The sequence below is a fragment of the Euprymna scolopes genome, chromosome 5, assembly GCF_053919585.1.
Source record: "Euprymna scolopes isolate OS-2025 chromosome 5, ASM5391958v1, whole genome shotgun sequence".
Classification (NCBI taxonomy): Eukaryota; Metazoa; Mollusca; class Cephalopoda; order Sepiida; family Sepiolidae; genus Euprymna; species Euprymna scolopes.
In genome coordinates this window covers 146,131,953-146,204,041 of record NC_136486.1, presented here as the reverse complement: position 1 = coordinate 146,204,041, position 72,089 = coordinate 146,131,953, and the positions used below count along the sequence as shown (strand labels likewise).

The window sequence follows — 72,089 nt, the reverse complement described above, 5'->3', positions numbered from 1 at the left end:
CGGTGGCTGTAGGGTCAAACAACGTGCTGGATAATGGAGAAAAGATGGCTGTAAATCTGAATTTTTTCCTGAAAACGAGGCCTTCAGAAAAATTGAAGAACCACAGATGCTTAGATCCACCAGCAGGGAGTGTATACTTTTCCTGTATCCCTGTTGGGTTGGGGGCGAAAGGGTATCCCCCCCCCCCCCCAACACTTCCCAAATAGGACTCCGAGGCGGGTGGGGAGCAGGAAAAATGAAAAAAAAGAAATCCATCTATGAATACAAACAAGCCTCAAAAAAAAAAAAGAATACGAGATCTAGTATCAGATTCTTCAAACTCAGACTCTGAAAATGAACCAATATTAAGAAATGAGAATTTCCCAACATTTCTAGTATTGGAATCAACCAGTGAACAACCCATAACCAAAACTTCTCCATTTAAAATCGAAAAAATACTCTCACAAAGTATTAAACCTATACCGGTTAAAAAACTAAATAATGGCACAATATTAACACAAATAAAGAATAAAAAGCAAGCTGAGGAACTGCTAAAATGGAAAACTTTTGACAACAAAACCATTAAAGTTTATCCTCACAAGATACTAAATTCAAGTAAAGGTGTCATCAAGACCTCTGAACTTGCATTATGTACCATAGATGAAATAAAAGACAACCTTAGATCCCAAAACGTCACAGATGTACAAAGAATCCAAATAAGGAAAAATTCCGAAACTATACTCACCAACACATACATTCTGACATTCAACACACCAATAATCCCACAAAAAATCAAAATTGGTTACCTAACAGTCAACACTGAGCCATACATCCCAAACCCCCTAAGATGCCATAACTGCCAAAAATATGGACACCATCGCGACCGATGTTCACGGTCACCAACATGCATAAGATGTGGCGAAAAAGACTTCCACGAGGATTGCAAAAAAAACCTAAATGTGCAAACTGCCAGGAAAACCACTACGCAAACTCAAAAACCTGCCCAATCTGGAAAAAAGAAAGAGCAATACTCAAAACAAAGTACACAAATAACATTTCATTTAACGAAGCTAGGAAAATCATAGAAAGCTCCAACTACGCAGATATAACAAAAAAAAATATACAGTACTTCAATAACTCAAACCAACATTCAATAGCATCAAACTCCAATAGCAATGTTGACATTATCACAAAGCTCTTAAATGAAACAAAAAGTTTACTTGAAGAATTTAAAAAAATAATGACCATTCAATGTAATACAATAAACAATACTTCAACAATAAACCAAAACACAACTATAAACTCACAAATAAAACCCCAACCAAAAAGTAAAGAAATAACCACAAATAAAAAACAAAACACACAACAAACGAACACTCAAAATAGATTTCAACTACTGAGAAAAGTTGAGGATGAAAACACCAATAAAAATGTCGGTTAGAAAAATAATAAAACTAAGAAGTTGGAAGAGCTCAGAACACCAGAAATTATACCAAAATCAAAACCAAGATCTAGATCAAATTCAATATCCAGATCTAGATCAAATACAAAAGGAAAACACCCTTTACAAAACTCTCAAATGACAGATAAATCTATGGACTCCCTGGAAATGGAAGTCGAAGAAGGGAGAAACGAAGCAAGCCCCCCCCAAAAAAAACACAACACCAATCACTGTCCAAACAAAAGGAAAAAAAAAACAAAACAAAATGGATACACAGTCCCGAGCAAACTCCAGTTCCCAAACTCCTAACAGCAGAAATGGAGAGCCAAGCAAAGCAACACCATCATCGCCCAATAAAGCAGGAACTAGGGAAGGACCAGGATCCAGATCCCAATCTACCTCAAGAGAAGGAAACGAAGAAACATTGGAGGAAATGGAAGTAGAAAACAAAACGCCCCTAGACAAATAAAATGGAACAAAATAAAAGAACTCAAAATATAACAGCCATACAATGGAACTGTAGAGGATTGAAATCCAACTATGAAGAATTAAAACGATTAATTAAAGATCACAACCCAAATATTGTATGTCTACAGGAAACTCTAATGAAGGAAAACTCAAACCTCTCCCTTGGAGACTACGAAGTATATGACAAAATCAACCTATCACATATAGACCATAGACCAACAGGTGGTACAACCATTTTGTTAAAGAAAACAATACCCCATGAAAAACTCATTTTAAACACAGAACTACAAGCCATAGCAGTAAGAGCTACCTTACACCAAACTATCACAATTTGCTCAATCTACATTCCACCAAAATACAAATTAAAAAAATTTCAAATAAATCAAATAATCGAACAGCTTCCTGCACCATCATTAATCCTAGGGGATTTCAATGCGCACAGCAACCTTTGGGGAGACAGACAACCAAATCATAATGGAAATATAATAGAATCCATACTAGAAACCCCAAACATGTGTATACTGAACAACGGCAAACACACCTACCTACATCCATCTACAGGAACAACCTCAGCTATAGACCTGACACTCAGCTCTCCGACTATCTACATGGACTTCAATTGGGATATCCATGAAGAACAGTGTGGTAGTGACCACTACCCAATTTTCATTAAAACAAATAAACCCACAATAGAAAACAGTACCAAAATGGCAACTAAAGAGAGCTGACTGGTCCACATTCAGAAATCTCTGCCAAACACAAATAAATAATGAAATACTCCAGGAACCTGACCCAATAGCAACATTTACACAAAGATTAATAAAAATAGCGGAAGAAACAATCCCTAAAACTTCAAAGAAAAACAGCAAGCACAAACCATGGTTCACAAAAGAGTGTAAAGAAGCAATTAAGAACAGGAAAAAAGCCCTAAAAAAATTCAGATTAACCCAACCTCAATAAACTTAGAGCTCTACCGCCAAGCTCGTGCAAAAGCACGACAAATAACCAAAAAAGCTAAACGAGAAACATGGCAAGATTATGTATCTAAATTAAATAATAAAACACCTAGCAAGAAAGTATGGGACATGGTGAGGAAGATAAATGGGAAGCAAACCCAACACCCCACTATACACCTAAAAAACCCGGATGGTGGAAAATGCACTGGAAAAAAGGATATGGCAAACCTACTTGCTGAACAACTAAATAAAAACTCCTCTCCCAAACACCACAGCTTAACATTCCAAAACTACAAAAAAGAAGCAGAAGAAAGAAAGCTGAACTTCAGCTCAAACAATACAGAAAAATACAATTTACCGTTCACAATATCTGAACTTAAAAACGCTCTGGATAGAAGCAAAGATACTGCTACTGGACCGGACGAGATACACTACCAATTTCTGAAACAACTACCAGAAACCTCATTAAACACTTTCCTGAATATACTAAATAATATCTGGCTCTTAGGCTACTTTCCTAACGCTTGACGAGAGTCCACGATCATACAAATCCCAAAACCTGATAAAGATCCCACAAATCCAACAAACTACCGCCCTATCTCTCTAACCAGCTGTATCTGTAAAACCATGGAGAGAATGATAAACGATCGACTCGTATGGATATTAGAAAAAAATAAAATATTTGACAAATATCAATGTGGTTTCAGAAAAGAAAGGAACACAATGGACCAATTGGTCAAAATGGAATCGTACATTAAAGACGGTCTTATTAGAAACCACCATGTGGTGTCAGTATTCTTTGATTTAGAAAAAGCATATGACACTACATGGAAATACGGCATTATGAGGGACATACATAACCTTGGAATCAGAGGAAGGATGCCAATATTCATACAAAACTTTCTCAGGGGTCGCTCATTTAGGGTACGCCTCAGGGGAGAGATGTCTGAGGTATACGGACAGGAGATGGGAGTGCCCCAGGGAAGCATAATATCAGTTGCACTCTTCCTCCTAAAAATCAACAACATCAGCAAAGCAGTGACTACAGACATTGACAAAGCCCTCTTTGTAGACGATTTTACAATCAGCTACTCATCCCCTAACATGCAAACAATAGAAAGGAAATTGCAGGAGTGCCTTAATAAAATTGAAAAATGGACAAATGAAAATGGGCTTATCCTCTCCAAAACTAAAACAGTATGCATACACTTTTGCAAAAAGAGAGGATATCACCATGACCCACAACTGAAAATAAATAACAACACAATACCAGTGGCACAGCAAACCAAATACCTGGGAATGATCCTGGACCATAAACTCAATTTCAAGCCACATATAGATGCACTAAAAAAAAATGCCAGAAAGCATTAAACATATTAAAAATAATATTCCACACAAACTGGGGAGCAGACAGTAAAACCATGCTCCTATTGTATAGAGCAATCATAAGACCAAAGCTGGACTATGGTTGTATTATATATAGTTCAACAAGGAAATCATACCTAGAAAAATTGAAACCAATACAAAATCAAGCACTCAGACTCTGCCTAGGAGCCTTCCAAACATCACATATTCTAAGCCTACACACAGAAGCTAATGAACTCCCCCTTCACCTGAGATGGGAAAAACTCTCACTCCAATATACATTGAAACTTAAAAGTTTACCAGAAAATCCTGCTCACAAAAAAGTATATACGTCAATGTATGAAAATTTCTATACCAGCAGAACTACAGCTGCTCAACCTTTGAGATATCGCCGTAAAAAGGCTATTATAGAAGGATACAAAGAACCAAAAAACATACAAACTTACACAATTCATAATACTCCACCATGGACAATCACAGAACCATACATTGACATGACTATCAAAATGGCCAAAAAACAGACTAGCAATCAAACCTATCAAAACAAATTCCTAGAACTCAGGGATGAATACTCCACATACAAAACCATCTATACAGATGGCTCAAAAATAACTGGAAAAGTAGGAGCAACAGCAAAAATGCATAATGCACACAAGCAAATCCGATTATCAGATGGTGCCTCTATATACACCGCAGAGTTACAGGCTATTAAAATGGCTCTTGAACTGGTCCAGGAGTCTAGTGAAAACAAATTCCTTATCTTCAGTGACTCCATGTCCAGCTTAATTGCATTGAAAGGAGGGAAAGTAAACCACCCGTACATCCTGGAAATTATAGAAACATACCAACACCAAATAAAGAATAATAAAACAATAGTACTAGCATGGATACCGAGTCATGTCGGCATAAGAGGAAATACAGAAGCCAACAAACTAGCTAAAGAAGCAACAAAGCTGATGCCTTCAAACAGAAAAATCCCATACACGGATAGGAAAAATAAAATAAACTACTACATAAAAACAAAATGGCAAAAACTATGGGACGAACAACTAAACAACAAACTTAAAGAAATACACCCAAATGTTGGGCAAGAGAGAACCATAATACCAATACGAAAAGTAGACACTATATTCACCAGAATCCGAATTGGTCATTCAAGACTAACACATGAATACCTTCTGAAAGCAGAAGGTATCCCTCAATGCAGAATCTGCCAACAACCACTAACCATTAAACACATATTAATGAAATGTAAAAAATATGAAAATATTCGTACGAAATATTTCAAGGAACAAAACCTTAAAACAATATTTGAAAAAGAAACACCTTACAAAATATTAGATTTCCTGAGAAAAATGAAACTTTTGGAACTTATTTGAAAATAAAGCAAACCACTGGCCAAAGTCTCAAATGAAGAATATTCTCTTCACCATTTATGGCATGAAATGACCTATAGGGTTGATGTGCCGTTAAACAAAAACTTACCTACCTACCTACCCATCATTTAATGCAGCTCTTGTATCTCACATTTGGGCTGGATTGACAAGTTTTTATATTATTTAACAAACTAACATGTTCGTCTGTCATGTTTGAATATGAAAGAACATTTTCAGTGCTGAACATGTCTTAATCTGTTTTCTTTTTTGTTTATCTCATTTTTATTATCTTTCCAGACATTTTGCCAGTGGTTGGAAATTACTTTGAAAGCTTTGCCGACGGAAAGCAGTGGAGGAACTGTTACGGCAACACACTCACAACTCACAGATTTTCATAAAGCAGTCACGAGGTTAGATTCCTTTTAACCCACCTCATATATGTATACTTTTTGAATTAATACATATAAACTTATGTAATAAACCTAAACTCTTCTATCTTGTATATAAAGGGCAGTTGCCTTTGTGTTTGTATGTCCAGTAATGTCAAAGTCAAACAGAAACCTACAAAGTTGGTATATTTTTGATCAGCGTTGTTTTGGATGAATAATATCTAAAATTTAGAAAAATTTACTTGTTCTCTAGGTCAACTGGGCCGGGTTTTGTCAGGAGAAGGCATTTTTTGTATTAATTTGGAAAGAAAATGTTGACTCCTTTCATAAGGAATTTATTCTATAGTGGAGAGTTTCTGTGTGTGTCTAACTAGAGAGGAATGGGCTGAGCAGAGGAGAAAGAGGGGCTTGGATAGAGGGAGAGGAAAACTAGGAAAGAAAAAGAAGTAGGGATAGTTTTAATAAAAATGTTACATTTTTGTCTCTGGTAACACCAGTCGCCCTGGTAGCTATATATTTATATATACACACGCTAGTAAGGCTCATGCTCTGGCATTGCTGGGGAAAATATAAAATACTGATTTTATTAAGATAGAGTATCAATCATGAATATATATATATATATATATATATATATAAATAAAAAAGGAACAAACCAAGTAACCAAGTTATGTGTTCATCAATGTTTCATCTTTATTGCGAGACTTCTTCTGGATGACAAACTAAGAAAACAAAACACTAGTACAAATATTTGAAAATATATTTTCGATGTAATGAAATGTATGTCTCTGTTCCATTTCAGAAACGGAAAAAGTCGTTGGAAATTCAAAAAGGGTGGTGGGTATAGCGTTTTGAAAAAGAGTAAGATTTTTTTTATATAGCGTCATATAGCCATTAATATATTTAAAAAGATATGATGCAATTCATGTTCTTTTTGGAACAGATATGCCTGTTATAATTCAAATGTGGATGTGTATCTGAAATGAAATGAATGTATTTTTGTTTAAAAAAAAAAAAAAAAAAAAACGAAGATATTACTCTTTCACATGCCCCCCACCATTTTTTTTTTTTTTAAATTCCAATACTTTTCTGTTTCGGAAATGGAACCTGATAATACAAGTCTGAATGAATTGCATCATATCTTTTTAAAGGCTATATGACATAAAAAAAAAAAAAAATCTTACTCTCTTTCACAATGCTATGCCCACCATGGTCACCTGGAACTGTAGAGATTCAACGCCTCTATCCATGGAAGACCAGATAAGAAGGAAAAACTTGAATTTATTAAACAAAAAAAATCAAACGTTGATCACCCTTTGGGGCCCGTGGCACTTGGATAGAGGCATTGAATTTCTATGGTTTCAGGTAAGCATTGTCTGAAAATAGCGGTTTCAATCCTACTCAAAGCCAGCCAGAAGGTTAGTTAGCCAAAACGTGGTGAGACAGCTATGGAAGACAGTAATTACTGAAGATACATTTAAGACTCTGCATTCCTATCTTGTTGTGGTTAACCACCTGACGAAAAGGAATAGTTTGCCGAAACGTTGTGAAAACAACTGAAGATGAGGATAAAAGTCTGCAAATAAATAAATAAATATAAAAACAACACATTTCATTCATTCATGAACCGCCACCCCCTTAAGTAAACACTTCATTAAATCTCCACACTAACGTAATGTACTTGCAATAACCCTTATCCCTGAGTGGCTTCCGGGCCTTGATAAGTGGTGACCACTGTCGCTAATGGTAATTTGTATATTACTTCCCAAATGCTCAACCTAAGATAGATATATATATATATATATATATATATACAATATTTCAAAGACTATGCTGTATTATTGATTTAAAAAGTAATAACACATTTTGATGATAATTATGGGTGTGATAAATAATTGACGAGGAAGATACAGTAACAATTAAATATGTATTAATAAAAATGTATAAACGAGGTAACTGAGCAATATCTTGGCTCACTGCTAGACTAGTCGTGACGACCATACTCTCTGCCTCTGATTCGCTTGGTAAACCGGTTCTCCTTCCCCAGAAGTGACATCATAGAATAGTTCATTAATCCAGGTAGTAGGGATACGTCCCCAACAAATACTTGTTCATTCAATATGTGACCGTTTCTTTTTATTACTTACGTTAAACTAATATGCAACATTGTTTGCCTCATATATTTTATAAGAATTTATTTCAATATAAAACTGATTTTTATTTCATTTTTCACTATTCTTTTTCCTTTTATATAATTTTAATTACAGTTTTGATTTTTAATGATTTGTTGAAGTTTTTTTTTTTTTTTTAATGATGTTTTTCTTGTCCATAATTTTCCTTTATATTATAAAATAAAAATTTAAATTTAATGTATGTGTCCATGACTAAACAAAAATATCAGATTCCTCCCCCCAAAAATCATGTAAAGTAGTTATTTTAACCAAGAAAATCAAATTTTATTAGTAAGTGAATAGGGACTTTCTCATATCGTCATCTTGATAATAATAATTCAAACTTGCAAAATCAACCTTGTAATGTCTAAGATTTCTCATTAATCACCTTAAATCATTTAAAAATGATTTTCTTTATAAAAATAAAACTATTTGATCAATTTACATGATTTTTGGAATATGATCTTTTTGTTACATACATCGTAAAGGTTTTTCTGGGTTTTCGTTTTTTGATAGAAATTCTGAACAACCACTGAAATTGTTACTATTTTTTTAACATGTTTTTTCTTTTCTTTTTTTTTTCTCTTGTAGTGCTGAAAATGTTAAACATGTGTGCAATGCTCTGAAAGATTTTGCTCGACTTTTCCGGTAGTTTTTCCATCACCGTTCAGTGAGCGACCAGCAATTACAACAAAGTTTGCGTTTTCTATAAAAACTGGAATGAAAAACAAAACAACAATTTTTTTTTTTTTTTAAATAAAAAAAAAAATATTAAAAAAGGTGGATTTTAAGAAATAGACAAGCCTAACTTCGCAAAATCACAAAATGAAGAACAAAAAAAAAAAAAATCAGATTGTGTTTTTTATTTTGTCAAAGTCTTGTGACAGCTTTGAAAAAAAAAAAAAAATGAAAAAAAACTCCTTTTCTCAAATGCTGAGCGAATGAAAGGCTATAATATGGCCTTATTCTGGCTAGATGTTGACTTGAGCGCCCCCTACTGACATGAATACAACTTACCACCGACAATTTTCAGTATATTCTCCACTCCTCGTCCCCTTCTCTCTTTCCATACTAGGGTATCAGCAAAAATCCTTTATCTCCCAGAGATCTGCAAGTTAATCCCTCTCAGTCTTTACTAAATCAGATTATTCGCTTAATCCTATTTTTCTAGTCTTGATTTGGATTTTTATTATTAAATTAGAATTTTACTCATTTTTACACACATTCTTAATTTTTTGCTTTAAAACAAAAAGAGGAGAAAACAAGTTGGCTCGATTTACACACACACAAAAAAAAGGATCCGGTTGAAAAATACTGTTTTTATTTGGTTTAGGAACAAAACAAAACATAATATTTGACTTTGAGATTTTAAACTTTAATTCATACAAGAAATTATCAGTGTTTGTCCAAAATTCACCCAATATTTAAAGAATAATAATAATAAAGAAAAATGTATGATGTACATACCTGTGATGGAAAGAAAATATTGTATACCAAAAATCACGTTAGTTGATCAAGTAGTTTTATTTCTAAATAAGAAAATCAAATGTGACCATATGAGCAACGCTATTGTGATGCTATCTTGGAAACAAGGGAAATAACTTCAAATAATTTAAACTTGCAAGATTTTAGAAAGTCATTTTTAACATGATGAAATTGGAGAGACTCAAATTTGCTTGAAAATAATTTTCTTTATAAAAAAATAAAACTACTTGATCAATTTGGTGTATAATATTTTCTTTCCATCAGGAGTACATATATCATACAGATTTTTCTTTATTTTGGACAAGCACAAAATTATTTTGAAATTGATATTTTCAAGGCTTTAAAATCACTTACAAACTGTATTACCAGCATTGTCACTTTAATTCATTATCTACAATAAAAAAAAAAAATGGTGGTGCCGTTGATTTAATGTGTGCTTTGAAAATTATTTTAAAGTGTCTATTAGAGCATAATTTCTGGCTTGAATTAAAGCTCAGAAGTAAAAGTTGAGTATTATGATTTATTTAAAAAAAAAAAAAATTCCTAAACTAGAGAAAAAGTTATTTTCTTAATCCTTGCATTTTTTTTCTAGTCCTCCAGATAAGAATTTATTCAATTAAATTTTTACTTTTATCATATTCTTATATTTTACTTTCAGAGAGAAGAAACAAAAATAAAAAAGAAACTTAATTATTGACATTAAAGAGACAAGAAGCAAATTAAGGAAAGGCCCTTTTATTTTTTATTTAAATAAAGAAAAAAGCAACAAAAAAAATATGATCATTCATTTTTCTTTTCTGTATATACTCCTATACATCCATTTATTTTTTTAGCCAGCTTCTAAATAGCAGATCTTCATTTTTTTTTTTTTTTTTTTTTTTTTTTTTTGTTTAGAAACTCTGTGATCAATTATCTCCATTCTCCATACTTTTTTCTTTACCTTTCTCTCCTTGTCCTGTTAAAGAAGACATTTTAATTTGGAATAAAAATTATTCTTGCCGACAATGAAGATGGTAAAATACTAGTTTCTTTTATTTGTCTTTTTTGTGTCTGTCTTGCCTTCCTAACCACAGCAATACATTTGATAACTGGTTTCTGTATGCTAAAAAAACCAGCTGAAGTACCAGTGTTTGCTGAGATGATAATTTAAAAATTGACATCCTTTGCATTTTCTTTTTTAATAGCATTACTAAATATGATTAAGCTTCTTTTTTTTTTCCTCTTTATTAGTGCAAGGTGCATTGAACCTAATTGAAATGGGTTGTAGTGTTTTCATGTTTGTCCTTATACAATCTTACTGGAAATAGAAATAATGCAAGCAATAAAGAGGAAGGTGATAAGATATTGCTGATGCTACAGAAACAGCTAACTATATGAACCAAAAGCCAAACAGAACTTACATGAACAAATTTTCTTTCCTAGAACATCTAATCTATGAAACGAGATACTATGAGTTTGCTTTCCAACCAACTATAGCATGGTCATTTTGAAGTCTAATGTAAGCAAAAACTTGAGCTGTCATTTTGAAAAATTAATTTCTCTTACGTAATTTTCTGCACCTTCAACCTATTGCTTCCAATCCTCTTGTTATAGCGGTGATTATCCAGCCAATAATTCTTTTAATCCTTATCCTCAAGTACAAAGAAAAAAAATTTGATTGGAAGAAAAGGCTCATTCATGGAAGAAGAGAATACCATAAAATGCGTTTAAATGAAGCTGCCATTAAATTCTATAAGAGTTGTATTCCAAGAAGTAATTGGATCTATCCTGGTGCTGACCTTAAATGCAGAAAGTATGATTCTTGGAACGATTTTCATTGGTTAATGATTTATGTCATATATAACCTTTTTCCTATTTCCCCCCCCCCATTTTCTTTCTTTTTTTCTTACCCTATTTTTTTTTTTCTTCTATTTTTATTTTTTTAGTTTTGTCAAGCTATTTAGTTTTTAATCTTATGCAGTGCATCCCATTGTGACGATGCATGTGTGCACTCACCTGTCGTGATTCTCGCACATTATTCCAGGCTAAATCTGTCTATTTAGCCAATCCATGCTGCAATGAAGAGTCCTCATTGCAAACAAAATCAGAATTCCAGTTGATAAACAAATAAGATATTTATTTTATTTTTAGTTTACAAATGGTTCCATCTACCTAGCTAGATGACAGACTTGCAGCATTGAATCTTTGCTTTACCAGGCTGACACACCCAAGTCACATTACACTCGTGACCGAGAGTCCCAAAGGGACCAAACTCGCCCAAACTGGTTCATTATTCTCACCAGACTCAACTGCCTTAATAACTCTTCCAAAAATCAACTGCCCCTCAAACATTAGATTTTTACTCTTCCTTCTGGCTGCCTATGACCTCCTTTCCTCTTATTCTTTTGGGATCCCTTCAGCCTTAATTGGTTTTTGTTCATTTTCCCCGAGGTTAGGTGCTTTAGACATCTACTGAAGATAACATCTAAAACTATCTCGTACAAGTAACCCTGGATATTGTTCTTATCACAAAGGTGATCCCAGTCGGGTGTTTTCCATTCAATGAGGCACTTATTTTCTAAACAAAGAGAATATCTCTTGAGAGATCAGAACTATTTTTAGTTCTCGGCATCTCCCTCTTCCTCTTACCAAATGTAATGTTGTAATATATATATATATATTATTCCTTAATTGGAATTCATTTATCACCTGACGAAGGCCAGAGGAAGTTGGCCGAAACGTTGTGAACCAATAAAAAGATCCAAAAACCACAACTAATAAAGATGAGACTAATAGTCCGAAATAAAAATAAAATTAAACGTAATGTTGTAGGTTCCTCTATAACAGGGGGGGGGACATAAATCGTGTATATTTACATATATTGTATATACACTTGCATACTCTCACCACTAAACGATAATAATCGTTTAGTGGTGAGAGTATGCAAGTGTATAGACATGTGAATGTCTATCTAAAGTTTGTTGTGTGTGTATGTACATTTATAGTTCATGACGGAACAATGATATACATGAATACCGTTACAACACAAAGGATGAATAACATTTATTTAGGGTTTCAACATCTGGCAAATCGGGGAAACACATCTGGTTCATCTTGGGCCTTGTCTTGAGGTAAAGCTTCAATGAAAATTCTCCCCAGGAACAACAGAATCTCTGGTTTTATTTTCAGCTACTTTTTATTCCAGAGTGTTTTTTCTCCTCTCGGAAAGTTGCAATACTGATTATGTTATGATTATTGCCATTTTAGACATCCTCTGCTCGGATTCATCCTGATCTGCTGACCATCTCTTTCTCCTGACTTAAACTGACTCTTTTCTGAAACTAATTCCCACGTATCTCAAAATCTCATCATTAGTATACGTCACTAAGATAATCATCTGGTGTTTTTATGTATCATTATTGCTATGTTGTCAACTTAAAAATGTTATAACAATTTAGTTAACACAAGTAGCCCCGTTGCAGCCAGATGGCTGCATATTGCGAAAGAAAAGCGAGTAAGTACAGTGTATTTACACAACCAATATTTACAAAACTAAAGTTAGCAATTACTTTTTTTTTTTCGTCGGTTCTCCTGTAGAAGATGTCTCCTTGAACTACTTTAATAAAAAAAATATTGTATTTTCAACCAATATTAACAAAAAAAAAGATATGAGATACATGGGTAAAAGTATTATTTTATTCAATGACCGGTAGTCTAAACTGACCACCCTGGTTGAATCAGAAAGTCCAGATGGAGAAAATGAAAGTAATTAGTTTTAAAAAGAAAAAAAAAATTCTTGTATTTTTTGCAACCAATATTAACGAAAAAAAAATCTGAGATACATGGGTAAAAGTATTATTTTATTTAATGACTGGTGGTCGAAACTGACCACCCTGGTCAAATCAGAGAAAGTCCTTTTTTTTTTTTTTTTTTTAATCAGACGGAGAAAATGGATGTAATTTTTTTAAAAAGTAAACAAAAAAATCTTGTATTTTTTAACCAATATTAATCAAAACCTTTTTACTTACTTTTTTTTTTATTGCAAATCAGAGAAATTCCTTTTTCTTTGTTTTGTTAATCAGATGGAGAAAATGGAAGTAATTTTTTTTTTTTTAAATAAAAAAATAAATCTTGTATTTTTCAACCAATATTAATCGTTGACTGCTGCTGCTACTTTCACCGATTTAATGCCTCTCACCGCCACTTTGCCTAATGGCTGCTGATGCTACTCCCACCAATTTAACTCCTATCACCACTACTACTTTGCATTTTCATACACCAAACATGAATATAAATACCACTAAAACATCCACTGGGTCATAAGCTTCATTTTGGTACCTAAATTACCTGGGTGGGTTGCCTGTGGGCTGACTTAAACCGCATCACACACACCCACAGAGAGATAGTACAGAAATTTATAATAGGACGCGTAAATTAATGTAAATTAGTATTTATTCTAAATATTTAAACTGACAAAAATCTTTGATTTGAATAATCATAATAAGCGTCGATCAGCACCCCTTCTGACATTGCCTGGTCAATATCTAACACAAATCTCTATCATTACGTTTACCATTCACATTCATCAGCAGGACAGGTTATAGTCAGATAACATCCTTCCTAACTTCTGGTGTGACTGCTACCGGGAGCTGTGACAAGGCAATTCAGTTCCTTCACTTTTATTGTTCTTCAGTATTTCTATTGTGAAATGATTTATCGAAATAAAATATAAGAAAAGGAGATTATTGAAAAATATACAATAAAAATTAAAATTATACAGATAAAATAACACAATTCATTTTTATTTGCACTTTTAATAACAAAATTAAAAAATAAGTTTATAAGAAATGTTTATGAAATTATAAAAATATTTAGTTTTTTTTGTTTTTTTTAAATTTTAATTAATTTTTTATTTGAATTTATATAATAAATATGTTTATGAAAGTATAAAAATGAAATTATTGAAATCAAAATAACAAAATTTCAAACATCATACAAAGCATATCCAATACATAATATTGCTACAGTATGGTTTCAAAGTAAGGCCATTACTATTACTGGTGATTGCTGTGCGAAGTGCATAATCGAGAACAATTCTGAATAGAAAAGGAGCAAGCTGGTCCTCCTGAAGAACTCCTGTTTCTATTTTAAATTCATTCCGGCGTGTGTCCCTGTACATCATATGAATTGCATTGACAACTCTTGTGAGAATTCCATAGGCTGCCAGAATTTCAATCATTCAGGCATGAATCTATTTGCGGAAATCAATGTAAATTATGACAGCTTCCTTCTTCTGGTTCTTCAGTTCCTCAACAATTCGTCGGAGAACAAGAATGTGGTTAACCGTCCCTTACAGAATCCATTCTGGTTCGGATGCAAAACTTCATTGATGATAGGTCTAATTCTATTAAGTAGACAGCGATTATAAATCTTGGCAGTGAAATTCCTCTGTAGTTGTCCGTTTTGGAGAGATTACCTTTTTTTGGTATAGGTATCAGACCAGATATGCCATATTCTTTTGGACGAATGTCTGGCTCCAGAAAGATAGACTCTTTCTCACTTTCAACATTTTCAAAAATTCTGGTGGCAATCCATCAAGACCGGGTGCCTTTCCGTTGTTTAACTGTTGGATAGCAGTGTCTACTTCATCCTGAGTCAGGTCAAAACTTTTAATCTCAATGAAAAGATCAAAAAAATTTTCTCAACGGGTGGTAGATCTGTTTGAGCAACATCAGCATTCAAGAGATTTTTTAAGTGATTTTCCCATGTTTTGAGTTGGTCATCACCTTCAATGAATAGGGTACTCCTCGACTTTTTACCAGACAATGATTTCACCAGATTTCACGCATTCTTTATAACAGAAGCAGTGGCTGGTGTTTTGAATGAGTGCAAAATGTTATTGATATGTAAATCCTTGTAGTGATCAAAAGTTTTCCGGAGGTGTCTCTGAGCAGATGGTATGGTCTGAGTTGATGCATGAAGAGTTGCCTTACGTGCAGGTATGACTGTTTTTGTAGGTGTCAGTGGTCTTAGCAGGAGCATTTCATTGCCAACTGATGTTGCAGTTAAAAAAAAAAAAAAAAAAAAAAAAATATATAATCTTGTTTCTCTATGGGCAAGTTGTTGAAGCGTGTGAAGATAGTGTTGTCAATTTGAACAGTGAAGACTTTGTCACCCGAAAGCGCTTGCCAGAATAGCTTTTTCTTGCCAGGACGAACACGGCAACACACACTGAGCTTGACAGTTGCAGTTAATATTCGATGATCGCTACCTGCAGGATTGGAGAGTGAGTAGGCACGACACTGACTGATGCTGTCACACTATCACTTCCGGTAGCTGACAAAATCTTCTTGAGACAATGCGTCCATTGGAGATCTGTATGTCCAAAGATTACTTAGTGATTTTTGGAATGATGTATTCCCTACGATGAGGTTATGCTGTTGAATAAAATGGTGAAAAAAAACGCCATTTCGATTGGTTGTAGTATTATAGGAGAAGCCTATGTCGAAACGACCTGAGCATTCATATCCCCTCCAATAAATAGCATTGACTGTGATGGTACATCTTCAACAACACAACTTAATTTCAGGTAGAAGTCCGCAACAATAGTATCCTCAAGCATTGTAAGAAGAGTAGCTTGCAATGATAGTGGTCTTCAGACGAATGTAGCAGTCATGATGCGCTCATCATGTTTCTTCACAAATTCAAGGAGAGGCAGTTTATCACAATGCCTACGCCATGAATTGCAACTTCACAGCTGTTACGTATAGCTGATGAAGTAAACAAAGTCGCTGATTCAATATCTCGGATAACTATTTCAGGAAAAGTTATCTAACAAACAAGGCATTCTATGGTTCCCTATCTCGTATTTCCAATATTGTGAGATGTCTAGTACTTGCCGGTCCTATTAATCGCCATGATGAACCGGTGGTAAAGCTCTTACTTTGGACTCTGGATGCTGTAACACTGAAATCCATTATTGAAGAGGAAACTGGTCTGGAAGGAACTGAGCTGGTTGCTGCAATGGCCGTTTGAGAACTCTGCCAATCAGACTTTGTTCCCGTTTCACCTGCGCCCACTGGCATTGAATGAAACAAAAAAAAAAAAAAATTCTTGATTAAAACAAGACAGAAAAAACTTTTCAATGATTATTAATTTAAAAACACAAATATAAAAAAAAAAAAAGTAATAAAAAAAAGAGTACATGCATAGGGGAGATATAGGAATGAGAGAATAAAAGCAAAGGGACTGATTGTCCTGTCACCGCTTCTGGTAACAGCCACGACAGAAGTTAGGAAGTATGTTAGCTGACTATGACCCTAAAATGGCAGCATCATTCTATCATCTGTACATTCGTGACACAGAATTCACGTTGAAGCCGACCGGTTATAAAGGCTGATTATATAAGCTCGATAGAATCTCAGATCAGTACACACTTGGATAAACCAAGTTTGAGAATACTCAACACTCGATTCCATTTCAAAATTTTGGGGACCGTTTACATTTCCTGTCGACAGTGTTGTGTAAACAAAATTTGTTCATTCTGTGAGTTGTTTACAAACGTAAAAAAAAAAAAAATCATGAAAATTTTACTTGCAGAAAGATTGCAATTGACATGTTGTGGATTGGAATGAGTAGAAGAGACGGACCTCTAGTGTTGTTTAATAACAGAGTTCCTTGTAATGAGGAAGAGAGAGAAAGAGAATTAAGAGAGAAAAAAGGATTTCAGAATAAAGAAAGAAAAAGGAAGAGAGATTCAGAAGAAAAAGGAGAAGAGGAGAAAATGCTAATCTCCGAGATGGGGCTGAATTAGCCATACTCATAAAAACCAAAAGCCAGACTGGACAGTATCGTTTTTCCCCTCAGGCCCACCAGGGTGCAGGCCTCTGCTCTGTTGACCATCGATACAGATACCCACTCTGTGAATTCAAAGAATCCAAAAGTTGGTTTTGAAATCTTCAAGTGCAAGAGAGCAATTTTAACCTTTTTTTACAAAGGAGTTGCCACTTATCAAGACCTGGAGGCCACTCAAGAGTAAGGGTTAATGACTATGGAAGTCAATGGTAAAATATCATTGTAACCATTAGTAGTGTAAATTTGGTAAATTGGATTACTTAAGGGGAACGGCTCATCAAGAACTTGTTTACGTTGGACTTGAAGACTACCATGTAGTCAGTTGGAAAGCAGGTAAATGGAACAGAGCTCCACAGGCATGCAGTTCTAAGAAAAGCTTTGTTCATGGAATCTATGTTTAGGTTTAGACACAGATAAATAGTGGGGGAAATTATTGATAGTGTTTTCAGCTAGACAAGTTTTTTTCATGAAAGTCAGGCAAGGGGGAACCATAGATTGGAACTTAGATGAGCACTTGCCATGAAAATAATAATAAAGTAGATAGGCTCATAACGAGGTTGCAGGGAAGAGAAAAGCCTATGAAATCTATTTTGAACTCTGTCAAGGCAGGATAAGGTGCTTCTAGTAGCTCCTGCCCAGATGTGGCAACAGTACTCCATCCTTGGACGTACTTGGCTCTTATACAGGTAGAGAATTGCATCAGCAGTAAGATATCTACTGGAGCGGTAGAACAATCCCACTATTTTTCCAGCAGCCTTGGCAATGGATTTGATGTATGTGTTCCATTTCAGATCAAGAGTAAAGGTCAGATCCAGAAGCTTGTCAAAACATGGAACTTTGTTTTTAATTAAAGACGCAAAAAATGATCTGTTTACTTAATTGAATTGCTTGCATGTTCATATTTGCCTATTGATTTGAGAGTAACCCATTGATTTCAGATCTATCCTGATCTATGCTGCAGCTGAGAGACTCAACTACAACGTTGGATAACGAAGTGGCCAACCAACATGTTAAAGGTATTGCCACATAAACTTAAGATGGTGCACGTTTTGTGTGCTCATAGCATCAGAGTGGTAATTTCCAGCAACCAGGAGAGCCTGGTTACATTTTGAAGAGTCCATCACTAGACACTTAAAAGTGTAGCCACTAAGACTTAGGGTTAGTACACAGAATTGTGCATAATGCCCCCCTCATTTTGTTACACCCTTATGATAATTAAAATCAAGATATAATGATACTTGACCTTGTATCTAGCATTTTTGTTCTAGTTTTGATTAAAGTCTATTACATGAAGTTTTTTATAACTTTCTCTATTTGATTTGAGACGTGATAATTTGAAAAGCTCATGAAAAGTATCTAAAAATTGTGATATTATTGACATTCACCCCAACCCCGAAAGTGTTAGGAAGTGAGGATAAATTATGACAAAAAAAGGAAATAGTTGATCAACAGAGCAAAAGTAAAGGAAGTGGGCTTAGTAGGAAGACAATGGGAGAACTTGTTCATAAAGGCACACAAAGGCATTTGAACTAGGATTGTTAATCAACATGTGGCTGTAACTGAGACAAAAGACTGGTCATAGAAGTCAATATATGTAGAGTTCTTTAGTGCTCGTATCAGTAAGCACCATCCAAATAAAAATGCACAACTGGGCTGTGTCATTCACATCAGTTGCCTCATCCAGCAGAGAAAAACATTCATATTGTAAAATGTCTTTCCGAAGTTGCTTTATTAAATCCTAAGCCATGGCTTCGCTGTGTCTTGTAACTATAATTCTTGATAGCTGGAGAGCTCTTATCGGTGATAGTATTTCTGTTTTATTTTTAAAATCTTTGAACAACGACTTGGCAGCTTGAACAAATACCTCTTTTGGTATTTCTCTGTCTTGAAACGATTTTTTATTCTTAAAAATTAAATGAGTCACCAGGAACGAAACTTCGATGGCTACATTTGCTTTTGAAGTTAGTTGTTTGTAAAAATGACTGCTGTCTGGACAACTGGGATTTCAGTTCCTTTAGATTTATCTTTCCCAGCTCGCTTTTTGGTGGAAATTCAGTATCATAATTTTTATGGACAGTTTGAAAATTGCCACTTCACATTTCCTTTTTTCCAGTATAGTGACTACAGAATGGCAGATGAGGCAAACACACTTAACTTAAAAATAATTTTCTTTATAGAACAGCTTAGGGTCATGCTGAACAATAACAAGGATAGAAAGCACCACTATTCAAGCCATAAGAACTCCAAAATGTTCTAAGAACTTTAGTAATTGCCTCAATTGTGGTAGAAACCATGAATTTCGCTATGAAGACTGCGCAGCTATTGGATGCAATGCATGTGGGAAAGCTAACCACTGGGTAACAGTTTATTTATCAAACAAATCAAAACCAAAACAAAGGTCAAGATCACAAAATAGAAGCCATAAAAAATCAAAATCAGAACATCAACCACAATATCAGAGGAATCAGTCCAAGAAAAAGCAATGCATCCAAACTGATGCAGTGTACAACGCCCGAGGATTATTCAAACAATTCAAAAACTTAACATTTAATAGCATCAAAACATTTTTTATCAAGCAGAGATGAAGCTTTTGTTTATGTAAACATCAAATTGCCAAATAAAAGGGGAGTCCACAGGTTGTGATTGAAAATTGACACAGAAGGTCAGAGAAAACATTACTAGTCTCAACAATTTGTAGAATGTTCCTAAAGCGATTAGAAGCTGATTGTTTTCCAAACAAGAAACTGATTGCACACAATTTCAATAAAATGTTGTAACATCAAAATACTGTTATATTTCGCTGGTGGCTGGTCATCAAATGTATTTGAAGTCTATTTAATTTCTAAAAAAAAAATTTCTCGATGTATACACTTGTTGGCGATAATAAAAACACACACAGCTGGTTATAAAAATATTTTGTTTATTTGTAAATATAAACTTTCTATATTATTTAATTGGAATTCACTATTAAAATGAGTATTATTTTTTAATTTTATTTATTGCGGACTATTATCCTCATCTTTTTTAGTTGATGTTTTTATGACGTTTTGGCCAACTATTCCTCTGCCCTTCGTCAGGTGGTAAATCGCAACTGAGAATGTGGTTATGAGATTTGGAATTCTTATCCTGTTGCAGTTTACCACTTGACAAAGGGTAGAGGAATAGTTGGCCGAAACGTGAAAACCTCAACTAAGAAAGATGAGGATAATAGTTTGCAATAAATAAAATTTATAAATTTTCTGTTTTCGAATGACAGTTTGACAAGTCTGATAGCATGCGTGATGGGTTTGGTGGTTAGGGTTAGGGTTAGATTCATAGAATTCTCCTTAAAAACCATATCTCTGCTGCTTCCAAACGATTTTCAGCCGTCTTCATTACTGTCCAACATAAAGAAGAATTGACCATATATACGTCTTCAAGATTCTGATTTTTGCATTCCATTTTATGTTTCTGTTTTGTAAGATGCACTCCATGCTATGGAACGTGGATTTTGCCATTGCAATTCTTTTCTTGATTACTGTGTCACTCTTACCATCAGATGTAATACTACAACCCAGTTACTTTATTTTGTTTATCAATCTGTTTGATGTTTTCACCTTTACATTTGATATTGCATTTTGGTACTTCAGCCTTTTTGGAGATGACCATGCATTCTGTCTTTTTAGCATTAAGTTGCAGCCCTTTCTTCTCACTTTTATCTGTCAGTGTTGTCTGGATTCATTGTAATTTGTCTTCAGAGTCTGTGATGAGGACAGTGTCTTCCACATAACTTAAATTGTTGATGTTATGACCGCCTACAGCAACACCTTGATTTTCAATTTTGCATAAAATCATTTTGCTGTTAATGTTGAAAAGGTCAGGCAAGAACTCCTCTGCGGATTGGTCTGTAACCGCTGCAATCTCCCAATAGAGGTTTCTGAGGACACAAAGGTCTTTTCGGTCGATATTAAACCAGGTCAAAATGTCAAACACATCCGTGTGTCGTATTTTGTCCAATGCTTTTGAATAGTCACACAAACCTAGGTCTTTCTGTACCTTTATGGATCTTTTTATGAGGGGTTTCAAGATGAAAATTGCATTTCATGTACTGTATGAAACCAAATTGTACTTCAGATAATTCTGGCAGAAACTTGTCCATTATTCTGTTCATAAGCATACGCAGAAAAACCTTAGTTGTGGGACTCATTAAAATGATTGTATAATGTTGTTCATAGTCTGTTCTACCTGGTTTCTTAGAGACAGTAATGTAAACTGACTATTTCATATCTTCTGGAATAATACCCGTTTCATAAATATTGCTGATCAGTTTTGTGACGACTTGAGTCCCAATTCATCAACAGTAGTAACCAACTTGATTGGAAAGTTATTGGATCCTGGTGCCTTCCCTCTTTTCATTTTTCTGAATGCATTGTATACTTCATTTTGGACTATCACAAGACCTTCAGCACTTGTTTGCATTTTGGGTGGTGAACCTATCTCATCATGATACAGCTCCTCTATATATTTAGACCATCGGTTCAAAATACCTTAATTTTTCCATGAGAATGTCACTTTCTTTGGATTTAATGAAGCCAGTTTTAATTGTGACCTTTTTTTTTTCAGTTAGTTATTGTGTTTTGTTCATGAGTTTGCTGTCAATTTTTGTGTGGTTTTCTATTTCATTGCATTGAAGATTTATCCATTGTTCCTTTACTGCATTACAGCCTTTTTTTTCTCCATTTTTTTTTTACTGCCTCCTGTCATCTTTCACTTTCCTTCTCTCTTACATTAGGTCTAGGATTTCTGGTTTCATCCACTTCTTGTCATCTTTTCGTTTTGTGACAGATTTATATGTTTTTTGCTGCCTCAATGATACCGTCTTTCATTAATTGACACGTCTCTTCCACTTTTGTTAGTCGATCCAACACTCAAATCTATTTTTGACGTTAATTGTGTATATCTGTCTGATATCCTGATTGTTTTGTAAAAGAGTTTATTTGAAGTTTTGCTGTTCTTTTTGATTTCTTGAGCTTGTTTAGTTTTAGTCTTATTGTGGCAACTATTATGTTATGATCACTTTCACAGTCTGCCCCTGGCATAGACTTGCATGACGATATAGAGTTCTGGAAGCCTTCTTGTATCACGATATAGTCAATCTGATTCCTGGTTCTGTCATCTGGGCTTTTCCAAGTCCAACATCTCTTTGGATGGTTCTTGAACCACGTGTTCATTATTGCATCTTCTGTTTCTTGCATCATTCGATTAACCGTCCACCTCTTTCGTTTCTCTCACCTATTCCAAAGCGACCAACACTAGTGGTTTCCCTTTCTTTCCCAACCTTTGTGTTGAACTCTCCCTTAATGATGCTGATGTTTTGGGTCTTCATTTGTTTCATTGGCCTATCAATGGATTCATAAAAAGTCTTCCACCTCTGCATCGTCCTTGTCAGCTGTTGGTGTGTATCCTTGTATAATGTCAATGTCAAAGGGTGTATCCTTCAGCTTGACTAATGCAATTCTGTCACTGATGGTCCAGAAGCCTTTCATAGTCTTCGAAGTTTCAGAATCTAATATAATTCCTACTCTTCTCTGATATAGATTTCGTCCCGAGTAAATGATTGTAAAATTTTCGAATGTTATGCAACCTGCTCTCTTCCATCTCATCTCTGAAAGCCCGAGAATGTTCAATTTCATTCTTCCCATTTCTTGCTTCACATTTTCTAATTTTCCTTCTTGGAGGATAATTTGTATATTCCATGTCCCGATTCTAAGATTGGTTTTGCTGTAGACAGTTACTTGATGATGATCAGGTGACACTTTTTTTTGTTTTTTATTACATTTTCACCCCAAACAAGGCACATTGCCACTTTCAGGGACGTAAGTTACAGGGGTACTATGTGGGGAGATGGGCAGCAAGATGTTGGTTCACGTTACACTTGAACTTCTGCATGTCAGTACAGTTGGGGAAGCAGGAACCCGGAAGGGAATTCTAAAGTCTAGTGGTTCTGGGGAAGAAACTACTGGAGTAGAAAGCTCTCTTACATCTAAGGATCTCAACTGTGAAGGGGTGGGATTTTGCTGCTTGTTGGGTTTGTCGGAGGTTTTTACGTCGAGGAAGTACAAGTGCTTGCAATTCGTTGGAGCATTCACCATTAAAGTACTTGTAGAACAGGTAGAGGGATGCTACATTTCGTCGATGGGACAGAGGCTGAGGTTTAGATGACAGTTCAGGACCTATTAGGTTGGCGACTCTCTTTTGAACTTTGTCTAGGAGTGGGAGACTAGTAGCAGATGCACCAGCCCAAATATGACAATAATACTCCATACATGAGCAAATGGTGGCCTTATAGGGATATAGGATACTTTCATGCGTTAGTAGCTTTCTAACACAATAGAGAGAACCTACCTTTTTCGCAGCAGTCCTGGCAATGCTCTCAATGTAATTTTTCCAACTCATGTTTCCTGTGAACGTTAGGCCGAGGAGTTTAAAAGATGTACTCTCAGATAAAGAGTCTTTGGCCATTGCTATTGGTGGTAGAGAAGGTTTCTTGTAGTTATTGAAGGAAACAAGTTTAGTCTTGGCAGCATTGAATGCGACCATCCATTTTTGTCCCCATTCCACTACAGATTGGTGGTCGTCCTCTAGTGTTTCTGCCATTTCTTTAGATATGTGTTCATTTGTTTTTCTGTCATGTCTGTTATAGAGCGTGGTGTCATCAGCATATATACCCATCTCACAGACAATTTTGTCAGGGAGGTCATTTATGAATATTAGGAACAATAGAGGTCCAAGGATAGACCCCTGAGGCACTCCCGCATTTATATCATATTGTTTAGATATACAACAATCGATGAAAACTTGGATTTTTCTCTTATCTAAGAAGGATTTAATTATGTTAAGTATTCTTCCAGTGACACCGTATGATCTAATTTTCCTGAGGAGACCTTCATGCCATACCCTGTCAAAAGCCTTATATATACCTAGAGCTACCGCTCTATCCTCTCCTGCTTTGTCAAGTGAATGGTATATATGCTCAGAGATTACAGTTAGGATGTTTTTCGTGAAACGGGCTTGCCCAAATCCATATTGTTGGTCGGTCAGAAGTTTAGTATCTGTAAGGTGATGAACTAGAGCTTGGTTAATTATGGACTCAAATATTTTAGCGAAAAGTGGGATGTGACTAATGGAGTGGTAATTTACTGGGTCAGTTCTTTCGCCAGAATTCTTGAAAACTAGTACCGCAGAAGCAGTCTTCCAGCAGGCAAGAAAGCAAGATTCATTAAGGCATTTGTTGTAAAGTTTAGAGAGAACCGGAGTTACTTCGGCAGAGCACTTTTTTCATAGCACAGCCGGGATAAGATCAGGTCGACATGCTTTTGAAGTGTCAAGATTTTTTATGATAGCATGCACCTGAGAAGGGGTGATTTTCAGATCGTCTAGTGTGGCGTGTATCCGCAAAGGAAAGTGATGGAGGGGGTGGTTAGCAGGGTCCAGTGTGGAGTTGGAGGCAACCCGACTGGCAAGCATGTTAGCCTTCTCCGTTGCTGAGCAAACAACCTCATGATTGTTGGATAGTGGGGGAATTGTTGATTGTCCATTATTTACTTGTTACACTTGATCTATCCTACTGAGCGAAGAATTTCCAGCATGCCTGGAAATTTCATTAACGATGTTGACCAAATTTAGAACATTTTGTTTTATCATTATGTTCTTTACAAAAAGATTACCTATAGTAAGTTGCAATTAATTGCTATCGGGGTAGTGCTCATATAGAACAGGAAGTCTTAGCCATTTTGCCAGTATCATTTACCTAACACAACAGAAGGTTGATCAGTTTCTAAAAATCCATTAGGCTGCTCAAGTACCCTGATCGGGGATGGGGGAAGGAGCTAAGTGGATACTCGACCTTGCTCAAGGGTATCCTACAGGCTAGCGGAGGGAAGGAGGCGTCTTATTACTCTTGTTGGCGATGAATGTTACCACCCCGCTACCCATTCTTTTTTAAGATGTTAAGAAACCAATAACGCTGAACAAAAATGAAAATAAACATATACATGTTCAATAAATCATAATTCACATAACGATGTCTCTGTTACAATTTACCACGCTTCGATAAAACGACATTACACCAACGACGAAAAGAAAATATTGGATTCCAAAAACAATATAATTTCATCAAGAAGTTTTATTTTTAACTAAGAAAATCAAATTTTATGACTAAACTACAAGCAACGATCTCGCGATATACAACAGTCTGAAGAAATAAGGTAGATAACTCCAAATCAAGATTTTAGAAAGCCATTCTTAACATGGGAAGGTTACTGTAAAAACTCAAACTTACTTAAAAATGATTTTCTTTATAAAAATAAAACTACTTGATCAATTTACGTAATTTTTTTTTTTTTTTGAGGGGGTAAGGTATTTTCTTCTATCACGGGTACGTACAGCAATACATTATTTTTTAATAGCGGGTTGAGATCAGTAAGATAAGTATTTCTGCTGCTTGTTCAGTGCGCAAGTGAGAAGTTGTAGTAGTTAAGTTCAATCATTTCCATTTTTTGACCTCCTTTGGCATCATTAGTGCGTGCAGGAACAGGAGTTATTAACTTCTTTTTATTCATTTTTTTTTTAATTTACAAACGTTAACTATCTTTATTTCATTTTTATCTGAAAAATAAAAAACGATAAATTTCCAAATCTTTATGATCTTATAAAATGAAAAAATAAACAAACAAGAAGATAAGAAACTCCAACCAAACAAACGACGTTGTTTAAAGTTGCCGTGGACAACCAAATGTCATGTCGAAAAAATCAGGTTTGTTTTTTAAATTTCTTATATGAAACACAATTTGTGAATTTATTTAAATACTTATCGTTTCTTTTGGTATTTATTTTAAATTAATGAATTCCGTTTCTTGACGTAAAAACAAATTAGAACTTGTTTTTTTTTGCAAAGTTCGGAGGTTTATTTATTTATTTATTTTTTTTACTAACAACAGAAAAAGTTAAGTTATTTTTAGGCTTTTTAAAAACAATTTTTTAAAATTTTTGTTGGGTTCAATTTTTGTTTAATGTGCACTGCACTACTCACTAGTTGTCCAACTTGCAAAGCTGTTCTTAACATGGGGAAGTTGGTGTTTATTCCGAAAGCCGTTCTTAATATGGGGAGGTTGGAGGCGTTTATTCCGAAAAGCATTTTCTTATTTTCAACCTCTCAGGTTAAGAACGGCTTTCGGAATAAATACTATTTGCATGTTGGACAACTTGGACAACCAGTAGTGCAGTGGCTGCAGTGCACTAGCAGTGCCAGTGCACACTGGTCCAATTTTTCTTGTTTTTATTCGTATTTTGTATTCCTATCATTTAGACCCCCGACCCCAAAAGGTATTGGTTGGTGCTTGTATAGATCAGCTCCTATGATGGTAATCATAGGAGCTATGTCGTTAAATAGGGTTTTCGAATGATATGAGAAATAGGTACTTGTGCAGTTTAATGGGATAAAGTTTTCATTAAAAAAAAATCACTTAATTTGATCAAGTAGTTTTTATTTTATTTTATTTTTTTACAGAGGAAAATCAAATCGATTGTATCTCGCCATCTTACCTATATTGCAGGGGGCACCAGGGGAGATAACTCCAATCACCGCTTAAAGTTTGTCAAAATTTGACGTGATTATTTTGAAACGTGGGCAGAGAAAATACCTAGATAAATTTTTGGTACTCATTGATATGCACATATTGATCCGTGCTGAAATAACGTTATTATTTAAAAAAAAAACCAGAGGGGAGGTTTTTTGGGTATTATTATACAAACACCGTGACAGCGTTAGGGTTAGGGTTAGGGTTAGGGTTTAGGGTTAGGGTTAGGGTTAATTCGCTGTCACGGTGTTTGTATAAATTTACCGTTTTTTGTACCTATTCTGTACTTTAACTTTGCAATTGAATAAAAAAAAACAAAAAAACTTTCATTTAAACTTGGAAATACGATTTAAAAAATAGCGTGGATCAGTAAGTGCATTAGCACCAAAATTTTTTTTCACTTATTTTACAGAAATATTTTACAAAAATGTGTAAATTTTCTTGAAAAAAACCCTCAACTTTTCTATACTTTCCCCTAACAATTTACGGTTTTCATAAAAATCATTGGTAAATTTTTACATTAAGTCCACCTTCAAAATTTTTTTTAGTGACGACTAATGGAGGTTTTCGATTGTGCTGAATAAGAAAACCTCATATAAATTTTGCAGAGACAAAAGTAGTTTTCGAGATATAAAGAGCTGCATTATGCACAGTAATTCACTGGCCGCTATGTTTGTACTCGCGTGCGACAAACAAATCTACTTCTCTTCTACCGGCACTGCCACCTGGCGGAAATAAATTAACTTTTTTTTTTTTTTTTTTTTTCACAAGCGAGAAATTAGTAACGTGCATCTGCAAAATTTAAATGGTATTTTCTTATTCAGCATAGTCGAATTTTTACATTAGGTCCACCTCCACAATTTTTAACATGGGGAGGTTGGGGGTGTTTATTCCGAAAGCCATTCTTAATATGGGAAGGTTGGGAGTGATTATTCCGAAAGCCATTCTTAACATTTTAAAAGAAAATTGTGAAGGTGGAACTATTTGTTTATTGCGCACATACAAACATGGCCGCCAGTGAATTACTGTGCAAAATGCAAGTCTTTATATCTTGAAAACTACTTCAAAATTTAAATGAGATTTTCTTATTCAGCATAGTCGAAAACCTATTCAGGTCGTCATTTTAAAGAAAATTGTGGAGGTGGACCTAATGTAAAAAATACCAGATCATTCATCTGTATTGTATTCCTGCAAATCTGGTCTGTCAATTAGTTGTTTGGGGTGAAAAAACAGTTAAAAAAAAAAGAAGTCATATTCTAAATTGAACAAGTTTTTTTTTTTTTTTTTTTTTTCTTAAACTAAGAAAATCAGATTTAGGATGAAGCGAGATGTACAACTTTCATCGGCTATGTTGAATATATAAGAGAGAAACAACTCAATTCGAACTATCAAGATCCAAATCAGCCTTATAATAGATACATTTAGTATCAAAATGGCAAAAATGCTGAAATTCGCATGGCCGGAATCACTTCCGGACATTCTATAACAATGGTCGATGGCAGTTGAGTTTCTCTGGAAGTTTGTTTACACAGGCGTGAATTTATGCACCAAAGACAGTTTTTGGAAATGTATTCCACACAGCTAAAAGACTTTTTAGGAAGTTCGAAATTCACAAACCAAAACCTTGAAAGTTGCATTGTTCAAGTTCCATATTTGCAAAATATTTGCAAGTTTAGCATGCCCCCACTAGCTGGTAATTGGCTTTTAGTAGTTTTTCTCTAACTGCAGCAAATTGAGGATTTTATCTTAGCGATTTCTCTTATTGCAGAAAGCTGAAAAATTCAATTAAGTTTTTGACAGGTAAATATGACTACAATGTGTAATGTTCCCAAACAGAGGAATAGTATAGTTCCAGGGAACTATATAGAAGTTAATCTAGACTAAGGTAGAAAGGAATTCACCTCTAGAATATTCTTGACTTAATTCGCCGCAACAAGTTGAGATATATAATAAATCCAAATATATCCAAACAGGGAATTTAATACAAACTCCCCCTTTTAGGAAGTACTGCAGCAGGAATCTGAGTTTCGTATAAGTGCCTGTCTCCATATGATGATAATGATGCCTCCGTTCTGTCTCGAAAGACAAAGGATACCCCCTGTAGGGGCAGCTGCGCATGTAATTGTGTGGTAAAGGTTGTGCAATCTTCAACCACACCTCTCCTGAATCGGCACTGCTTAAATCCAGTGGCAAGGAGAAGTCCAGGGCGATTAGAAACAATGCTGAGAAAAGTGGAGAGTACATACAGCACCTGGAAATCCAAAATGGTCACCTATATGGTACTGACCAGGGTCATCATTGCTTAACTATGGTGATCTGACGGGAACCGGTGTGTCAAACGTAATTATGCCGTATTGTCTGCATCTACAAGGCGGGTAAAAATATTCCTTATCAGATTTGCTCCAATATAAATTGACATGTGCTGTCATGAAGGAGTCTTTTTTGGAACTGAAGAATGATGTAATTCAAATTCATGCCTTTAACATTAAATCTCATTTGAAATAATGTCAAGCGTTATCTTGTCTATGCAAAAAGGACAAAAAGGTTTTAATACAACTCCCATCATGCGATAGAGTAAATGCTCTACCGACGAATTCCAGCAAATTCCAGTTTGAATCTTGTGATGTAAAGACATGTCAATCATGTCTCCACGAGAATCCATTGGAAAGATTTTCCCGCCTATTCCTCTATAGAAAAGTATTCTATAGGAACTCACACCATTGTGGTTTAATCCCGTTAAATAAGATCTTGAATTATTTTCTCTGGTTGAAAACTTAATAAGAAGGAAGAACCAAACATGGCGTATTCTTCCCATCCTGAACTTTATTGGACTTTTCAACTTTCTTGTGATAGGATTAATCACGAATCTAACAAGACTTGACTTCTTGATATGCTTCAGTCAGGAAGGATTACCTAGAGCCCTCTAACAGCTCGGAGCATGCTAAAGATGCAATGTTTTCTGCAACAGAGAATTCAATATATTTAAGGTAAGTGTTCATGGTTTTATGAATGTCGTGTCTTCAGAGTCTTTTACCTTTTGTAGAAAAAATTTCTACAAAAAATCTCAAATTTTTATTTTCTTAGTTAAAAGAAACTACTTGATCAAATTACATAATTTTTTTTTTAACATGACATCTTCATTCCGTAACTGTAGACCCTGGTATGAAAGCGCACAGCAAACCACATCCAAACAATATTACTACTACCACTATTGGTCAAAAAAAAAAAAATAGGTGAAATTGTTGATGTGTACCAACTAAAGACCCACCTTTCAAAAGTTTATTTTTAGGGTATTCAGGTTTATTTTGAATGTATATCGCATTAAAAATTCTTGCTGGCATGTAGTTTTCATGATATTTATTGACCTTTATTATTCAATGTATGTTTTCAATGGTCGTTATTTTGGTTTTCACTTAAGATACTTGTCAAACAATGCATATGCTCATAAGAAAATCGAAAATCAAGGTGTTTTGTGCAAATCGAAAAAAGAAATCGAAAATTGATGAGTTTAATGAAAATGAAGTAGGGTTAGATGTGCGTGTTTCATCTCGGATTAGGAGTAAAGGTCAGACCAGAAGCTTGTCAAAACATGGAGCTTCCCCAAGAAGAAATCCATTCATTTCAATTGATGCCAGACGGGGATCAGAACATTGATGATGGAAAGATAGAAGCTTGGTTTAAGATGCATTAAAATTAAGCAGCCACCTCTTTCCCCACTGCACCACGTGATCAAGATCAGAGGAGAGAGAATCCAAGAACTTGGTCATTTATGGCCTTTGAAGGGTTGCCATAGATGGTAGTGTCATCAGCATAAATGTCTACAAATGACCTTAGGGTGTGATTTGGGAGATCATTGATGTAGATCAGGAAGAGAGTTGGGCTCAGGATGGAACCCTGAGGGACTCCAGCATTAATACTGTGAGCTACTCTTATGAACTTATCAGAGAGAAATGATTTAATAATTGAGAAGACATTTCCACCTATGTGACACTTACGTCACCCGCGCGTCGTCCAGTGGTGGAATGACCCCGGTTGTCGGTTCTGGTGTTTCCTCGGCGAGGATGTCAACGGCCGGTTTCCTGAAACAGACTTGTCATGCAAAACAATTGAAAGGACCAAGTCAATATGCGTTTCCTTTTGTACAAACTTCCTTGTATTTCAATCACGGTACAATCGCAGTTAGCTGTTTAGTTAGGGACTGGCCACTTGTTAACTGCGAGGTTTTCTCTTCTCTCTCCGACAGAAAACTCAATTATCTACGTGACAGGGTCAATCGATGGGGCAATCTTCGTTCGTCGGACCCAAGGAAGCAAAACTCTCTCTCTCTCTCTTATATCGGTGACAACATATGCGCGACTGTTCTTAATGCCCCAATACAACAACGTATCAACCCGTTTAAACAAATACATATTTCATTTTCACTTTTTTCTTTGGGGGTGACAAAAAAAAATCAACAATACTTTGCAATATTAAGGAAAAAAAATCTTTACAGAATACGTAACCAACGAAAAGCACCCTGACAACAGCGCCTAAAAAAAAATCTGAGCGAAGCAAATAAGAACCAATAAAAATCTGTCCCGACCTTTCTCGTCTGCTTCCTTTCTTTCCATATCTCCACTTCCCTGTCTCGCTGCACATTTTTTTCTGCATTCTGACTGCTATTTATGCCCTCAAAGTTCAATTTCACTCTTTCTTTTCCCTTCGGTACGTTCAATGTCAGTCTTTCTTTTCTCTTCGATAAGTTTTCTTTTCAATCGTTCTTTTTCTCCAATTTTTTTTTCTTTTTTTTTTTTTTCTAAACATTTTTCTGTGCTATTTTCCATTTCCTTTATATATATATTTTTTTCAAGAGAACTGAGTTCCAAACGCTTCAAAATGTGTCCGTGGCCACTCGTTCGTGCACATCCCAGATGTGATCGTCCTAAGTCATCGGCACCACGTTGTAACGGGACGGTGTCCCGTGCATCACGTTGTGACACAAGAGTCACGGCAACAGATCGTGATAGTCATCGGCACCAGATTATAACAGATATATGTCACTGGCACGTGAATGTGACACTTTCGTGTCCCGGGCATGCGTCGTCTAGTGGTGGACCCCTCCAGCGTGACCAGACTCGCACTGGTCACTGGAAAACATACCTCCGCTGCTCAAGGCACGTTAAACGTGCATGACCCCAAGTCCGTGTGGCAACATTGTCCTCTTCGGGCGTCACTCTGGTTTTGTGTCTGTGTCTTCGTCATCTGGCGTCAGGGCATACCTGAAATAAACTGCATCTTCACTTATGCCGGCAATCGAAAAACAAAGAAAAACTCTGAGGTCATTTTCGTTTAAACCAAATAAAATAATTATTTGCAATCATTCTACATTGTTTAATAACATTTGTTATCAAAGGCCGTTAATATGTCAAGGGCAATTGCCTTATAAAGAAAGCCTCCGTCGAGAAATTTGCTAGTCCTATGAGATATAACTGTTAGCAGAACAGAAACCATATTGCATGTAACTGAGAAGGCTATTTCTGCTGAGATGATTGATTACTTCTCTATTTAACACAGATTCCAGCAACTTACTCATGACGCACAGGAAACTGATTGGTCTGTATTGAGAGGGAGATGACCGATCATCTGAATTTTTAAATATGGGACATACTGATAAGGTTTTCCAGGGTGTTAGGAAGCAATTTTCCTTAAGATAACACTTAAACAGCTTTGTAAGTATGGGATCTAGTTCTGGTTGAAGCTTTTAGAGTACTATAATAGGAATGCTATCAGGGCCAGTTACTTTAATGGAATCAAGGTTTTTGATTAGCTTGGCAACATCATGCACAGATATTTGTAAGTTGCATAGTGTGTTTTCAGCCACAGGAAGGAGAAAATACAGGGGGTTGGCGACCCTGATTACATAGGGTAGAATTAGCTACAAAGTTTTTGGCAAAGAGTTTGGCTTTGTCTGATGCTGACGAGATTACCTCAGGTCCATTGATGATGGTTGAGATAGAGCACACACTTCTATTCAGGACCCTGTTTGTAATTTGCCAAAATTGGTGAGAACCAAGCTGCTGCTCAGTTACTTCAACAGACAAACTGAGCATACAGCTCTTCTGCATTCTTTATTACTCTTTTACAGTGGTTGCTGGCAGTCCTGAAGGCAGCTTTAGTCTCAGTACATCTATTACATTGGAAACAATCGAAATAGTTATTTCTGTGTGCAATGACAACAGCACATTCTGGAGGAAACCACGGCTTGCTGTTAGGTTTTTGCTGGAATTTTTTGCAGGGTATGAAGCGGTCTATACCTACAATTAATAATTCCATCGGGTCTGATACTATAGAGGACGCATTCTTTATAAACATGGAACACAGAAAAAGATCTGAAATAAATGTACGAAAGCTATTCCAGTTAGTCATAGAGTATCGCTATACTGTGCAATAGAGAGATATGTTGGCGGACTTATTACATTTTTTTTAATCTTAACTGAGACAATTGAGTGGTCAGAAGATCCCAGTGAGGACAGAACGAAAGATGAACATAGTTTGGGGCAAATTGTGAGAAAAAGTCTCGGAGATTTGTATACTGACCTTCCGTGTCGGGCACACGGGTGGGTTCGTGAGCAATCTGAGTTAGATCGTAAGTAATGGAGAAATTTTGACAGAACCTCCTTTTATCATCTGTCTCAGATATGCTCTTAAAGATAGTAACTCCATTGTTATGGGGGCAACTATAAACACAGTGGTGTGAGCAAGTGCAAACCGAAAGCACATGTAGGGTAATTTAGGATCTTCTTTGGAGATGTCCCTACCACATGGAAAGCCATTTCTAATGTAGGCACATATTCCATGCCCATGGCGATCTTGGGGGTCAAATTTGGATGTTAAATTAGAATATTCTTTAATTACGAACTCTTCTAGGGAAATAGTCGGTCCAATGCAAGTTTTGCTTAGGAATAATAGGTTTGGTTTGGTCTGCTGTAATTGGATTTCAACTTCTGGAAGGTTGGAATGTAGACCCCTGATGTTGGAGAAGAAGACATGGTAGTAGGAGTCTGCATTGGAAGTTGGAGTTCTGGGTTTAATTGTGTGTTATTTCTAGAGACTTTTCATGATGGAGTTTTAGGATTTGTGGAATAGATCGACAGACTTGGTTAGAGCAGGGCAGAGAGGGAAAGTAAGGGAGAAAAAGAAATGAAGAAATACTTTTTTTGTAGCACGATAAGGTAAAACCGTAACAATTACCCACTAATATGGTATCAAGAAGCTCCACCAGAAGCTACTGCATGGTCCAGAATCCATTCACCAAATGGCAATACAGCAGCCCAGTACTTTGCAACTGCTGATAGGACAGCCTCCTTAGTGGTTAGTCCAAGGTTTGGATCCCTGACTATCAGGCGGATAACATCAGCCCAGTAAAACGTTTACCTCCAGCACTCTTATTAGTACAAGGATAGAAATAGAAACAGAAACTTTCCGACATCTTAGGCAACTACTCACACAAAAATACTGCCGGCTTAGAATACAGCTTTTTCTTCTCCCTTTGTCAGAAAAATCACTCTTCTAAATGAGGACTTAGAGGCAAATTAGGAGATGCAAGTTCCGGGAGCTGCCAACAACGCACCCCGAATGCGTTGTCTACTCTCCATATCATAGCTTGTTTTGAGTAATGGTGTTTTAGTTTGGTGCTCAAGCTTGATTGTGATATAAATCATTATTACGAGGTGACCAGTATCTGTCCTACAAACCTCAGGCAACATTGTCAAGAATAGGTTGAAAATGAGACTTGCTGGTCATCACTATCTAGTAGATGTGACAGTTAATATAAGAGAATGAGCAACTGAGAAGTGTGCTGTTAGAGTTGAGTCTACGGAGATTGAGAAATGGAGATAACCTCTCTGGTGGATATTAAAGTTTCTAAATACATGGATTTGCGTGCTTGGATCTAAGGAAAGCTTCTTGGGTTTTGTTTGTAGTATGGAGCAGATGTATTTTGAGGATCTCCTTCCCATTTCTCTTTCATAACAAGAGGGATTAACACTCAAAGAATTGTTAAGTCCAAAGCAATAATGGAAGCTACTCTACAAAAACTGATTAAAACCGTTATGAAGAAAAAAAATGCGACAGACTACCTCTACACACAGTTACTACTACGAAAGCGGCAAAATGCAATCATATTTGTTACTAAATACTATAATCAACATCAAGTATCACATACAAGAATGACGCACATCTGTTTACATGGCAGAGATTTGTCCATCATGAATTTGTAAATTTAAAAAACAAAATATCAATGAAGTATTTATGACAATGATTATTTTATTTTAATCTTTTTTTTTACTCTTTTTCACCCAAAATAAAGCGTATTGCCACTTGGAACATAAAGGGCTACTATTTGGAATCATGTCAAATGGGGGACTATGGGGGAGATCAGCAGTGAGATGTCTGTTCTCATTACATTTAAACTTCTGCAGGTGAGTAAAGTCAGAGAAGCAGGAAGCAGAGGAGATTCTAAAATTTAGCAGTCTGAGAGAAGAAACTATTAGCGTAGAAGGCTTTCCGGCATCTAGAGACGTCAATAGTGAAGGAATGGGATTTTGTAGTTTGTCGGGTAAGTCTGGAGTATGTATGTCGATGAGGCACAAGTACTAAGAGTTCATCAAAGAACATTCCATTAAAGTACTTGTAAAACAGGTACAGAGATGCAACATTTTGGTGATGGGACAGAGGTTGGAGCTTAGCTGATAGTGCAGGACCTATTAGATTTGAAATTTTTTTTTTTTTCGACTGTGTAAAAGTGAGCGACTAGTGATAAATGCACCAGCATAGTGTTATATCGCATATCCCTCTATATCTCCATGAATAAACCGGAAACCAGCAATGGCGATGCTAGGACAAATCTGTTCGTCGGTACAACACAAATGAACACAATAAATACACATGACAACTTCAAATCCCATTTCTTTAGATACACACATCATTAGAATAACTCGCACCTTACTTCAACAAAGAAAACCGCTAGAGAAAGCCGCACAGCAAAAGAAAACAAAATACAAAACACAAACATCACAGTAAATGCAACTCCTAAGCATATAAACACCAATATATAATTCCCAAAACATTGCAACGTCACAACACCGACTAGATTATATTCACAATTTTATTAGCTTCAAATCGATATAACACATGCATACATACACCAAACAGACGGTTCACTACAACACATTATAGCACGAAAAACAAACACAATCAAAAAGCAAACTCAAGCCAGCGATTAAAAAAAAACAAAACAAAAAAAAACCTTCTTTGCTCCTTACTACGTCCGCTTCATGACTATAAAAATACCAGCCTTTTCGACAACAGACAGATTGGCACTAGTGTGGCGCACTGTGAACTCGCTCCATCTTCAACCTGTATCTGACCCCTCGCCAACGACATCAGACGCGGAGCTTACTACGCACAGCCAGCATTGCCCACCGCTACTATCTCATCCGCGATCCTGATACAAGCCCCTTTCCTTCTTCAGCTGATACCAAATCATCATCTCTCACCAACCCCGCGCTAAGCGATATCAGCTAACAAGGATCGCCGCACATGCTAAGCTACATTTCTGCCATCACTGCCCCGCACCCAAAGAAACTTTGATCGTTGACGAGTTTATCTCAACGCCCGGCCAGCCATCCTAACGACGACGCCTTAATCTCTGATTTTGTGAGAAATAATATATATATACATTTAACCTTACTCGGTCGTCTGTATTTTTCTTGCAACCATACGCTTGTTTATTTCAATAGATATGGCAAAAATATTCCATAGATAAGCCAATTGTGGCTTTGTAGTTTATTGAAAATGTGCTTGCAATCTTCCCCATTTAATGGAGCCAGTAAAATTTTAATTGTGCCTAGATTAAAAAAAAAAAGGATGGAGTATTGTTGCCATATCTGGACAGGAGCTGCTAGAAGCAGCTTATCCTGCCTCGACAGAGTTCAAAATAGACTTTGTAGCCTAGTGAGAGATGTACTTTTCTCTTCCCTGCAGCCTCTTTCCCACAGAAGAGACATTGCGAGCCTGCCTCTGCTTTATCGTTATTTTCATGACAAATGCTCGTCTAAGCTCCAATCTATAGTCTCCTCTTGCCTAATTTTCACAAAAACACTTGTCTAACTGCAACCACTATCAATAATTTCCCCCACTCTATCTGTGCCTAAACCTAAACGTAGATTCCATGAACAAAGCTTTTTTCTTAGGACTGCATACCTGTGGAACTCTGTTCCGTTTTCCTGCTTTCCAACTGACTACAATATTATCATCTTCAAGTCTGTGAACAAGTTCTTGATGAGCCATCCCCTTAAGTAATCCAATTTACCAAATTTCCACTACTAACGATTATATTTTCCCATAAACTACTATACACTCGTTAACCCTTATCCTTGAGTGGCCTCCGGGCTTTAATAAGTGTTGACTCCTTTGTAAAAAAAAAAAAAAAAACCTTTTTTAAATTGAATTTTTTAAAAGATTTCAACCTTTTACTTAGACAATTTTATTTTCTTTAAAAACTTGATTCAAAATGATTGTAAAATTCACCAGACGTTTTTTTTCTTTCTATGAAAATGTCAAATAAATTTTTTTCCATCAATTTTTTTTTTTTTTATATATTTCAGTTGAAAGAATCACACGAGGATTTTTGCGTGAAAAAAGTGGAGATTTTGATGTTGAATCAATAATAATCCTTGATCTAAATGGATTCGGTCAGTATTATTTATGATGCAGTTAGGCATAATTTAATTTCTGGCACATTACAATTGAACACACATTATGTCTTTTATAATTTTTTTAGAATGATGTAATCAAATAACAAGTATTTGTTTTGAAAGCATTATGTAAGATTTTATAGTTACAGATGGTCACAATCACATACACCTTTATTATCACTAATGATGAAGACCACTATCAAACTGATGCTACCAGATCAGGTAGTCTCAAGATACTGGCTTCATAACCTAAAATACACTAAACGTTAATGTTATTGGTTTTTTCCCCCTTCCCTTTGCAAAACTCAATCATATTCCGCAAAGTAAAAAACAGCCAAATTTTTTTCCAAAATGACCAGATTCGGCATTAAAGAACCTGAAATGGGTTGATATGTTGTAAAACAAATTAACCAAATCAATCAATATCAAATCCTAATGAATCTGGGCAAGATAATATTGATTATTTTTCTATGAAGAATTAAATAATCACTTGCTTAACAGTAGAAAGTGGAATCTGGAAGTTTGAAACTATAGTTACATATGATAGACATATTTATATTGAAAACACAAAAAATGTCAATTAATATAAAATATCAATATTTCAAACTTTTACTGTTTCTTTGTATGGCTCCGTATGCTAGCCGTCAGTAAAATCTGGAGGTTTTCAGCAGTATTGTGGTATATTTATTATCTGAAACACAAATATATCAATTAATATAAAATATCTGATTTATGAAAGTATGATAGGTTATGAAAAGGAAGGGTTATAAAGAGATAGCTTCGAATTTGAGGGTATCAAAACCAAAGCAAAATATAATGAAAGTAAAAATAAAATAGATAAACCCCGTAATTTATTATACCATACCTGTTCACACTGAAACACTTATCGCAATATTCTGTGGATCTATATTAAAAAACCTTGTTAAACTTTGTGACATATTTCCATTCTATGGAGGTCAGGCGCGAACGAACACCCCATAATTTTATTATACCATATTTCTTCAAACTGAAACATAATTATCAAAGTATACTTATGCAGATAGATATGAAAAGTCTTTATTAAAGTTTGTGCCTATTTCTATTCTATGGAAGTCAGGCGCGAACGCAGACCCCACAATTTTATTATACCATCCCTATTTAAGTTAAAACATACTTATCAAAGTATTATTATGTACATCTATATCAAAAACACTTGTAAACGTTTTTTTTTTAATTTAAAAATTTTTTATTTCCATACTTTGTGGGCCAGGCGTGTACGCAGACCCCACAATTTTAATGAATCATCATTATGCCAGATCAAACATACCCATTCCTGTGTCTCGATACATCTTCTATCATTATATGTGATCAGTTTTCTATAATAGTCAACCATATAGGAGCCTATTTGTGACCAGACACACACACAGACGTTCAGCTTTATATTAGATATATATATATATATATATATATTAGTGTTGGGACGATTAATTGGAATCATAAAAATTAGAACTTTTAACGGTATCTGAATCGGAAAAAAAAAATTGTCCCTATTTTCCAATGTAAAAAACGATTCTTTTACTGCTGGTAGTATTAATAAAATCTATAAAAGTGAACGTGTCTGTCTGTCTGTCTGTGTACATTTTCCTTCAGAATGACTCTGTTAATTTTAAGACTCGAAATTTGATATACAGGCTACTGAGATTTGGGAAAATCTATGTGATCGGTTTTCGGCCAGAAATTTGGCGACTAAGGGGTCAAAGTTCAACGATTTGACTTTTGAGAACTCTACCAAACTCCTCCGATAATTTGGAGTCTAAACTCTTGAAATTTTAGATATAGTTCCTTGGACATGTATCTAACTTAATAACTCGATTTGAGCCCCAAACAATAAATTTTAAGGGGTCATAATAGGGGTCAAAGTTTAAAAAATTGACCTTTTTTTTTTTACTCAGCATACACCTCCAAACACCCAGGCAACGCCGGGCACCCATGCTAGTAATCAATATTTATTGATTTTAAACTAACAGTAAAACTAAAATCTATAGATCCCCCCCCCCTCCACAAGTGTATTTTACACTTGAGGAAACATCTACACATGTAACATGTGTTTTTGTGGTAATTGTGAAAAAATAACAATTCTTTAATTAAGTACTTAGAGATTTATGAAGAATCAGAGATTGATAATTGTATCAGAATCAGGAAAAATACTGGAATCGTTCCATCATTAAAATATATATCTTTGGGGGATTTTTTTTATATGAATATAACCTTTAGCAAGTTATTGATTTATTTCCTCCTTTTTTTATTTTTGTTCATTTGTTGTGATTTGTGATATTTGTTTGTCTCTGATGAGTTGTATGATGACACAATGAATCATATTTCCCATCACTACAATGAAACATGTGTAAGTCACTTATGAAAAAAAATATAGGCATTCAATAAGTAAAATAATAAAGTATAAAATTAAAAAAAATAGACAAAAATGATTATGGACTGATTCTGTTTTTGGTATTGGAATGTAATTCATCAGTGTGTGTGTGTGTGTGTGTGTGTGTGTATGTGTGAATTTAAAATGGAAAGGAAGAAAAATGTTCGACAATTCATCAGTTCAGTGGGTTTTATTCAAAAGACTGTTTTCAAATCTGAAGTATATTCTTTTGACTTCCAGTGAATGTCTGGTATTCAGGATAGAAATATGTATTGTTTCGTCACATTCTTTTTGTAGTTATTCCATTCGTAAATTAGTTGTACACTTTTTTTAATTGTGGGGGATTATACTTCGATTTCCAGATAATGTCAGATCATCAGGAGGGAATATGCACTGTGTGGTATTCTCTCCTGATGACCTGACAAAATTACAAAGAGCACATGACAAAACGATCCATATTTCTATTCTGAAAGCTACACATTAACTGGAAGCCAAAGGAATATACTTCACATTTGAAAACAGTCTTTTGAATTAAACCCACTGAACTGTCGAATTGTCGAGCATTTTGTTTCTTCCTTTCTATTTTAAAATTCATATTGTCAGATTTTTAATCCTTTTATTATGTATGGAAACGGAAATGGCACAAACCCTATTAATTGATCTCCTCCAAAGAAGGAAGTTCTAAGGAAGTATGAAATTCACAAGCGGTCCCCAGTCACATGTATATCCTCATTAGGGGAGATGATGATGCTAGGTTTTTGCAACTCTTGCAGGGAGGTGTTGACATCCTCCTACATACAGTGCCTGGAATTCCCAAATTGGTCGCCCATCTGGTACTGACCAGGCTCAACGTTGCTTAACTTTGGTGATATAATGAGAACATGTCGTATACAGCATTATCATATATATATATATATATATATATATATATATATATTTGTGTGTATATTAATTGTCTTTTCATTGCTTTCAGGTATCAAGGAACTTGGCTATATTGAGGAATGCAACAATCTTGAATTTTTAAACCTGTCAAATAACAAGATTAACAATCTCATTCCTTTGGCTTGTTTGGTTCAACTGACATATTTGAACCTTTCAAACAACCTCATCGCCTCTTTGGGTCAGTAAATTTATAGCTTCTATTCTTTTGTTTATTATTTGTTAATAAATTTACAACTGAATAACATTAAACATTAATTTATTATGAACTGTTAAAAAAATAATTATACTAATTCAGAATATAAATAACTGAGTATTTGCTCTATACAGTACAGCAAGGGATCATGTATTATTGGTTTAAATAACAGTTTGATGGTGATATAAATGTGATAACTAAAAAAAAACTTTCACATTTATTTAATTATGTATCAATCAGGTTGCATATATTTTTGGTGCTTCTTCATTATAATAAAATTCGAAAATCAAAATATTGAATTTCAAATAAAACCAATGGTATCTGCTTAATTGTCTTGTCACAGTAATGAATATATCCACAAATTATGAAAAACGATAAGGTAGAAAATTAATTATTAATGAAAATATTTTTTAAAGACAATTTGCAAAAATGAAGTTTTGCTAAACATTAAAAAAGAAAGAAACTGGAGAATTTAAATTGTAACAAGGAAGGTAATTGTTTCGGGAAAATTTCTGCAAAAGTCAACTTTTGCTAATTGTCTTTGAAAATATTTTTATTAATAATTAATTTTCTATCTTATCGTTTTTTTTTCTAAATTTTGAATATGTTTATTACTGCGACATGACAATTAAGTAGATACCATTGGTTTTGCTGAAATTTAATATTCAATTTTAAATTTTGTTGTTGTCACAAACAAGCAACAAACTTTGACATTTATTATTTTAGACAAACAGGTCGCATATATTTTAAGATTTTTTATTAAAAGAAATTATGTTTTCTTCTTTTTTAGAAGGCTTGCAGATTTTGGAGAATCTAGAAACCTTGGACCTTTCAGGCAATTTTATTAGCAGGTAAAGACTGTCTATTTACCGGGCAAAAATTTGTGAAATAAATATATAAATCAATCTATTTTCTTCTTAAACATTATTTTTGCCTGTCAAAAAATTACTTGACAGAATGGCACCAAATTTTGCATGATGCTGGTTATAACATATGAATGTGCAGATTTTAATACTGCTAATACTAATGCAATAATAATAATAATGCAAACCAACAATGATTAATAAATAATGATATTGAAAATATAGTAACACAAATAGGTTACTAATGGTTCTCAATCAATCATAGAATAGAGTGGATGCTGTTTTCATAATCCTCCAAAAGTATAATTTTCCAAAAATAATCCCCCTTCTATTTCTATTTAAAGTAGTAAAAAAAAACAAAAAAAAAACTCAATTATCAATCAATTGTAGGAGAAAGTGATCACTGTTTTCATAATTCATCCTCTCTACTAAAAAAGTATAATAAATCAAAAAATGTTACAAAAGTAATTCCCGCCTTCTCTATATCTATTTAAAACAATAAAAAAAAAAGAACCTCAATGTTCCCGTCTCAAAATTGAGAAACTATTTGGTTATGCGTGTTGACTTATCATTTTATCATATAGACTAGCAAAACCTGTGGCTTTCCACAAAATTAGAAATATATTCAATCTATCTAATCAATAATTGTTTTGATAAAACTGATATTAGTGCAAAAAATTTTTTTTTTTTTTTTTTTTTGACAGAGAAACCAATAGAATGCAGCAAATATGATTTTATTAACATTTCTATGAAAATAATGTCCATTGTATTTTAAAGACAGAACTGACACAAATGAAATAAATTAATAAGTACTAATAAATACTCAAAAAGTAATTGTGCTACATAGTTCAATACAAATAATAAAATCACATTGTAAGATACAATCTTTAATTTACTTCTTTAGTTCAGCATCACTTGGCAGACAATGTTCTTTTTTTTTGTTTATTTCTTTTGAATGTTCCTTTTTATACCAACTGTTTCACTGATCTCTTTTTCGGTAAAGAACCGCTGCACATCGAAATTACCATGAGTTCCTTTCTCACACTATTACAACAATGACCATAGATTATCATAATGATATTTGAAAACGAGGCTACCTCAAAGGGAGGTCACTCTTATATTTTTGTCCAGGATTGCCAGATTGGTCTTTTTAAAGCCAAATTTGGAGAATTTAGCTTTATGAAGCAATTTGGCCTTAAAAAATTGTATTTGGCCTTTTTCAAAGTGTAACGTATGGACTAATGAAGGCAGGAACAAGTAGAATATTAAATAGATAGAATATAGAAGTGAAGAAGATAGAATAGAAAAATAAGATAGATTTATTACTTAGAAAAAGATAGAAGACTAGCAGAGCTACCTGACGTTGCCCAGGATATGGGTAACAAAATAGAAGAGTTTAAAACTTCACTCTCTCTCTATCTCTACTATTCCCTCTGACAGCCCTCTATCTATGTAACTCTCCCCCACTCCCACCACTACTCTCTTTCTCTCTGGCAGTTGGTGCTTGAATTAGTTTGATATAATAGAAAGAAGAAAAGAAAGAAAAATGTAGCAATCTGACCGACTGTTTGACCTAATTTCAGTGTTGTTTTTGAAACAACTACCAGAAAAATGCACTAATTTGGTTCTTAGTGACCCAAAATGAACGAATATTACCGTATGTTTTTTTTTGTTACCATAATAAGCTTGACATCATACTAAATCTAATAATGTAAATTTGTGTGTCTGACATATACGTGCATAGAATGATAACTTTCCTTTATATAATAAATTTTCATAGTTTGCAAATCAAAGCTGCCATTTTAACAACTGAATCCTGATTTAGACAGTTATCTTTCCTTGCCACTTACAATTTAAATTTGAGGTTTTGTCCAGAATTTCGCCTATATTAAAACACAAAAATAAAGAAAACTCTGTATGATGTACATACCAATTTGTAAACGAAAACATCATATTCCAAAAATCGCATAAATTGATGAAGTAGTTTTATTTTTAAATAAGAAAATCAAATTTTATTAGTGACAGAAGCTAGCTTTCCTGTCTATCATTTTCAAAATAATCTAAAAAAAAACAAACAAAAAAAGGGAGATAACTCAATAATTCAAACTTTAGAGATTTATGTTGTAATGCCTACGAATTTCTATTAATCGCTTAAAAATGATTTTCTTTATAAAAATAAAACTACTTGATCAATTCATGTGATTTTTTAAAAGTATATTTTCGTTTTATCACAGATGCTTACATCACTCAGATCTTTTCTTTATATTTTTGTTTTTTAATATGGGAGAAATTTGGGACACAGGACCCAACATTTTAAATAAAAAACAAACTACTTTGGCTTACCTATTCACTCATAACCATTATAAAAACCCTGAAAATTAATTCTCTAGTGAGGAATTATCACAACTCGACGTAAAACTGCAGACTGTCTAATTTAACAGTCAGAAATACTGACAACCTTTCTTTGTACTCACTTTCTTGTATAATATATTCTTTCTACCTGCTTTTTGCATCTTTCTTTATGACCCTTTCCTAGGGCCACAAATTACTTGTTACTACAGGTTTTTATATAAATTATTGGTTTTTCTTCGTTATAATAGCAAAATTTGAAAAATTGAATTTCAAGTAAAACCAATGACATCTACCTGAATGTCGTGTCACGATAATGAACATATCTAAAAATTATGAAAAACGATAAGGTATAAAAATTAATTATTAATGAAAACAGTTTTTGAAGACAATTAGCGAAAATTGAGTTTTGCTAAATTGGCCTAAGATTTTCAGTTTTAAGAAAATAATTAACTCCCTTTTGTTAAGGTTCAAACTTTCCCGTTTCTTTTTTTGGTACTTGTACAGTTTAATGAAGACATTAAAAAATGAAAATATTGAAAAAGGTTATATTGTACATACTCATTATGGAATGAAGTTTTTATACAAAAAAAATCACTTAATTTGATCAAAAAAGTTATTATTTTATATTGATCTCATTAAAATTGATTTTCCTCTGTAAAAAAAGAACTACTTGATCAAATTAAGTGAATTTTTTTTCAAAGAACGTCATTCCATAACAGGTACGTAAAATATAACTTTTTTCAATATTTTCATTTTTTTAATGTCTTGATTAAACTGTATAAGTACCCTTTTTCTTTCTTTTTTTTTTTTTTTTTTTGCAAAATACAATTTTCACTAATTGTCTTTGAAAGCTATGTCATTAATAATTATAATTAACTTTGTACCTTATAATCTTCATAAGTTTTGGATATGTTTATTACTCTGACATGACAGTTAGGTAGATACCATTGGTTTTACTTGGGACTTCTATATTTTGAATTTTGTTTATAACTAAGAACCAACTTTTCTGAACACAATAACAAGTTTGAATAAATAACATATTTTTATGTTCATATCTACTGTAGTTAGGGTTAGGGTTATTATCTTAAGAAAGAAAAAAAATGAAGACTAAACTCTATGTCATGTATGCACCCGTGATGGAAAGAAAATGTTGCACACCTAAATTCAAATAAATTGATCATGTGGTTTATTTTTTAAATTGGAAAATCAAATTTTATGGCTAAATTATGAATAATGATCTTGCGATGCCATCTTGAAAACAGTAAGGGAGATAACTCAAAATAATTAAAACTTTTATGAGATTTTAGAAAGCCATTCTTAACATGGAAAGGGACGCATTGGAAAAACTTAAATTTGCTTAAAAATGATTTTTCTTTATAAAAATAAATCTACTTGATCAATTTACATGATTTTTTGTGTACGATATATTTTCTTTCCGTCATGGGTAAGCACATCATACAGAGTTTTCTTTATTTTTCATGGAGAGAGGGCCTAGACAAACACATACTATTTTTTAAATGCATACATTTTGTAAAAATCATTTCTTTCCTTTATTTTACAGCCATGACACTCTTTATAGCATCAGTGGTCTTTCTAAACTGAAACATTTGTTGTTTCAAGACCCAAATAATGAAACAGACGAATCCAATATGCAGAAACCACAACTATAAATCACAAATCCTCAATATGTTTCCTAAACTTCACTCACTGGATCGTAAGTCATTTGTTTTGTTATTTTATTTTTATTTTTTTTTTGTTTTTGATAATTTTTACTTATCACATAAAGTGTGAATATATAATTACTGTTTGCATAATTATTTTTCTGTGTATTTAATGCAAAGATTTCCAATTGGATGATAAGAGTTTTTTTTCTTTTTTTTTTTTTTTTTTTTACTCTGGAGTCACCACTTATTAAGGATAAGGGACAGCTCAATGAGAACTTTTTTACATTGGATTTGGTAGGCTACTATGTTGTATTCAACTTGGAAGCAGACCAGCAAAACAGTGTTCCACAGGTGGCCAGTTTTGGGAAAGAAAGCTTTGTTCATGGAATCTGCGTTTAGATTTAAGCACAGATAGAGAGTGGGGGAAATCGTGTATATAGTGGTTGTAGCTAGTCAAGTGGTTTTTGTGGAAGTTTGACAAGGGAGGACCATAAATTGGAGTTCAGTCGAGCACTTGCCATGAAAATAATGATAGAGCAGAGACCGACTTGTAATGTACTAAAAGTACTAACACTTAACAACAGTTCTCCACAGTCATCAGAACTACCTCTGAATTGGAGTTCTGATAATAACATAGAAATATTGAAACATTGATTGATTTGCATAAACTCTTTGCAATGTTTATTATATATGCATGAGAGGTATTAATGCAACCTTGATTAAAGATGATGGAGTTTTTGAGCTTTTCTGATTGTTTGTCTTAATTGTTTTCTTGACTCTGCAATTTAGGTTTTGTGTTTCTAGTTGTTTTTTCATCCATCTCAACTACTTTAGATGATTGTGTCTGAGATGGTCGAAAAAAACAACTCTTGGATCTATATTCTACCAATTAAAAACAGAGATGTAAAGACTAGTTTGCAGAGTTGAGAAACCAATTAAAAACAACATATGCAAAAGAGGAAACTCTGTCATCTTTAATCAAACTTGCATTGATAATGATATATATATATATATATATATATATATATATATATATATATATATATCATCTGGAAGAAGTCTTTTTTTTTTTTTTTTACATAGGCATCACCACTTATCAAGGCCAAGAGGTCACTCGAGGATAAGGTTAAAGAGTGTACAGTAGAAATTTTAGACAATAGAGTAACCGTTAGTAATGGAGATTTGGTAAATTTGTTAACTTATATGGAACAGCTCATCAAAAACTTGTTTACGTTAGACTTGAAGACAACCATATTGTAGTCAGCTGGAAAGCAGAAAAACAGAAAATTCCATAGGCATGCAGTTCTAAAAAAGAATCTACGTTTAGGTTTAGGCACAGATAAAGAGTGAGGGAAATTAGTGATAGTGTTTTCTGCTAGACGGGTGTTTCTTGTGAAAATTTGGCGAGGGGGGACCATAGATGGAGCTCAGCTGAGCACTTGCCATGAAAATAATGATAAAGCAGAGACAAACTCGCAACATCTCTTCTGTGAGAAAGAGGTTGCAGGAAAGAGAAAAGGACATCCCCCCACAAGGCTATGAAGTCTATTTTGAACTCTATCAAGGCAGGATAAGTCCTTTCTAGCAGCTCCTGCCCAGATGTGGCAACAGTACTCCATCCTTGGACATACCTGGCTCTTATATAGATAGAGAATTACATCAGCAGTGAGGTATCTACTGGATCGATAGAAGGATCCCACCATTTTTCCAGCGGCCTTGGCAACGGATTTAATGTATGTGTTCCAATTAAGATCAGGAGTAAAGGTCAAGCCCAGAAGCTTGTCAAAACATGAGGCATCCCCAAGATGAGAGCCATTCATTTCAATTGATGCCAGATAAGGATCAGAGTGTTGATTATGTAAAGATAAAAGCTTGATTTTAGATGCATTAAAAGTAACCAGCCACCTCTTTCCCCATTGTACCACTTGCTCAAGATCAGAGGAGAGAGAATCAGAGAACTTGATTGTTTACGGTCTTAGAGGTGCTACCATAGATAGTAGTGTCATCAGTATAGATGTCTACGAATGATGTAAGGATGTGATTTGGAAGACCATTAATATAGATCAGGAAGAGAGTTGGGCCCAGGATGGACCCCTGAGGTACTCCAGCATTAATACTAAGAGCTTCTGATTTCTGCCCATCAACCACTACTCTTATGAACCTATCAGAGAGAAATGATTCAATAATTGAGAAGACATTTCCAGCTATACCATAGCTGGAGATCTTGTGAAGTAAACCTTTATGCCATACTCTATCAAAGGCCTTTGATATGTCAAGAGCAATTGCCCTAGAAAGGTAGCCTCCGTCGAGATTCGCTAATCCTATGCGATATAACTGTAAGCACATCTGCTGTAGATCTAGCAGAACGGAAACCATATTGCGTGTCATTAAGAAGGTTATTTTTGCTGAGATGGTTGATTACTTCTCTATTTAACACAGATTCCAGCAACTTACTCATGACGCACAGGAGACTTATTGGCATGTACTGCGAGGAAGATGAGCGAACACCTGAATTCTTAAATACTGGGCATACTGATGAGATTTTCCAGAGTGACTGGAAGCAATTCTCCTTAAGACAACGTTTAAACAGTTTTGTAAGGATGGGTGCAAGTTCTGGTTGAAGTCTTACAATAAAGACAATGTTGATGGATGTGTGACTTGGTTTGTTCCTATTTTATCTCTCTATCTCTGTCTCTCTCTCTCTTTCTCATATATATATATATATATATATATATATATATATATATATTAGTCTTTTCAACTTTTTAAAACTATATTAAAAAATTAAAAAAAAAACAACTTAATCTTCATTGGAAAACTATTTTGCTTCTGCCTTGATAAGTGGTGACTCTCAAGTAAAAAGTAAAAAAATACAAAAAGAGAAAAAAGTCAATTAAACTTTTGCAATCACTGTATTAGTTTGCTTCCTAGAATACACATTAGCCCTAATATTTTTTGGGGGGATATGTAGTTGTTTACTAAGAAAAACTGTTTTGAGGATTTAAAAACAAAACAGTATATTAAATCATGGTCCCCAGCAGTGTTGATCAAACATCATCTCCCTAAAAAAAACAAAAATGTTACGGATATTGGATCTAATTTTTTACTCCAGATTAATTTTGCTAACCTGTTCATGTCATTAAAAAAACAAGAAAATATATAAATATGACTGACTGTTAAATTAACAATATCTACTTGAAGAATCTTTATTTTTCTTTCTTTTTAATTATAATTTGCTAAACCAATTTCTATTATTTCTTATTTCAAATAGGCGAGATTCTTCATGGCACTGGCAGTGATGTCACCCAATTATTTCAACAGATTGAGTGGAGATTAAATGTCATCTCAAGCCAGAAATACACGTGTAAGTATTGGAAACTTTTGTGTCGATGAACAAATGCCTTTCAGGTGAAAACATTATTGTCACGTGCAAGCATGTCATATTGAAATTAGTTATAAATTATGAAAAATGATCATGTAGAAAAATAATTTCAGGTAAAAATAGAATTTATTAATATTTATTGTACATTTTAATATGGAAGAGTTGTGTGACCAATTCTGTATGGCAAACTGATTTATCACTCTTGCTTTCCTTTTCCTCGAAATCCGCCATTGAAAAAATGAAAAGTTTCCGATCACTAGTGTCTACAATTTTTTTCTGAAAAATAGGTCTAGCACATCTTCTAATGGATCATTTTTTGTAATTTTTTAAATGTATTCTAATTTCGACATGACACATTTGTATGTAATAGCGTTTTTATCTGAAATGCATTTGTTTGAAAACTTGGTTTACTGCACAAACACCCAAAAAAAGATTATCTGATTAACAATGGGTGAGAGTATCAAAGTATGATGTGATGTCAGTTTAGAGGAATTAATTCTCACTTTAAGGATACAAGCCTAAAAATTTTTAAGCATCTGCAAAAACCTTAGAGATGATGTAGAAAGTTCTTTCTCAATGTTTAGCCTCACACTGTTGAAATTGGGGAATGAGTTATTTTTTCAACTTTCTCAAAATCATTATTCTTGTAAAAAAAAAAAATATATATATATTTATATAATTCTCTGTTTGCTTTCCTTTAGAAGTTGCGACAGAAATGTGTATTAACCAAGAGGAATTAGCTACTATTTTTTTTAGGGGGGGGGGGACTAATTCTGATTTAGATAGAGTAGTAGCATTGAGTACGTTAAAGCGAGTGAACGTTTTAACTTCAACCCATGACAGAAGAATAAGACAAACTCGGAAAATAACTAATGACTCAACTCTAGGTTGACATACTCACCAAGATAAGTGACTTTGGAATATAAGCCCTCATATTTTAAGACAATGTAATCTAAGTAAACATTGGTAGGACTCCTTTTCACCGATGCTGTAATTTGCACATCTTAACTTTGATGTGCTTTCTAAGCTATCAAACCCTAAACTAGGGCCAATTGTTCCTGGGCCTGTTTGAAAGACCAATTAATTCTGAGTGTGTATTGACATATTTTTATTAAAAATAAAACACTTTTTTAAAATAAAACCGTTTGTAACAAAATCTTTTTTTTAAATAAAACTGTAACAAAAACTCTTTTTTAAATGGAAAAACTTGTTTCTTTAATAAAAATGCGTATTGTTGTCTTTATTTACAATTCAACTCCACTGAAAGTTAAAAAAAATCATGTTTTACTGAAAGAAAAATATCCTTTTGCTCATTTTGGTGAGCTTGAAACCCATATGGTCCATAAGTGTTTACTACAATTCTTTTCAAGAAAAATCTCAACTTTCATTAAAGCTTAGATGCTCAGCTGCTGAAGGGCATATATCATGTTTAACCAAAATTTCAGCATGGTTGCTTGTTTTTCTTGATAGATAAAAAGCCAGTAGAACATGTGAAAATTCCAGCAGATCTTTGGACAATTCCTAATGACAAAGAACAATCAGAAGTGGAAGAAGCCAAAAGTAATTTCAAAGGTAAAGGAAGTTTCTTTTTTTGGAAATAGACATAATATATAGATGCATAGTTTTTGTTTCCGTAGCTATAAATAGCTAATCTTTTGTGTATAACATGGAGGGAGGTAATCTATACTTTGGTAAATTTGACTTTTTTGTGTGTATTGATATTAAGAATCCTTTTTTCTATTTATTTAAAAAGAAAATACAACTTTATTATATATGGGTCATGGAATTGAATACATCTGCAAAAAATCTAGCTAATTTGCATATTCTTTTAAACATTCATTTTTATTAATTACCTATTAGTTTTTTTTTAATTTTCTTATGGGATGATCATAGTTAAGTATTACATGTAATTATATTCATGCAGATATTCTACATGATTTATACTTGCGTAATATTTTCATAAAAAGCTTATAGTAAACACAAATATCTTTCTATATATTTATGTATGCATATATATATATTTGCTTAAAAAACTTGCCTACCAAACTCCTATCAGTTTTCAGTATACACACATGAAACTTAATATTTAGGGTATTTGAACGCATGTGAGACTTTATATTTGAGTTTTAGCTGGAGAAAATTGGTGCAAAAGTGTGGAAAAAAAAAAAATGGAATTTGCCAGGTGAAGGTCGAATGATGGCATTACAAATATGCATGTATAACGTAATAGCTATTGGTTCATGTTTTAATTTTTAGCCTTGCAGCAAGTATGTCTTCATAGGTCAGGCATTAACATGAAAAGAAAACGTAAATTGTAAGCGAAACGTTTTGGTTTCAAGCAGTTTACTGAAGTTTTAATATTGTTTGTAATGTAAACAAGACAGCAATTTTTTTTTATGGAAATCGCTCCAGACAAGGTGTGAAGCCAGTTAATGTAAGACGCTAACAAGAAAGAAAGATGATTATAGCAAAGCTAGCAGATGCCTATTAACGTTAGTTTTGAAAAGACGAAGGTTAAAAGTAGGGTGAAAAACAGTCAGTTGGAAGAGAGTTTGACAAGTTTGTAGTTCTTGCAAAGAAGCCATTGGAATAGGAAGCTGTATTGCAATGAGGTATGGAACAGCGAATTGGTGACGACCACTAAACCAATGAGTGAAACGAGCCAGAGTAAAAGAAGCAGGGAATAGATCAGAGAATTCTGAAGAACACGGGTTATAATAATATTTATAGAAAAGACTGAGACAAGCAACATCACGTCTGTGAGAGAGAGAGAGTTTGCAGAGAGGATAGAGTGGGGCTAATTAAATTGCAAATAGGTTTCTGTACTTTATCAAGAACTCTCAAATGGGACAAAGATTCACCAGCCCAAATATGACAACAATACTCCATACATGGTCTCATATTAGATTTGTAGAGATAGAATAACTTCAGGTGTGATAAAGTGCTTAAAAGAATATAGAGGACATACTTTACGAGAAGCAGAAAGAGCAATGGATCTAATATATGTACTCTAACAAAGATTTGATGATGAAGAAGAACCAAGAAGTTTCAGAGTCGATTATTGTTTTTTTCTTCGGAGCAGATCCATCCATGAGAATGTGAGGAAGGAAAGGGACATCTCTATGATTGAAAGACACATGCTGAGTCTCAACAGAATTAAACAAAAGATGTCATTCCATATTCCAATCTACAACCGAACCCAAATTAATTTCTAGATTAGCTGCGTATTTCAACTAATCCGAGGGAGATAGGCGAGAAGCAATACCAGAATAGGGAATGGTATCGTCAACTTGGATATTAATTTTCTGAGCAATATTCTTTGGAAGATCATTGATATAGAGAAGTTTTTTTTTTTTTTAATTTTTTTATTTATTTATTCCATTTGAACTTCTGCATGTCAGTACAGTTGGGAAAGCAGGAATGCGGAAGGGAGTTTCAAATTGCAACAGTTCCAGGGGAGAAACTGTTAGAGTAAAGGCCTAAAACTGTTTGTAACAAAAACTTTTTTGTTGAGCCTAGAATAGAACCCTGAGGAACATCAACATTAATTGGAAAACAGAATGAAGGGACAACATCCAGAGTTATTCGTAAGTTTCCATCCGAAAGAAAAGACCTAATAATAGCAATAACTTTACCACAAAACTTTAGGTTTATGTAGAAGACCAGAATGCCACGTCATCGAACGCCTTTGAAATGTCAAGTGCAATGGCCCTGCCCTCTCCTGAATCAACAGATCTGCTCAGTTAAAAGGTCAGCAGTTCAATGAAATCCACGAAAGGCATACTGAACATCACTAAAGAGGCCCAGATTTTCAGAAAATGAACACGCTTACGATTGACCAACCTTTCAAAAACTTTGCTAATAACAGAGAGGAGAGTAATAGGACAACACTTAGTTGGGTCACATCGATGACCAGCATTTTTAAAGATAAGAATAACAGCGTACTCTTTCCAGCAAGAAGGGAACATGATTTTGAATAATTTTGAGAGGACAGAAGAAAGTTCAGGAGCTTTCAATATTTAAGAACAACAGGAATTAAACTCAGTTCAGAAGCCTTAAACTAGTCAAGATAAAAAAAGAACCCTAACAACCATCTTTGGAGTGATAATTATAGAATCCAGAGTTTTCAAAGGAAAATCAGGAAGTACTGCACCAAAATCATCGATAGGAAAATTGTCAGCAAAAAGACGAGCAAAAGACTAGCTTTATCCTTAGAAGATGATATAAACTCAAGACCATTAAATTGAGGAGGAGTAGCAGACTTGCTACTATTAACCACACTATTATAGATTCTCTGAAATTCACGAGAGCCGACGTTTTGAGATGAGATGGTCGCAAATCTTTTGAAAATAGATAGACTTAGCTTCAGAAATTGTTCTCTTGCAGGCATTTCTAGCTCTTCTGTAGGATTTTCTAGAAACCTCAGAATGATCTTGACGATACTGATTGAAGTTATGATTATGATGGGCAATGGCAGAAGCACAGATCGATAAAAATCAGGGAGAATGAGGTTTGGATTGAAATTACGATGAGGAATGAAGGTGCCAATTCCAACAAAAAGTCAGTTAGTAACTTCCTTTGTAGCATCATTTGAAGACATACTAACTGACTAATCAACCCTTTCGTAGTTTAAACATTTTCCTATGGAAGGGACGATCAATTGAAGACAACTGAAAAATCAATCTCAGCAACAAAAGCATAATCAAAAGAGGAAACATAGCATGGTTTAGGAAAGGAAGTGAGAAAAAGATCAAGTAAAAATGGTTGATGAAGGTCTTTATCAGGAAAGTGTGTAAGGAAGGTGACAATTTGGGACAAGTTATGAGACAGAAAAGTTAAAACAGATTTCACCAGTTAGATCTGTGTGATTAGAATATGGTAGCTGTACATTATGATGAGCATTAAAGCCACCAAATACAATGGTAGAACTTGATAGATGAAGTTTTTTTTTTACTCATGTTCACCCATATCGCTACTTGGACGTAAGGGGCTACTATTTGGGGCCATGTCTAGGAAAGAATAATAAGATATTTGTTTATGTTACATTTAAACTTCTGCATATCAGTACAGCCAGGGAAGCAGGCAGCAGGAAGAGAATTCCAAAGTCTAGCTGTTCTAAGGGAAAAAACTGTTAGAATAGAAAGCTTTCTGGCATTTAAGGACAACGCTGGATATAACCTCAGCCACTGAGCAGTCATTGTCAGAAGGTGAACGATACAAAAAAATAAATAGGAAGTAGAATGTATCAAAGACAATCTAAGACAGATAAAAGGATACCCATGAGATTCAAGAGAGGGTACACGTGAAATGGGGAGATCTTTGTGGAGATAAAGACCAAGACAATATTAATGAGTAGAAGAGTGTAAGCTGACAATAGGCAAATAACACTCCGCATATAAATTGTTGCTATTAATTGAAGAATCTGTATTAAATTCGCAAAAAGCAAGAATATAAGATTTGCAAATGAGAAAAAGATTGGACATCAGAAAAGTTCGTCCTGAGACATCTAATGTTAGAATATGAAATAGTAAAGTTATTATTGTGAGGATTAGTAGAAGGCATGATAACGAAAAGGGAGAGAAAAGTAGAAGCACATTTTTTGCTAAAAAAAAAAAGAAAAAAAAGTTTTCAACTCAGAACAAGGGCGGTAAATATTTTCCGAAAACTTTGAAAATCTACTACCAATTGAGCAAAACTCAATTTTCGCTAATTGTCTTCGAAAACTATTTTCATAATAATTAATTTTCTACCTCATCATTTTTCATAATTTTTGGATATGTTCATTACCACAACATGACAATAAAGTAGATACCATTGGTTTTACTTGAAATTCAATATTTCGAATTTTGCTATTATAATGAAGTGCCTTTTTTTTATATTACACATCTTATAAAAACGTATCTAAAAAAGATATTCTTAAAAAATTGATTTTAATTTTTGCTGTCAATCAGAAGGACTCTTCCGCATTATACACAGGAAAGATTTTGCAAGACTTCTGCTAGATAGAAAATGGAAGCCAAAAAAAACCTTTTATTTAAAATAATCAGATCCCTCTGTCACCTGGACAAAGATAATCATGAAACCCCTAAGAATTTATGAAGCAACCCAAAATCCGATCAGTGAAATTTTGTAGCATTAATATTTTAGATATACTACATCATTTTTTTTTTTTTTTTTTTTTTTACATGGGGATCACCACTTATCAAGGCCCGTAAGCCACTCGGAGATAAGGGTTATTTTGTGTTCAATAATCAATGGGATAATATCGTAGTAATAGTTGGTATTGGAGATTTGATAAAGTGTCTTACTTAAGGGGGGGATTAATCAGGAATTTGTTTATGTTGGACTTGAAGACGTCCAAGTTGTAGTCAGGTGGGAAACAGGCAAACAGAAGAGAATACCACAGGCGTGCACTTCTCAGAAAAAATCTATGTTCATGGAATCTACGTTTTGATTTAAGAATGAAATCCAAGATGCTGACCAAAATGTGCTTCACATGTGGAGTCTAGATAAAGCCACTGAGATGATTGCAGAAAAAAATATTTAAATAAATTCAATGTTTAACTTTTCTGAAATTTTTTTTTTCTTTTGAAATACTTATGCTTGGACGTTTTTTTTCAGAATTGCTGAATTCCTGTCGACAATTATTAAAAGACAATCGAGACAACGAAGCTGTGCAATAAAAACATCTTTTTGCCTTATTGTTGTAACTACTTTTTCTTTGTTTTTTGTTTACCCTTTTAGTTTATGTCTAGAATTTCCCCTATATTAAAAAAAACAAAAAAAAATCTTTATAATGTACATACCCATGACAAAACAAAAATATCATTTTTTAAAATTTACTTACATTGATCACGCAGTTTTTTTTTTTTTTTGCAACTACACTATAATTGAAATTGAAATTTTTAATATTGAATTTCAAGACAAACCATGGTCTCTACTTAATTGTCATGTTACAGTAATGAATATATTCAAAAATTGCAAAAGTGAAAAGGTTTGACGAAAATTAGTGAAAATAAAATGTTTGGCTAAAACAAAAAAAAAAAATTCCAAGGAGAAGTAATTAGCATGTAATTATCGCCATTTTTTAATAAACTAGCAGTTCAGCCCGGCTTTGCTTGGACCTTATATACTGTTAATAACTTTATATGCATATGTATATATTAAAAAGTGTGAATATGTATGGTAATGCCTTCCTATATAATAGGCTTCCTTAACTACCATAGAGAAAAGTTGCTAGAGACCGCAGAGGTCAAATTTTCTTTTACATTAACCCTAATTTTGACCCCTTAACATTTATTGTTTTCGTCTCAAATCAAATTAAAATGTCTGACCCATAACCAAAACCAAGACACAAAATTGGTGGAGGAGTTTGGTAGAATCTGCAAAGGTATACTCTTTCAACTTTGACCTCTTGGCAGCCAAATTTTTGCCCCAAAACTGATTAAAAAGCTTGCTGAAAGTCTGAATATCCTTTATGAAAAATTTCAAATGTTTAGATGCAAAATTGGCTGAATAGTTTGCTAGAAACTGCAAAGGTCAAATCTTTTGAACTTTTACCCCTTGGAAGCCAAATTTTCAGGAAAAAAAAAAAAAAAAAAAAAGATTAAAAAGCTTGCCCTATGTCTGAATACACTTTATGTAAAATTTCAAATGTTTAGACCAAAAATTGGCTGACTTATTTGTTAGAGACTGCAGAGATAAAATGTTTTTGAACTTTGACCCCAATTTTGACTCCTTAACATTTATTGTTTTGCGCTCAAACTAAATTATAAAGTTAGATCCATGTCCAAGTAACCTATATCTAAAATTTCAAGTGTTTAGACCCAAAATTGGCGGAGGAGTTTGGTAGAGTTCTCAAAGGTCAAATCGTTGAACTTTGACATCTTAACAAAAAAATTTCTGTTCGAAACCCGATTAAAAAGATTTTCCCAAATCTCAATACCCCATATGTCAAATTTTGAATCTGTAGACCAAAAATTGACAGTTATTTGGTAGGGAAATGTACACAGACAGACACACAAATATTGTCATTTTTATAGATATACTAGCATGAGTGCCCGGCGTTGCCCGGGTGTTTGGAGGTGTATGCTGAGCAAAAAAAAAACCCCCCAAAAAAAGGTCAATTTTTTAAACTTTGACCTCTATTATGACCCCTTAAAATTTATTGTTTTAGGCTCAAATCGAGTTAAGTTAGATCCATGTCCAAGGAACCTATATCTAAAATTTCAAGTGTTTAGACCCAAAATTGTCGAAGGAGTTTGGTAGAGTTCTCAAAGGTCAAATCATTGAACTTTGACCCCTTAACAGTCAAATTTCTGACCGAAAACCGATCCCAAAGATTTTCCCAAATCTTAGTATCCTGTATATCAAATTTCGAGTCTGTGGACTTAAAATTGACAGTTATTGCATAGAGAAATGTACACAGACACGGTCACTTTCATAGATATATAGATAGATTAAACAAAAATATATACGTATACATAAATATATATGGAAACAATTTTGTGTTTACTATAACCGTTTTATGAAAATATTATGCAAGTATAAATCATGTAGAATATCTGCATGAATATAATTACACGTAATAGTTACCTAAAGATGATCATCCTATAACAAAACCGAAAAAACTAATAGGGAATCAATTAAAATGAATATTTAAAAGAATATACAAATTAGCTAGATGTTTTGCAGATAAATTCAATTCCACAACCCATATATAAGAAAATTGTATTTTCTTTTTAAATAAATAGAAAAGAGGGTTTTTAATATGAATATCAATGCACACAAAAGAAAAACGAATTTATAGGAGTATAGAAAGATTGTGTATTAACAATCATAAATATGAGCTACTTGCCTTTGTTTTAGCATAACTGAGTTACTTCTCTTTATGTCATGTGTTCCCCCCAAAATACGGTGATGATTGTTTAAATAAGGCGGTAATATTTAAGTACTTCTGACATGCCAATTAAGTAGATATCACTGCTTTTCATTGAAACTGACTCAAAATGTCAGTAGATAGTATATTTTTTTTCATCAAATTTTTTTTGTTTTCCAAAATTGTGTAGTTGCACATTCTTTTATAATAAAAAAATTATTTTTAAGCGATTAATGGGAATTTGTAGTCATTACAACATAAATCTGGTAAATTTCAATTACTGTTGAGTTGCCTCCCTTGTTTCTTAAGATTTTTTTTTTTTCCAAAATAATGGACAAGATAGCCGCTCTTTAATTAATCATAGATTTTAATTTTCGAATTGAAAAATAAAACCTTGTCACGGCTACATGCATCATACAGATTTTACTTTATCATTGCTTTAAAAATAGGGGGAATTCTGGACAAGAACCCTACTTTTAATTCATAGGAAACCGTTTTTAATTTTTTTTCATGTCTCTCCTGAAAATATTTAAACTAATTACAAAAGCAGTTTTGTGTTTTGGAATTTTTGAGATGGGGATTTATAATTTATATTATTTGTAGTATTGTTCTCATCTTGGATGTTATTCTAACAACAGTTCATCCAATGTTGTGCACGTGAATCCATGGCACAACAGATAAAAGTGCTATTTTTTATTTTATTTTATTTATTACATTTTCACCCCAAACAAGGCACATTGCCACTTTGATGAAGGGGGCTACTATTAAGGACACAGGCTACAGGGGTACTAGGTGGGGAGTTGAGCAGCAAAATGTTGGTTCATGTTACACTTGAACTTCTGCATGTCAGTACAGTAGGGAAAGCAGGAACCTGGAAGGGAATTCCAAAGTCTAGCGGTTCTGGGGAAGAAACTACTGGAGTAGAAGGCTCTCTTACATCTAAGGATCTCTACTGTGAAGGGGTGAGATTTTGCTGCTTGTCGGGTTTGTCGGGGGTATTTACGTAGAGGGGTTGCAAGTGCTTGCAGTTCGTCAGAGCATTCACCGTTAAAGTACTTGTAGAACAGGCAGATGGATGCTACATTACGTCACTGGGACAGAGGCTGAAGCTTGGATGACAGTTCAGGACCTATTAGGTTTGCGACTCTCTTTTGAACCTTGTCTAGGAGTGAGAGACTAGTAGCAGATGCATCGGCCCAAATATGACAATAATACTCCATACATGGGCGAATGGTGGCCTTATAGAGGTACAGGATACTTTCAGGCGTTAGTAGCTTTCTAGCACGGTAGAGAGAACCTGCATTTTTCGCAGCAGTCCTGGCAATGCTCTCAATGTAATTGTACCAACTCATGTTTTCTGTGAACGTTAGACCGAGGAGTTTAAAAGATGTGCTTTCAGATAAAGAGTCTTTAGTAGTGGTGGTAGAGAAGGTTTCTTGTAGTTATTGAAGGAAACAAGTTTATTCTTGGCAACATTGAATGTGGCCATCCATTTTGTCCCCATTCCACTACAGATTGGAGGTCATCCTCTAGTATTTCCGCCATTTCTTTAGATATGTGTTCATTTGTTTTCCTGTCGTGTCTGTTATAGAGCGTGGTGTCATCAGCATATATACCGATCTCACAGATAAATTTGTCAGGGAGGTCATTTATGAATATTTTTCTCTTATCTTAGAAGGATTTAATTATGTTAAGTATTCTTCCAGTGATACCATATGATATGATTTTCCTAAGAAGACCTTCATGCCATACCCTGTCAAAAGCCTTAGATATATCTAGAGCTACCACTCTAGCCTCTCCTGCTTTGTCAAGTGAATGGTATATACGCTCAGAGATTACAGTTAGAATGTCTGCTGTGGAACGGGCTAAATCCATATTGTTGGTCGGTCAGAAGTTTAGCATCTGTAAGGTGATGGACTAGAGCTTGGTTAATTATGGACTCAAATATTTTGGCAAAAAGTGGGAGGAGGCTAATGGGGGTGGTAATTTACTGGGTCAGTTCTTTTGCCGGAATTCTTGAAAACTGGTACCACAGAAGCAGTTTTCCAGCAGGCAGGAAAGCAAGATTCATTAAGGCATTTGTTGTAAAGTTTGGAGAGCATTGGAGCTACTTCGGTGGAGCACTTTTTAAATAGCACAGCCGGGATAAGATCAGGTCCACATGCTTTTGAAGTGTCAAGATTTTTTAATCAGTTCTTAGTGAGTCTTCTGAAGGTTGAAGGTTCAATTATTAGCAGCACAGAAATATAATTAAGAATTACTTGAGACTTTTACTCAGCCATGACTGATAAAATTGTAACAGAGTGCGTGGGAATGAGGTGAAAGAAAGACGACAAAGGAAATGGATGCGTGAGATTGCAGATGAGAATTAGCCGGCTACGCCCAACATGCGATGGGAAGGAGAAATGCATGCCAGGCTAAAATGTATACGGGGCAGCGGGAGACTTTTTTTTAAGCGGTGCCAAAAATAACGGTAATAAAATTTTTTTCTGTTGAAAAAAAAAAAAATGCGAACCTGAATTTTTATTTATTTCTATTCCTGTTTTGTTTGTTTGTCCATATGTGACGTAACGGCCACATTACAAAACAATTAACTTCCATGGATTAAACAGAATTCTATACAGAATTTAGTTTGACAAGATGTACCTGAAGAAGGTCGGAGATTATATTGGATGAAACGTTCAATAAGCCATGATCAAAATTATGGAGCACCTATAAAAAGCTTAGATAAGAGTTTAAACCTATGCATTTAAATATTAAGAATTGTACAGTGAATAGTTGAGAGCAAATTTAAAATATTTAACAGTAGTATTTATTTTCTTTGAAACTTCTTTCAAGAGTTTTAGTTAAGTTTCATACTAAATTCTTTCTAACATTCAAAATGATTCATTGCCATACTAAAAGTTGTTTCTTACTTTTCAGGTAATATTTGATTCCTGCTATAATAGTATATTTACTGTATATTTTGACTTGTATAAGACGACCCTTTAAGTTAAAAAAAATCATCTTTAAAAATCAATATTTCAAAAGATACCGGGTGTTACAATCTCTAGCCTAGGCTAAACAAACATGGTTTCGTGATTTAGCAGTCGTCATATACAACCGATATATAATAAATTTATGAAAATTTGCTCCAATTTTGTACCTCGTCTTATCTGACAGTCACCTTATACGCTAATTGAAAATGCCTCCAAAGCAGCAGCTTTCAGAGATTAAAAGGGCACAAATTGTTGCTTTATCTGGTGAAGGATATTCTCAGGTAGAAATTGCCAAGAAAATGGAATGTTCAATGTTCAAGGAAGGGAGTTCAAAAAACGATTAAAAGGTACAAGGAAACAAAGTCTTTCAAAAACAGAAAAGGACAACGCCATAAAAAGTCTACAAACCACCAGGGAAGACAGATCTTTGAAAAGAGAATCCTTTGCAGATAGGAAGAAAAGTTCTTCAGAGCTTGTTCCTAAACTTAAGGAGGATGCAAACAAAAACATATCAGTTTGAAGAGTGAGATGAATTATAAGCGGGATTAAAGGGATGCAATACTTGTCTGAGGCCAACAAGGAAAAAACAACTGGAATTTGTAAATACAAAAAAAAAACACGAAAATTAGACACTTAATGATTAGACCAAAATTGTTTAGTCTGACAAAAGTAACTTTGAGGTAAGTTAACAGCTTCTATTTCCTAAACTTTGAAAGGAATATTGCAATTTTTATGTGAATACACATCCATAACAGCTATTCCAAAATTGTAGCAAATTTTCATTTTTTCATCACATTTTCGGCACCTCTGGAGCAGTTTATGTTCACCATAGGAAAGGACTGTTGGCTGAGGCCAGAATGAACTCCACAATTTATACTAACATACTGGATCAGGTTTACCCCAGGTTTACCAAACCTCTTTAATAACATTCCAAGTGATTTAATCTTCCAACAAGTCAATGCCCTTGCCATACATCCAAAGTTTCAATAGGTTGGTTTGAGAAAAAAATGGATTACAGAGATGAAGTGGCCCTCTTAATCCTCAGACCTAAATCTAATTGAAACTTTGTGATCCTATTTAGGAAAAAGAGTGAGAATGCACAAATGTTCATCAAAAAATGAATTAGAGACCAAACTTTATGAAGAGTGGCAGAAATAGATCCTACCACCTGCAATAATAATATGCAAAAACGAAAAAAAGCTGTTAATAATAGCAAAAGGATGACATGCCAAATATTGATTGTTGTTAAAATAGATTAATTAATGTTTACTCCACTATCCTTAACATTGAAATAAGTTTGAATCATAATGTTGACTTTTCATTGGCGTTCCATACTTTTGACTATGGCTGTATATATATATAATTACTATAATTATTTTTATTATCAGCAAGAATATAGTTGAAATTAACATTTATATAAAGTGTAAATGTCATTCAAAAAGGCCAAGAGTGATAATGTGATTTTAACACACACACAAATGACGTTTCAATTATACCAGTCATCATAGGAGCAACTGGGCTTACGAAAAAGAACTTTAAAAAGTACATAGCAAGCATACCCGGTGAACCAAGTGCAAGTGAAATACAAACGATTGCACTGAAAGGGACGGCTAGAATCCTGAAAAGATCTCTTGGTTGGACTCACTAAAATAGGGGTAAATGTCAGACATCTGGTTGGATGTCCCATCCCCTAGAAGAAAAAGTTTAAGAAAAATGGAAAAAAAAAAAAAAAAAGAATATATATATATATATATATAAAATTCAAATATTATCAATTTTCATGTTTCTGAATTTTTGAGATGAGGATTTATAATTCGTATTTGCAGTGCAGAACAAAAACATACCCCCCCCCCCCGATTAAATAAAGGGTTCCATTCTAAATTCTGTGCAAATTCCAGAGTTTGACAGAAAAATTACACAGTTCAACAAACTACACCTGAAGAAGGTTGGAGGTTACATTGCCCAAAATGTTATGAGAATAACATCCAAGATGATACCAGTAGTCCAAATAATCCAGTTTTGTATAACTTAAAAATTATCATTGCATAAGTTTCCATTCGTGTCTACACAAGCTGCTAAATTTTCAAGATTAAATTTTAAATCAGCAAAACTTTTGCACTAACCTGATACCAACTGCTACTTCAAAAATAATTTAATAATGCCAAGTGAAAATTTATGCTCTAATCAACTCATTGAAAATAAGGACAAAATTGTTTTTTGTCCAGAATTCCCCTTATATTAAAAAAACAAAAAGAAAAATCTGTGTATACTCATGACGGAACAAAAATATCACATAAAAATTAAAAAAAAACATGTAAATCGATCTATTAGTTTTATCTTTAAATTAGAAAATCAAATTTTATGAGCATCTACGGAGTGACTGGGTATTTATTTGCTTCCCCACTGAGAAAATTAGGCAGAAGACCGTTTTTTAATGTGGAGAGGTTAAGGAAATGGGGACCAGCTCCCGGGGTGGGGGGTGGGGGTGGTAGCTGGATAGTGAACATTGGTATGAAGGGATTTCCCCTACATTGATCAATAACTGATTGCCACAAGGGCAATGGTCTTATATGTGAGGTTGCCCCCACATATGGTCTTTGAGATTCATGCCCAGTGCCTATTATGAAAAAAAAAATCTTAAGAACAAGGGAGTTAACTCAACAATAATTCATAGATTTATGTTATAACGGCTATGACAATAGAATATTCTTTTCATTGTTTTGACTCTCGAGTATATATCTGACAATTAATCAATCGAGAACTACATCACTCTATATAAAAGCATATCAACTACATTACTCTATATAAAAGATATCAACGGATACGCACTCGAGAGTCAAAACAATGAAAAGAATATGCTGTTGCCCTAGCTCTAGTTATAACTAGCATGGATAGTGGGCATTGTCCGAGTCAATATGAAGTTCTGTTTGGACCCACCTGCTATATTAAGGATATTGAGCACTTTTTCATTATTATATGTCAACTCCATCATGGGCAACACCGATGCCTCCACAAAAATTTAAAAAATAAAAGATACGGTAACGTTACTTAAAAACAGCTAAAAGCACGAAAATGCAAAAAGAAGTAGGTGACAACTTCCCCACCAGATATTATGGTAGAAGGGATACAAAGAGAAGCTCTTTGCTGGATATTGAGCACTTTTTATTGCCTGTGCGCTTGAACCCCCACCCCCCAATAAATCAAAACAACTTTTTTTCAATCAAAATAGCAGGGAATACCCGTACGACCGAAAAAAAGACAAAAAAAAAATGATTCGCAGTGTCCGGGCTCGAATGTGAAACGCAAAAGGGAAGAAGGCAGAAACTAACAGACAAACGTTTTTTGCCCACACAGCCACGAGTGCTTATGACATCATGGCATTGCAAGATAAAAGTGTTTTTAAACATAGTTTTAGTTTAATACATATGCATGACTTGTGAAAAGACATGAAAAAGTGATCCATTTGACCACTATAGAATTAATTTTTTTTCTTCTGATTTTCACATATTGTGCATCCGGGACATTGCCCTTTAAGATGGTACCGGTTTTAACCTGGTCCTATGTGAATGATAAGTTTTTGGAAGACAGACAAACACATAGACAGGTTCCCTTTATATAATGGATACCTTTGCCACGAGTATGTACATCATAGATATTTTTGTTTTTAATATAGAGGTATTTTTGAACACGGGCCCATCTTTTTTCAATCATAAATTCCAAGAAAGACATGTTTATTTATGAAATGGATTTTTAAGTGTAGTATGATGATATTTTTCATTAACATTCCCAGCTAGGAACCTAAGTTACTAGGTAAAAAAAAAAAATGAGTAAGTAATCTTTAGAGCCAACTAGCAAAAAAGTATATCCCCACCACCACCACCACCATCTAGCCCCAAGGAATAAATAATCCCTGGAAGGATGGTATCATAACTACCAAGCATATATTACACTAACCTCCTCCAAATAAAAAGTTACTGGGGGGGGGGGGATAGTCTCATGACATTAAAACAGATTCTACACTACTCCCACCAAATATAGGAGGAGTTAATGCCTGGTAGTATATTATGATAAAGGAACAGATAGTAGACTACACCCTTGAACTGAACATTGAAAAAAAAAAAAAAAAAAAATTAGTTTGAAATAGTATAGTCAATTGAATAGAGTATTACAGATAGTATATCAACATATAATTAATAATATACTTTCAGTTTCAGATAGAGACCAAATTTTCATTAATAATAGATATGTTTCTAAACACAAACTAAATTTATTTTAAGATTTAGCGGTTATCTTTACTTGTGTCCTCATAAGGATCAGATATGACCCAAGGCCAATTTGAGAAAATTAGAGGTGAGTGCACATTGTCCAGATTTAATTTTCCTTTGAGGTCATCTGTTGATGAGATTCTCCCCCAACCTCCACCATGTTGTATTTGACTTATCAGACCTATGATTAATTCAATCTCATATTTTTCAACACTAAACTGAAAATATTTTATTTCAATTTTTTTTTTTAAATTTCTAAAGATAATAATCAAACAATTACGCATTGATATTTTAAAGTTGCTTTTATTAAATAATGATTGTATATATAAAAAAAGAAGCTATAAACAAATATATACATTTTCATTTGAAAGACGGCTGCAAATTGTCATTCCTTAAATTTCCATTCTTGTCGACACATTGGACAAAGTTGATGAACCTGTTGCGAGTTGAGCCATTTCACGATGCAATGAATGTGGAAACAATGTGAACATTGACCCCAAACTGTACGAAAAAAAAAAAAATTTTAAATATCATATTTACAAATTTACAGTTCATGTTCATAAAACTTCATATAAAAACAATTAAGTTCCTTGAATTTCAATTTTTTAAGATCCACCAAATTTGAGATATTTTAAGAAAATCGTTCTTGTTTATATGAATTTTATGATTTCATTAAAACTTCTCGTCTGCTGACAGCTGGTTGGCTAATTGTGCTTAGCGTAACCTGCTGAAAGATGCTGACATAAAGTTGCCAGAAATTGGGTCGTATTCTAAGTACCCAGAAGTAAAATTTTTTTTTTCCTATTGTATTACTACTTATCAAGGCTAAGAGGCACTCGAGGATAAGGATTAATGAGATGGAATAATGTCAGCCAAAAGATAAGGAACTCTATGGCAATACTAACACTGATCAATGGTATGAACTTCATTTGATTACTTATGGAGCTGTTTATGACTAGCGTATCTTCTAGCTGCTTAGCGTAACCTACTGAAAGGTGCTGACAAGTTGCCAGAAATTGAGTTGTATTTTGAATAAGTACCATAATTTCTTTTACTATTGTGTTACCACTTATCAAGGCTAAGGATTAATGAGATAAAATGATTGTCAGCTAAAAGATGAGGCAAACTATGGTAGTGCTAACATTGATCAATGGTATGGACAACATTTGATTACTTATGGTGCAGTTTATGACCAGAATTTGTTGATATTGCGACCAAATTGTAATCAGCAAAGAAGAAGTCCTGCAATAATGTGTTCCATAGGCAGTAAATTCTTATAAAGAAGCCCTGATTAATGAACAATGACAAAAGCAGAAGTCCTTTTCAATAAACATCAAGAACGATAAAAATTACAGAGGACAATATAACAAGAGGTGGAAATTGAATCAACTAGATAAAGCTAAAAGAATTTTAATTGATATGTAAGAGTGGTTGATATGTAATAAAGTAGTTACAATAATAGAGCGATTTCAGTTGACTATTAGAGGACCACTAGCCCATTCTGTTACAGGCTAGTGGTCCTCTAATAGTCAACTGAAATCTCTCTATTATTGTAACTACTTTATTATCATTATTGTCAGTGATGAGCAAAAATATTAGCACAATAAATATGTTTATGTACATGTGCATATAGTTCTATGTATAGGATTCACTCATAAACTAATTAACAAATTATTATGAACTTTGAAATGCAGCTGCTAGACATCAGGATGAGTGATGTGGGATACATTTAGTTTAATTTAATTTTATGCAAAAAAGGAGTTTGAGGCCTTTTGTGAACATAGATACCTTTTGATTTTTATGAAATTTTAACAATAGCTATTAGATATTAATCAATAAATATTCTCTAAATTTCAGTTTCTTTGGAGATTTTTAAAGGGTATAAAATGGCCACAACCTCTATTTCAGATTTTGATTAAATTTGATCTGTATTCTTTAGACACGCATTAAACAAGATTATCTGAATTTCAATTTCTGGTTATAGTCAGCTAATGTACTTCTTAACACTACTGGAAACGGTGACAAGGCAAATCAATTCCTTTGCTTTTTTTCTTTCACGTCTATATATCCCCTGTGCATGTACTCTTTTTTTAAAATGTTTTTCCGATTGTTCTTTTTTTTTTATTTAATAATAATTGAAAAGTTTTTTCCGTCTTATTTTAATTAATAATTATTTTTTTTTTTAAATTTATTGAAAACATTTTTTCTAAATCTTTTAAAACTATTTTAGGAATATTATGTATTGGATACATTATTTTATGTTTGAGATTTTGTTATTTTGATTTCAATAATTTTACTTTTTATACTATCATAAACATATATTTATTATATAAGTTCAAATAAAAAAAAATGTATTTTTAAAATTTAAAAAAAAAAAAATTAATTTTATAATTTTATGAACATATTTCAAATAAAATAAAAACTTTTTAAATTTTATTAAAAGTGCAAATAAAGACTAATTGTTTTATTTTTATCTGCATAATTTTACTTTTAATTGTACATTTTTCGACAATGTCCTTTTCTTATATTTCGTTTCAATAAATCGCTTCATAATAGAAATACTGAAGAACAATAAAAATAAAGGAAGTGATTTACCTTGTTACCGCTCCCGGTGGTGCTACACCGGAAGTTAGGAAGTATGTTAGCTGACTATAACTTGCTTGTAACCAAAGGAGTTAAATTTTGTTTTGAATCATTCATCTCCTATAAGCTAGGCAGTGGTCCAAATTCACCCCATAAGATGTTTTTTGTCTAATTCATGAGTTAAGAAAAGGCAACAACAGGACACCTATAGAAAGCCATTATTACAGGTATCATCATCATCATCATCATCATATTTTATGAATCCGAAGATTCTATCATCATCATCATCATCATCATCATCATCATCATCATCATCATCATATTGTATGAATCTGAAGATTCTATTGTTGGAATTGGTTTCCCCAATATTTTTGTTGCCAGAACTTTTTCTAGAAAGATATCAGGTACCAAAAGGATGCCATGAAGGTTGCCAACATCCTAAGTGAAAGTGATTTTTGCGACCACCATCATCTCCCAATCAGAGGTATAACATGTCATAGTAAACATTAGTATCTGTTGCTACAAAATGTACTTGTAACTGTATTTTGAATATTATTGGTGAAGATATTGTTTCCAAAAGATAAAATAAAAAAAATAATCATTTCAAAAAATCATTTCTTTCGTAGATATCATCGCAACTTCGTTTTTTCTCATACCAAAATCTTTCACAAAATTAGCAAGTACATGTTTTTTCTTCTTTCTGAAGACGAGATTTACCTCGAAAATTCAAAGAACATAACATCACCAATACCACCACATTATGCTGATAAATAAATAATAATAAAAAATTATTGCAATTTTTCAATATTGTCATTTATTCTGTATACTTTGTCTTGTATTCAACAGTGTTTTTCTACCAAACTACATTGTCATAACCTTCAAACACAACTTCCTACAAAATTATTTCTCTATTTTGGATCACATTAAGTTTATTAACATATTTGCTATATTTTAGCTTATCATTCAGAATTCTAAAATAACTTAAAACCTGACGAAGTATGGTTGAAGTATTTATCTGAAAATAAAAATAGTGTTAAGTATTTTGTTACCGAGTGGACAGTCGTCGCCTGGTAGTTTACAATCTGGACAACAACCATCAAAAGGCATTCGACAAATCCCGCAGTTGTCATCATTCGCTATCCAACGCCAAGTAGCCACAGCTGTCCACCTGAGAGAAAGAAAATATTCACGTCATCTATATAAGAATTCCACTTTGCACTAAATACAAGGGAGGTAATTCATCCAAACTAAAAGTAGTAGTAGTATTAATACAATTAATTTATATATGTAAACAATAATTGATTTTTTTTTAAGTTGATTTAATAACAAAATTTCCATCTAACAAAGTTAATAAAAATTTGCATGGAAGAAAATAAGATGCTTATCCAGTTTTACTTCAATATTAAAAAAAAAAAATTATTATTGCATAAAAACTTTATGTACTTACTTGTTAGGGTAAAAAAAAAGAATACATCAAGATTTATGCAAATTCATTCAGTAGTTTTGTTTCCATAAAATAAAATAAGATTTGATTGGTTAATGATTTCTAGCTGGAATTATTATGTTAACTGTGTTTGAATTAAATTCCTCTTAACTGTTAACTGTGTTTGAATTAAATTCATCTTAATGCAGAAAATGGTGGGCGAGACATTTTGCTGTTAAAATGTGTTTTTCCTTTAAAAAAAAAAAAAAAACACTTGAAGAATTTGCATAAATTTTCGTGAACTGTCATTTTTCAACTTAGCACGTAAGTACTTAATAAACTTTCAAACGTGACATTTTGATTTTATTTTATTTTTTACACGCAGTTTTTAATATTGAAGTTGTGACAGTATGTGGCCTTCCCTTCGACAGGCCGCCGACCCCATAGCCATGGTTTACTACCTCCATCTCTTCAGTGTTCTCATTGGCAATGTCATTATCTTTTGGTTCACTCTGGTGGCTGCCGACAGAACGCACGCGGGTCACAAAGTGGAAGTAAAATAAGTCGTGGAACAAAGAAAGGAAAAACACAAACGCCAATGTTTCACATATATTTGATGGTTGGACTTGTGTGTCTTCTCCCCATCCTATTGATGTAATGTTTGTCAGTCGCAATTCATCTCTATTTCTGTTTCGCAGTCAACTCTAAAAACTGTCCAACTGTTGTCGCTATCAACTCTCATCCGCCGTGAATGGCATCTAGTTGTCAATTAACTGTCTTCTCTGTGTCGGTATCTGAAGTCGCCTCCAACCCCAGTCACCCGGAAGCTGCCCTTCGCTTGTAGTCTGAAGGCTTGTATTGTCATTGTCAAATCTAAAAATACCTACAGATTCATTGTTTGATACTTCCTAGTTTATTGTACATTTGTACGACACTTCCTATCTACTGCCCCCCCCCTCAGCACTTAGTGACTCATGGGTCATCTTCATAATACCACACACCTCCCATGCCCAACTTGTCATTTATCGCATAAATTACAAAAACACAAAATCATATTAACATAAATTATATACAATTCATACATATTACATAAATAATGAAACAGTAGAGATATGTGCTTCATTTCAAAAACAAAAACAACAAAGCAGAAATTCGGCATATCATTTCCAACCCAGAATCACAGGTGTGCACGTAACTCTATCGGTATTCCGAGAGGTACTTGAATACCCTTTAAAAAAACTCTGCAAAGCAATTCCTTTTTTTGACTGGCTTCAGACAACTGGTACAGCTTCTCATACCAGAGAGGGAAAATCAACCTCACCCCTCCATCGAGGTAGAAAAAAAACAAGAGGAATTTTAACCACCTCTATAATAACAGGCATTCCGCCCCACCCTCTTAAAAATAGACAGGAGAAATTTTAACCACCTCCAAAATAACAGGCATTCTGCAATTTTGCCCCACCCTTTCAAAAATAGACAGAAAGAATTTTAACCACCTCCACAATATTTCGCCCAACCCTCTCAAAATTAAACAAGAGAAATTTTAACCACCTCACAAAATAACAGCATTCTGCAATTTCGTCCTACCCTCCCTAAAAAATAAACAGGAGGAATTTTAAACACGTAAACTATAACGGGCATACTGCCACTCTCCTCTCTTCTACATGTACGTGTACGTGTGTATATGCATATATATGTACATGCTTATATTTATGTGTGTATGTGCATGTTGGTATGTGTGCATGTGTATGTTTGCGTGCATCTGTATATATGCATGTATGTGTACATACATGTGTTTATTTCCATGTGTATGTGTGGTTCGAGAGGGCTCCCATAAGCTGTGGTGACGGCAACATCTCCAGGAGAAGCAAATCTGATTTAAAAAAACCATAAAGCCGGAGACCAGTACCTGCATTAAGCCGGTCTGTAGTTTGACTTGTTGCTGGCTATCTTGCTCTTACTTGTTGCTGGATCTCATTTTGAACAGAGAGAGAGAGAGAGAGAGAGGCAGTTTTCTATAAGGAGGGGTTGTTTTTTTGCGAGCCATTTTGGAAGTCATCATATTAAGATTTTTGGGTATGCTGAAAACGAATATCTCATTTAAATTGTCTGCAAATAAGTAGCTTTCTGGATATTAAGCAATGTCATTTCTTATGTTATTGCCGGTGGCCATCTTGGTACCTATGTTTGCGCATAGTTTCTCAGGGTTACGTTTGCGTGCTCACACATACCAAGATGGCCACCAGCGATAACAAGAAATCATGTTGCTTAATATCTGGAAAACTACTTATTTGCAGAAAATTTAAATGCGATATTCGTTTCCAGCATACCCTAAAACCTGTA

General features: G+C 34.0%; 3 protein-coding genes across 4 annotated transcripts in view; 2 read left to right on the top strand and 1 right to left on the bottom strand.

The window, feature by feature from the left end:
- Positions 1–10,649, top strand: part of LOC145277006 (transportin-3-like) — a 188,680-nt gene extending 178,031 nt beyond the window's left edge. For both annotated transcript variants that reach the window (XM_080128603.1, XM_080128602.1), the window contains exons 26-27: positions 5,883–5,995; positions 8,737–10,649. In XM_080128603.1, coding sequence (XP_079984729.1) covers positions 5,883–5,995; positions 8,737–8,797 — 174 coding nt within the window. In that variant the 3' untranslated portion in view covers positions 8,798–10,649. The remainder of the gene's footprint in view (positions 1–5,882; positions 5,996–8,736) is intronic.
- A 15,178-nt stretch (positions 10,650–25,827) lies between these two features.
- On the top strand, positions 25,828–56,329 carry LOC145277005 (uncharacterized). Its single transcript, XM_080128601.1, has 8 exons — positions 25,828–26,257; positions 37,727–37,813; positions 41,197–41,343; positions 42,149–42,209; positions 46,135–46,287; positions 49,509–49,601; positions 51,090–51,191; positions 56,241–56,329. The coding sequence occupies exons 1-5, from the start codon at positions 26,242–26,244 to the stop codon at positions 46,241–46,243; spliced, it is 420 nt and encodes a 139-aa protein (XP_079984727.1). The 5' UTR covers positions 25,828–26,241; the 3' UTR covers positions 46,244–46,287; positions 49,509–49,601; positions 51,090–51,191; positions 56,241–56,329.
- Positions 56,330–66,027: 9,698 nt separating this feature from the next.
- Positions 66,028–69,521, bottom strand: LOC145277004 (anaphase-promoting complex subunit 11). The gene is made up of 2 exons (XM_080128600.1): positions 69,373–69,521; positions 66,028–66,241 (listed from the first exon to the last, which is right to left on the bottom strand). The coding sequence occupies exons 1-2, from the start codon at positions 69,428–69,430 to the stop codon at positions 66,126–66,128; spliced, it is 174 nt and encodes a 57-aa protein (XP_079984726.1). The 5' UTR covers positions 69,431–69,521; the 3' UTR covers positions 66,028–66,125.
- Between the last annotated feature and the right edge of the window lie 2,568 nt (positions 69,522–72,089).

Excerpts from the sequence above, each read along its gene's own strand:
- LOC145277005 (XM_080128601.1), top strand. Across the intron at positions 37,814-41,196 it reads CCTTGATCTAAATGGATTCG|GTATCAAGGAACTTGGCTAT; the intron begins GTCAGTATTATT and ends CATTGCTTTCAG. Across the intron at positions 41,344-42,148 it reads CAACCTCATCGCCTCTTTGG|AAGGCTTGCAGATTTTGGAG; the intron begins GTCAGTAAATTT and ends CTTCTTTTTTAG.
- LOC145277004 (XM_080128600.1), bottom strand. The coding sequence starts at position 69,430 with ATGCCTTTTGATGGTTGTTGTCCAGATTGTAAACTACCAGGCGACGAC. Across the intron at positions 66,242-69,372 it reads AGGCGACGACTGTCCACTCG|TTTGGGGTCAATGTTCACAT; the intron begins GTAACAAAATAC and ends TTTTTCGTACAG.